At 37.7% G+C, this 72,089-nt stretch overlaps 1 protein-coding gene and 1 long non-coding RNA gene across 2 annotated transcripts; both read left to right on the top strand.

Annotated features, from left to right (window-relative positions):
- The first annotated feature begins 26,116 nt into the window (after positions 1-26,116).
- LOC141647602 (uncharacterized) lies at positions 26,117-28,924 on the top strand. Its single transcript, XR_012545766.1, has 4 exons — positions 26,117-26,304; positions 26,443-26,498; positions 26,655-26,759; positions 28,387-28,924. It is a non-coding gene; the product is annotated as an uncharacterized LOC141647602 (long non-coding RNA).
- Positions 28,925-30,987: 2,063 nt separating this feature from the next.
- On the top strand, positions 30,988-32,286 carry LOC141649011 (uncharacterized). Its single transcript, XM_074457714.1, has 2 exons — positions 30,988-31,558; positions 32,210-32,286. Exons 1-2 carry the CDS (start codon positions 30,988-30,990, stop codon positions 32,284-32,286), a joined length of 648 nt encoding a protein of 215 aa, XP_074313815.1.
- The last annotated feature ends 39,803 nt before the right edge of the window (positions 32,287-72,089 follow it).

The raw sequence follows: 72,089 nt of genomic DNA, 5'->3' as shown, positions 1-72,089 counted from the left end.
TTCCCAAGCATGACGGTTTGTGAACCCACCGGAAATCGATGATAGTCCATAAACCCATTGTTGTTAAAATCGCGATCCGGATCGTAGGATCGTACAATCCTACGATCCAAAAAGTGGAAAACGATTCAAATCGTCGTAGGATCGTTTTGGTGGTAGGATCGGTATAGGATCGGTCAGGATCGGGTAGGATCGGATAGGATCGTACAGGATCGTGTAGGATCGATGGTAGGATCGTTCAGGATCTTAAAATGCTTATTTGTGCAACAAATTTGTGAGTTGGTTGTTCTTCTATACTTACAGCTCTAAATTAAAGGTATAGGTAATATATTGATATGATTATTAAGACATTTATGTCATTAAATAAACTTTTTAACCTTATACATCACAAATTATACCAAATAGTTTACATAAACTTGTTTATCCAAGCTATTTGTAGGATCTTACGATCCTACGTTTCGATCCTGCGATCCGATCCTATCACCCCTCTTCGATCCAAAGTAGGATCTCGATCCTGACAACATTGCATAAACCCGTCACGATCACGAACTATGTGCTTGCTCGCCCCCGTATCTACAATCCAAGTAGGAACAGAATTAGCAACTAATGCATGGGAACATACAAGCAAATCATGATCATTAGAGGAGAAAAGTACCTTCTTTGGCTCGGGACACTTATGAGCAAAGTGACCTTTCTTCTCACAATTATAGCACTTCACACGCGCTAAATTGACCTCTTTAGGCTCTTTAGCCTTTTGTTGCTTTTGGATTCCACCTTGTGGTCCGGGAGTATTAGTTGGGCGTTTCCCTTTCTTACCCCTCTTACTCTTGTTATTCTTAAACTTATTATGAACAACAAGTGCAGCAGCAGGAGTAGGCGGTTTGAGCGCCTTTTGACGCTCCACCTGTTGGAATATGTGTCCTCCGACAATAAATGCGATCACAACTGTTGATCATGATGATCACATGTTTAAGTCTCATTTTAAAGAATACAATTGGGAAGTAATATTTTACTGTCAACTGGTCCACACATATCGGTAATGATTGGCTGACTAGAGTTTGACATTACTGTCGTGAGACGGTGGTGACCAGTTGATCCCCTTAGGTCATACCTAAAGGGTAACACTCTTAATTGATCATTTAATTGATCGTATGATGATACGGGTCAATTAAATTACTTAAAATTGACGGACGATTTTGGAAGTAATATTTACGTGTCTCATTGAAATTTGATTAAATAAGATACGGTCTAAGTAATCGAATTGTTTTATTACTTAGATGAAATTATTGTTTAAGGAAACAATTGCATTTGAATGAATAAATTATTATAAATACAAGATGTTGTGATTTATATTTGGTAAAATATTTTGGTACAAGTAATTATGAATTACTAAGTCGATTTTGTATATGACGTATTTTTATTAATGCGTTGATTTTTAATATGTTAAAAATACATAACAATTTTATGTGACATGTGACATGTAACAAATTGACAAAAATAAAATGGAGTCCATTTTATCTATATGTACCGAAATTAAGGGGAGGATTAGGCATATATTGTGTTGATTTTGTTAGTGGTAAACATAATCATTTCCTACTTAACATAGCCATGCAACATTACTTGCTTTTGTGAAGACCTACTAGTGCATGCATTGGTCCCTTTTCTTTCCCCCCTTACCCGGTTTTTCAAAGAGCAAAGCCAAGGGTTTTTGCTCTATAATTTATCTTGTACACTACATTAAAACACTAGTGTATTACATTATTTTTCATTCATCTAAAAATAAGAATTTTAGAAAGATAAAATCTTTCTTCTCCTCCCTCTCTCTAAACCGAAATAATAGAGAGACCAAATAATATTTTGGGTCAATTTTTATACAAAATTAGTATTATTCTAGTAATAATATTAATTTTATTAAGTTGTTATCTTGGGTATAATACTTTTGGGAGGGATTCTCTTATTGAATCCTTGTTCATCCAATTAAGGAGAGCTCAAGAACAAGAGAGTAGGAGAACTCTCTTGTGCCCATATAAACCGAAATCCTCAATGTAAGAATGAAGATTTCTTCCTTATTTTACTTATAGTTTGCATGCATAAGATCACCTTTTAATTTATGACTAAATTAAAATCATAGCATATATGAATATGTTGAGTAAAGAGATATAGTTTTCTAACAAGCGGTATCAAGAGCCTTGGTTGTTTGCATGCAAATCGGTTATAGTTTTTCCGAGTTATACGATTAACATATAAAACTTGTTAAATTTGTGTTATTATGATATATCACGAAAATTATTATGCATGTTAACGTTTATGGTCCTAAAATGTTTTTAGGATATTTTGGTTAATTTATGGATTTTTATTGTTCATCTTATATAATAATGGCATTAAAAATATGATTTTATGATTAAAATGTCATTTTCGGACTGAAATTAGCTAAACTCCGAATTTTCAGTGATTTTTGGATATGTTTTCACATATATTCTTTTTAGATGACCTGTAAATTTTCATAATTTTTGGAGTTTTTATGCTCGAAATATGGATTTTTCATGATAAAAATCGGATTTAGATGAAAAATAGGTTAATATGAGATAAATTTCGAATCTGGTCATAGAAATTTAGTATGTTGTCACATGCAATTTTACAAGATGTGTGTAAAATAATAGGCTATATTTAAGTCTTCATGCATGATTTATGAATTTTTTATGAAAAATAGCATAAATAGTGACTTAATTAGTGAATAATTGCTAAAACATACAGTACTCCATGACTAAGGAAAAACGTAACATGTTGCATTTTATTATCTTTTTCAGATCTAAAATTGAAAAGTTGATGAATATATTTTTTCTCATGTTTTTATGATTATTATTGATAAATCCGATAAACCGCAACATAGTTTTTCCGATAATTTCAAAATTTTTAACCTAAGTTTTTGAACATTATGAGGGTCATGGTATTTTTCCAGAATGTTCATAAGTTTAAATTTCAAATTTTTGAATTTATTTGAAATTTTGTGATTTATTTGAAGTTTATAGCATTTTATTGTAATTTTGAGTCCATTAATGAACAATTTTAAGAAATATGAGTTTATTATAGTCAAATAGTTAGTGAAGACTAATTTGAGTCCTAAGAGGTTAGGGTAATTAACTTATGCATAAATATGAATTTATGTAATTTTTGTGATTATAAAACGTTGAATCACGCAAATCCGTAAAAACCGTGTAATATACGATATTGGCTTCTTAAAGGCGATTTAGCATAAAATTGGGCATGTTCATACATATTATAATGCTGCATTTTATTTATGATTGTCATAATTTTATTTTATGTAATTTTTGAATTATGTAATTTTTACTTAGTATGGCCTTAGTTTTTAATTGGTATTACCCGAAATGTATGGGAATATCGATTCGGTTGTAATTTATTGTGATCTCGTATCACCGTTTTGTAATTTAATAGATTTATTTTATTTTTAATTACAAATGTATAATAGGAAATTATGTAATTTGTTATGTAATTTATTTATTCCGGAGTTCCTTGAAGACGGTGTCACTCAAAAAGGCGATACATAAAGACGGTGTTACCTCGAGATGCGTGCTATAACCGAAGTTCAAGGGACAAATGGAGTTGGTTTCCGAATATGTAATAGTTAATTAGATTTTCTATTTTAGGAAGGCCATACTAGGATTTATTTTATGCTTTGCATTTTATTTATATGTCGCATGCATCGCTAAATCGCCATAACCAAAACATGCATTATCATATTAATCGAGTTTATCGACCATGTCAATTAGAATTATCGTAGTTCACCGCTTTAGTTCACTTAAAACGTGATAGATAATAAATTGACATGACCTCTCGTTAAAATAATCAATTGAGACATTGTAACACCCCCATACTCCAAGTGCCTTACCAGGACCACTCAGGTATAAGGATGCTACCATCTCGGTTACCCGAGGCAATGATAATCATAAGACAATAAAGAAACGTACTTTAAAAGTAAATATAGTTTAAGTGATTACATGATCAAAACCAAAATCGATAAACTCGAAATACAACATTCCCAGCATTCTCTATCGCTAAGACTATCAAAGCTATAAAGTATCGTCTGACACAGCGGAAGACTTCTAACTGCCACGTGATGACTCATCCCATCTATCCCATACGCGTCATATCGTACCTGCTCAATAACTGCTCACCACCTCCGAATGGATCACCACAGTTTTTAAAACATTTAAACGGGGTCAATACTAATCACACAATTTATATAAACCAACAACACAGTAACAAGCAACTCAAACGGTCACAAACACAAGCACACCCACTCCAATCAACTCCGTCTCCGATACCCACCGGACCAGCCACACGCGGGGGGACCGCAGCCGTTCCCACCTAAGCCCCGCTCATCATACCGAGCGATAACCCTGTCCCATTAATGTGCACATCCCCTTCCGTGGCGGGTTCCACGAAGGGCGAAACTAGGGCGTGAAGCCACTCCCGCAAGTGACTCCACTCAGCCGAGAACGCATCTCGAGAACCATAGACAAACAATCAGCAATCACAATACAACATCAACAACCGTCTGAATCAATCAACAATATACAATCACAACCGTCTGAATCAATCAACAATCACTAACTACAGCACAATCACCACACATTATGTAATTAATACTGAGTAGGGAAACCCTACCTGGAATGCAACACAAACATCAGACGATCTAGCAGCTGTCTCAAAACCTTTCCTCTACGAACCCTTCTCCTATACACATAATCATATCATCACTACCACATCAACAAAAACATAGAAAACCCCCGATCCCAAAATTAGGGTTTAACCAACTCTAACGAAACAGTATAAAAATTATATGTAAGGCTTACCCTCGACACAAGGATCACAACGGTGTAAAGAACGATGAAATCCGACACCTCTAGCTCCGGGATTTGCTAATGATGCGATGACAGACAAACTACGTAACTCCTTTTCTCCTCACTTAGGTTTTAGAATAGATAAAAGAAACTAAGAAAAGTGACGGACAACCTTTTATACTTATCTCGCATCATTTAACAAAACCCGACAAAACATCCCCAGAACCGCTACTCGATCGAGTAGCCGAGGTACTCGATCGAGTGCCCCCTTACTCGATCGAGTATCAAGGTTACTCGATCGAGTACCCAACAGGTCAGAAACTATTTTTAAAATGCAACACACCCTTGCTCGACAGAGTAAGGCCTACTCGATAGAGTACCCAGAGACTCATAAAACCGTAGTATTACAGATATAGCCTTACCAAAAAGTAGAAACCATGAAAACCTATTTCGCGAGGGAGTGCACTCGGCCATCCCGGGGTACAAACCTTGTTACGTAGGGGAAATGGGTGATAAATGTCTATCCACCGAATTCGTGTTGATGAGGGTTTCATCGGCCATCCCGTGCCCAAGTTAATGTGAATTTGGATCATGGACACATTTATTCGAAATTTGGTTTGACCTCAACGGAAGTATTTGTGACCGTAGTCGCATGTGTTCCGGGCTATAGATAAACATTAGAGTAATTTTATCGACCAAGAGTTCTAAAAGTAGAATCGATTAAAATTTAATCCACCGAGTTATATTGATAAGGGTTTCATCGGCTATCCCGTGCCTAAGTTGATATGAATTTGGTTCTTGGAATCATTTATCTAAGTTGGGTAAAGGTCACTAGATAAATGCAATAAAACTTGTTTAAATTATTTTTACGAGTATTATTTTGAAAACGACATATGTTTTATTCCTTCTATTTTTGTTTTGTAGACCGCTTCTATTTCTCATAACCAATGGCTACTCCAAATCCAAACGCCACACCTCTCGCTAATACTTCATGGCTCCGATCCTTCATGGATCGTTGTAAACTTGAAAAGAATGGGTCAAATTTCTCCGATTGGGATGCCCAACTCAAACTAGCCGCCCAAGGTGACGACAAGCTTCGTTACCTTACCGAGGCCTCTCCACCCGAACCTAATACTAGGTCGACCGCCGCCACTAGGGAAGCATATGAGGCTTACCATAAGGAGTCCGCCGCAATGAAAAATGTGTTGATCTTTGCGATGGAGGCGGATCTCCAAAGGAGAGCCTTTAAGATGGGCACCGCTAATGAAATCTACTCTAAGTTTGTGACAATGTTTTCACAAACTCCGCGGATCGTCCAATATGAGGTGGCCGCGGCATTCTTTGATCTCGACTTCAAGGAGGGCCAAAAGGTTAGCCCTCACGTGCTCAAATTGATGGAGCTAGTCGAGACCTTGAAGATTCAAAAGGTTGAAATCCCCAAAGAACTCATTGTAGATAGGATTCTACACTCCTTATCCAAAGTCAAGGCATATGTACAATTCCGGGTGAATTTTAACATGCAAGACAAGGACGTGTCTCTTGAAGAGTTGCACAAATTACTTGTGCAAGCCGAAAGAGACATGGGGTTAAATGTGAACCCACCTAAGGATGTGCTTAACATTAGCACCAAAAGCAAGGGGAAGTTCAAGAAGAATGGGAAGAAGGGTAAGAAGCAAGCTCCCACTTTCACCAAAGCTAAGACTTATGAAGCTAGCACTTCTAAAATCAAGAAGGGTCTTCTTGATAAATGCCATTATTGTAATGGTGTTGGAAATTGGAAAAGAAATTGTTCCAAATACCTTGGTGATATTAAGGCTGGAAAGATCACTCCAGTAGGTAAATGACTATCCTTTCTTTTATGTTTCTAATTCAACTATGGTATTGTGATACAAAGTTGTGATAATGTATCCCCTTTTTATTGTAAATAGAGCCTCCACCAAGCAAGGACAAGGGAAAAGAAAAGCAAGCTTGAGAAACCATCGAGAAGCTAGGAATAGCTTCCATGAAGCTTCGCTTTTTATTGTCTTATTTTAATTATGTTTCGGATTTTAGAACCTTTTGATTTCCGTGTTCGACATGGAAATGTATTTTGGATAATGGTTGTATTTTGGATAATGGTGGTTGGTTTGCAACCCAAGTCACCCGTTTTATCGTTTTTATCCTTGTTCTAAAAATTCGTCTTTACATGCTTGCTCTTAGAAACATATGATCATTCACTTAAAGTGATCTATTAGACAAATATAATGATGCGATTCATTATATGTCCACAAGCTTAAGGCTTGTGTATGATCATTTATAAAGTGATATTGAGTTGATGAACTCTCTTAAAGGAATGTCACTCACCAAGTACACTTACAAAATCTAAAACAATTAGTCAACCTATGAGATAGTCCTCATATGCTATCTTTGAATCTCTAGTGTATTTATTCTAAAGATAGAGTGGGAGAAAAATGAGGACACAACACCAAGATAAATTTGTGTACTTGTGTAAATGAGATCTACGCAAGGGAGAATGATTTGAATAAAGGTATATCTATTTATATAGTATGCCCAATAGATGAGATCTATGGTCTCAAATAGATCTACATGACAAAAGAGACCAAGTGAAGTAATCAAAAGAACATATTCTTAAGATAACTACATGAGGACACCAAAAGAAAGTTTTGGAAGAAGAATGACTAATGTAAAGTCTTAATTGACTAGTTTATGTTTTTGACCAATAGTTTCAATATTGATATTTACTTAAGAGCCTAAATGAATCATAGTAACATCCTAGGAAATAAACGAGATTTATGACTAGAAATTGCAAGGATTGATATACCGATATCCTCAATAGCTAAGTTAAGTATTAACCATGCAAATGTCATTACTTAACCTCATTATGAAAATGAAATGGTTAAACCTCCTTTCGAAATGTGTATTTTGAGAAGGACGTGTGTTAGATATTATTTATATTTAAACTAATGACGTTGCCGCGCATCATTATAAAATGAATGAGTTAGAGATTAAAATCTCTTTCCATTTGGTTAAGATGAGACCTCTTCAAAATAGGTATTTTGAAAGGATATGATGGGAACATATATGGTTTTATCTTAATAACTTGGCAATGCAATTTATATTTCAATTCTTGAAATGTTTCGATTGAGTAGTCAATTTCGAAACATGTGGAATTGAGTGGGAGTTGGAAATTATCATGTGAAGACATGGAATTTAGTGGGAGCAATCATCTTGTAAAAGTTTGTAACTCATTACTCATTGAGAATGACGAGCTAATACCTTCCTTCACAAAGGAGAATTTGAGTTTTCAATTCTGGATGAAAATGGACTATGATGAATCCAATCACATCATGAGATGTTGGATAGGTATTGAGATATACACATCGAATTAACAAGAAACATAGGTCATTCGTGTCAATGAAAATGGAATTGCCATTAGTAGTCATGGTCGTTCATTGAACCTAAGAATAGTTGATCACATGATTATTAGTTACTAATGTTTCCGCCATTAGAATAATCATGCCAATGTCCAATAATGAATCATATCCATAAGAGCATGATAAATCATTGGGAAGCCATAAAAGAAACGTCATAAATTCTCGAGGAGAATCCGATGAGCGATTTCAGTGTTTGACAGAAGACTCTGTTGTGTGTCAAGAGGTTGCACATATTGCAGTTCGAACACATGTAAGGATTTATGAAAATCCTGAGCATTTCAAGCTAAAAGGAGAAATAGGAAGTTTGAAAAGATACTTAGTTGGATAAGAAGTTACTCAAAACTAATTTTTCCTAATATGCTAGGACTTGTGAGAAGTGCTAGGCTAATCATCTTGACATTTGTTGCAAGACTCTACAAAACATATACCTAGTGCATTGTGTGTGGGTGGAGTACTTGATCAGTACAAGTTATATCATTCACCACAAATTCGTTTGTTATGTGATAATCGACAAGGTAGTTCTTTCAAGATAAAGAACCGAAACCAAGGTTGGGAACCTATATGTATACTTGGTAAGGTTCATGCTATGAGAAGATAACATGAACGTAAAGGAAAATGCGATTATAAGAAGTTTGAACACATGGACACATGGTATGTTAAACTTCCATTGCAATCAACAAGTGTTTACACACTTACGATGTGCATCACAAGGTTGTAATATGGTATTGACTACCCGAATGTGATGTCGACATTTATCGTTTGAGTTATTATTAACTCACCTTATACTTTGTTATATCCAAACGCGTTGTAGAGACAATTTGAACCCCGTTAAAGTGAACACGGATTAGCATTGTATTCGCCCATAGTTACTTATATGAGGTGACGTCTCGAAGTAACTAGAGTGTGATGCGATTGATGGCAAGTTCAAGTGCCATGGAGTCATATGAGAATGACTAGTCGATCACATAGGCAGACTGTTAGGAACATTTTGTCGGGCCTTATGACCGCTTATAGAGTTCTGGCAAATTTATATAGCCTGGTCGTGGCGAGAGCTACTACAGTATTCTAATGAGTCGATTCTTTTGACTAAAGACTATTTACCTAAGATGGCACAGTTTCAGATTAACTTTGATTTATGTTACTACGACCTTCGTAAATGGGGGTCAAATGGGCATATTTTGGGTTATGATGGTTGTGGCTAGTCGAAGGGAATGAGTGCGATAGGAATTGTCCACCCCTAGTCAGGGTTATAACAATATCTTAGGGCCACTCGAGGAGTAATGAACTGGAAATGCGTGGCCACGCTCGGAAGATATCTATGATAGATAAATCTGGTCAATCAGTTATTCTCCAGATCGAGGAAACCACTCTCGATATGATCACTTGCAAGTACGACCTGAAAGACACCTTGCATTGAGTGGGAGATAGTAATAGGACAAGAGAATTGGTGACGCACACTTGTCGAGGACAAGTGGGAGATTGTTGGAATATGTGTCCTCCGACAATAAATGCGATCACAACTGTTGATCATGATGATCACATGTTTAAGTCTTATTTTAAAGAATACAATTGGGAAGTAATATTTTACTGTCAACTGGTCCACACATATCGGTAATGATTGGTTGACTAGAGTTTGACATTACTGTCGTGAGACGGTGGTGACCAGTTGATCCCCTTAGGTCATACCTAAAGGGTAACACTCTTAATTGATCATTTAATTGATCGTATGATGATACGGGTCAATTAAATTACTTAAAATTGACGGACGATTTTGGAAGTAATATTTACGTGTCTCATTGAAATTTGATTAAATAAGATACGGTCTAAGTAATCGAATTGTTTTATTACTTAGATGAAATTATTGTTTAAGGAAACAATTGCATTTGAATGAATAAATTATTATAAATACAAGATGTTGTGATTTATATTTGGTAAAATATTTTGGTACAAGTAATTATGAATTACTAAGTCGATTTTGTATATGACGTATTTTTATTAATGCGTTGATTTTTAATATGTTAAAAATACATAACAATTTTATGTGACATGTGACATGTGACAAATTGACAAATTGACAAAAATAAAATGGAGTCCATTTTATCTATATGTACCGAAATTAAGGGGAGGATTAGGCATATATTGTGTTGATTATGTTAGTGGTAAACATAATCATTTCCTACTTAACATAGCCATGCAACACTACTTGCTTTTGTGAAGACCTACTAGTGCATGCATTGGTCCCTTTTCTTTCCCCTCTTACCCGGTTTTTCAAAGAGCAAAGCCAAGGGTTTTTGCTCTATAATTTATCTTGTACACTACATTAAAACACTAGTGTATTACATTATTTTTCATTCATCTAAAAATAAGAATTTTAGAAAGATAAAATCTTCCTTCTCCTCCCTCTCTCTAAACCGAAATAATAGAGAGACCAAATAATATTTTGGGTCAATTTTTATACAAAATTAGTATTATTCTAGTAATAATAATATTAATTTTATTAAGTTGTTATCTTCGGTATAATACTTTTGGGAGGGATTCTCTTCTTGAATCCTTGTTCATCCAATTAAGGAGAGCTCAAGAACAAGAGAGTAGGAGAACTCTCTTGTGCCCATATAAACCGAAATTCTCAATGTAAGAATGAAGATTTCTTCCTTATTTTACTTATAGTTTGCATGCATAAGATCACCTTTTAATTTATGACTAAATTAAAATCATAGCATATATGAATATGTTGAGTAAAGAGATATAGTTTTCTAACACCACCTCCATCTCCACATGTTTAGCAAGTTCAGTGAAAGTCTTGATATTTTCACTGTGAGACATGAGGAGCTTAAAATTCTTCCACTCCTCAGTATCGGAGGGAAGAGAGCGAAGCACATTCATTACTTGTTCCTCATCGGGCACGTCTCGCCCAGCAGCTTTCAGATCACGTATCATGGCACTCATGACACGTAAATGTTCGGTCACATTGTGTTTAGGATCAATCGAATAATCCATCCACTTCAGGTTCAAGGCACGGAGCCTCGTTGCCGAAGTTTGACCAAACGAAATCTTAAGCTTGTCCCACATGTCCTTAGCAGTAGGACACATTTCAAACTCACCAATTAAATCATTGTGCATGCAGAACAACATAGTAAAGCGTGCAGAACGATCCTTTTTGAACCACTCATCATGTGCTTTCAAGTTTTCATTATACTTAGCCAAATCCTCAGTTTTCTCAGTTTCTTGAGGCTTAGCCACAATAGTTGTCAAGGTTTCAAGTACCTCGCGTTCATTAAGGAGATACTGAATCTTCCTACGCCAGATATCATAGTTCTTACCATCTAGCTTTTCTGTCGTGGACAAGTCACCAACCATATTTTTAGCCATCTACAAGTATATATTAACAAATGGACATTAGGCATGTTCGAAAAAATTAAATTACCCCAAGATTTTTATTATTCATGTCATATGTTCGAAAATTTCGCTATGCTAGTAATCATCACAAAAAGACATAAACAATAAAACTCTATAAACTTAATTTTTTCTTTATGATATTATTACGAAACTAATTCGTATAAATAAAGATAAGCTAAACAAATTAGCATTATATATGATGTCACTTAGACATTAATCTAGTTCATAAGAGCTATGTGTAAAACATAGTTACACGATCTATCTATTATAAAATTTAGCAAAAAACTTATCCTGCAAAAATTATAACAGAACTTATACAAAACACATTTGTACTTTTTAAGTCAACCATATATTGTATAACATATCTAATTGGAATATATGTCAAATCGATATACTCAATTCAATTGCATAAAAGAAAATTCCAACTGTTGTACCAATAGACAAAGAAGTCATATGGAGTATACAATAAGTAAGATAAAAGGACAAAAAAAAAACACATGCATGCTTATCTCAGAAACTTTGCAGAGAAAAGATATTTGGTATTCCACATGTTTACCCATAAAACCCCACCTACCCTTCTTCTTATTAAAACAAACAAAAAACACTCCTTCCCTGTAAAAACGAGAAGAACAAAAAAACAGGGAACACATCCCTCCATCTTCTTCCTTTAAGCCGCCATTATTTCAAAAAAAATGAAAAAACTGATCTTCATCTCTTAATCAGAAACAATGATTACTAACTTTCACACAGAAACAAAATAGAATCATACGACTACCACCAAAACGACATACACATCAGCATTGTACCACCTCATCAAGCAAGACCGACGCCATCACTTAGATCGGCGCCAGAGAAGACGATTGAGCCGCCTCACGCGCTCAATGTCCCATGGTCGGTGTCGGTGCGTGACACACACGCGCCTCTGCTCGGCATCAGACGGCGGTTCATGACACACACGAAAGCTTTATCGTTAATTTGTGGTATATGCGACAGTCACGAAGACTGAAGATGATCAACAAGGTAAGCGTTCAATTAATTGGGGAACTTGTAGCGATGGGTGTTGGCAGAAAATGTAAATTCAACATATGAATAAAAAAAAAGAGAGGGTAATTTAACATAGAAACATGATGTATGTAAACATTTTTAATAAATTCAACATATGAATTACGACATGTAAACATTGTTAATGAAAACAACATATGAGTCATTTGTTTACAGATTTTTAGGGGCATACGAATAACATATGAACTATTGTTATGTAAACTGTCTATAAATTCAACATATAATTTCATTAGCTTACATACAAGGGTATATGGTATATGAATAACATGATAAATAAATAAAAACGAATTTTGATTTTAATCATGTTATTTAGTGTCGGGACAGAAGCCGTGTCACGATCGGCTCTGATACCACTGTAAGAGTATGCGTACCTTAAAGCGGAATAGGTACGGAAGATCGACGTGCCGACTTTCTGCCCTCGAAACCCGATTCCGACACTACTAGAGTCTCGGTGATAGTTCACACCCCAAGTTCCAAAAGCTCTAACAATGGTGTCTTTTATGTGATTGTATGTTACTGTGTTTATATGATATTGAGTGTGTTGTATTCTCACAGAATACTCACAATTTATAAGGCTCCAAAAGAGCTGTTACGGGGAGGAGAATAAGGGAGAAATAATGGCCATTAAAACTGATTTAATGGGATATTATTTCACCTTAATCACAGCCATTATGTGAGTCATTATTCACATAATATTGGCTCCAAAAGATTCTTTGCAACAGCTATATCAAAAAGGCCGTTCAAATTACAATAATTTCAAACTAATATAAAAGTGTGAAGTCATTCTTACAAGATAGTAATAGCATAATATACATCTTTTCCTAAAAAAAAGTAAGTACTATACATCTAATTTGACAAAGTTATACTCCATAGTAGATTTAAATATTATTGTACATGCATGTACTTTCAACGACATAAAATTTATCTACAATAAAAATTCGGATTCACAACCTTCCAAAAATGGAAACTCGGATGGGAACACCCTATGAAGAAATTTTAAGAGAAGCAATAGTTCCCCCTTCTAATCCGTTGTTTGAATTGCGTAATGAGATTTCTAGCTTAAAGTCATCAACGAGTTTTGAATTGGTTGATGAAGAGGTTATTGTTCAAATTGATAAGAAGATTTCCATGGACAAGTTTCATTTTGGTGATGTTAGGGAGCATGCGGGAAAGATTTGTAGTCGCAAGATGGATCGCTTTCAGGGTCGAGGTCAACTGACGAGGAGTGCTCGTAAGTTGAAGTCCAAATCTTTGGTTGTTGTTGAGCATTTAACATTTGGATGCAGGTACATTGAGACGGCGTCAGCACACAAGAAGACTAAAAGAAATATAGTAAAGTAAAGTTTGAGGCAGAGAAGATGATCTGTGAAGAATGTATTATGTGATTTCATAATGTGCAAAGCCCTATTTGTACAATAAGCATATCCCTCAAATTAGGAATTAGCTATAACTATATCCTCTAAACTAGGAAAATATAATATGAATACAATTAATATAATATGAATACAATCTCATAATATTAGGATATGATTCCTAATATTATGCTAACACCTCCCCCCCCCTCTCCTCAAGTTGGAGCATGGGGATTACCAATGCCCAACTTGCCCAACAGACGATGAAACTGGGAGAAACCAAGCGCCTTTGTGAGAATGTCCGCAAGCTAAGTAGATGTGGTGACATAGGACGGTTTAATAGTACCTCGTATAATTTCATCACGAACAAAATGACAGTCAACCTCGATATGTTTTGTTCGCTCATGAAAGACGGGATTGCTAGAAATATGGATAGCCGCCTTATTGTCACAATGAAGTATAACAACCGTGGGATGTTTAAAACCCAAACTTCGGAGCAACCCCTTCAACCACAAAATTTGGCGCGATATTCAGACTCAGCCGACGAACGAGAAACAGTCGCTTGTTTCTTTGTTTTCCAAGAAATTGGAGAACCACCGAGGAAAACAAAATATGAAGACAAAGAACGACGAGTGATAGGACAACTATCGTAATCAGCGTCACAATAGGCCTCGAGTACCATAGATGCGTCAGCACGTAAAAGAATACCCTGTCCCGGATTTCCTTTCAGATAACGTACAACAGCATCCCAATGTGCTTGAGACGGAGCTTGCATAAATTGAGAAAGAATATGGACCGAATAGGTAATCTCGGGACGAGTAAGGGTGAGATAAACTAACTTACCTACCAAACGAAGATACTTTGTAGGATCGGAAAATAATGGCTCTTTATTTAAAGCCAGCTCGTGCTTCTCCTCCATTGGAACCTGTGCCGGTTTTGATCCGTGAAGTCCGGTTTCTGTTAATAAACCAAGCGTGTATTTGCGTTGACAGAGAAAAATTCCGCTAGAATTTCGTGCCACCTCAAGACCTAAGAAATATTTCAATTTCCCCAAGTCCTTCATACGAAAGCACCGACTGAGATAATTTTTAAATTCTTGAATAGCGACAGTATTATTCCCAGCGATCACTAAATCATCAACATACACTAGAATATGGATAACAATATCATCCTTGCAATAAACAAATAAAGAATGATCACAAGGGCTATGAGTAAACCCATAGTCACATAATGCAGTGGCTAATTTCGCGTACCAACAACGTGGAGATTGACGTAAATCATATAAATATTTATGAAGACGACACACCTTACCACGCTGCCCATGGCCGAATCCAAGCGGAAGTCGCATATACACTTCTTCTTCCAAATCCCCATGAAGGAAAGCATTTTGAACATCCATTTGGTGTAGTTCCCAATTATTAATTGGAGCCACAACAAAAAAATTTCGAACCGTTACCATTTTTACAGTAAGGGCAAAAGTCTCGGCAAAATAAATCCCTTCCTGTTGATGATTACCAAAAACAACCAGGCGTGCTTTATATCGCTCAATTGCCCCATCAGATTTGCGCTTAATTTTATATACCCACATACGTCCAATAGCGGTCTTATGTGGTGGTAAATCTACGACGGACCAAGTATTATTTGCCTCTAAAGCAGCGATTTCTTCCTCCGTAGTTTGCTTCCATTTTGGATTAACGACGGCTTCTTTAAAAGAATTGGGCTCAATATCATTAGTAATAACTGCAAGAAAATGTTGATGGGCATTCGAAAAATTATTACAATTAATACAATGAGAAATGGGATACGGAGTACCTTTGACGGACGATGGCGTGGGTGAAGGGCTTGACGGAACCAAAGTCGTGTTAATGTGTTCATTGACCTTCTCCCACCGAATAAAATCTTTATTTCGAGAATTCTCAAATGTTTGTCGTTTCCCCCGACCCATTTCCTCATCGTTAGGAGCTGGTACTTCTCCCTGATTAGTACCATCAGACATTTCAGTACTATTAGAAGAAATATCAGACCGTATATCCACTGCAGGCCCCGACTGTGCACCATCAGACGAGAATGACATGTTCTCATGGGCTGCACTACCTACATCATCAAGCCTATCAGCCATACCTCCATCGGCAGCAGCATCGTGTCCATCTGTCCCACCTGGTTCGACATTTGGAGACACACCAGATTCGGGAAACGCAGCAGAACCAGACTCGACAAAGGAATCATCAATGGAAGAATTTTCGGAGCTAGTTTCAGGCAAGGCAAAGGGGAACTGATTCTCGATAAATTGAACATCACGGGACTGAAAATAGTCACCTGTCTCGAGATCATATAGGTGCCAGCCTTTCTTCCCGAAAGGATAGCCAATAAAAGTACAACGACGACTTCGAGAATCAAATTTGTCACGTGGAGAAAGATTTTTTGCATAGCACAAACATCCGAATACCCGAAGAAGGCTCATATCAGGAGGTTTACCAAATAATAATTCAAAAGGAGTCTTATTGTGTAAAACTCGACTAGGGATTCGATTTATTAAATGTGCCGCTGTTAAAACACACTCCACCCAAAAATCAACGGGTAACGAACTTTGAAAACGTATGGCACGAGCAACATTTAAAATATGCCTATGTTTCCTTTCAACTCGAGCATTTTGTTGGGGTGTTTTAACCATAGAAGTTTGAAAAATAATACCATTCTCTCGAAAATAAGGCATAAGCCCTCGGAATTCCGTACCATTATCACTCCGAACAATTTTCACAACACTATTAGATTGACGAGCAACTAAGGCAAAGAAATCATGCATGAATTTTGGAACCTCGTCCTTAGTTTTCAATAAATAAACCCAAACACTTCTCGAAAAATCATCAACAATAGACAAGAAATATCGGGAATCATAAGCACGATTAGAATTATACGGGCCCCAAACGTGACAATGAACTAATTCAAACAAACATTCAGCTTTATTATCACTCAACGGAAAAGGAGTACGAGTCTGTTTAGCGCGGAAGCAAATATCACAATTCGAAAAATCACACGAAAAACTAGAAATAGAAGGAATGTGCTTCATAACCCGAGATGAGGGATGTCCCATTCTTTGATGCCACAACGCTGCATTCTCTTCCCCGGTGACAGCATTAACACGAATAGGTTCCGTCATCGTTAAGTAGAAAAGCCCATCCGAAGGATCACCCACTCCAATCGTCGTCAAGGCATGGTCCTGTATCAAACATTGGGCATTAGTAAATTTCACACATAAATTTTGTGTGGATAGAAGCTGCGAAACAGACAAAAGATTGCATTGGAAAGACGGGACCAAAAGAACATTAGACAGCGATAAATTGTCGTTGATTCTAATAGTTCCAGCTTTGGTGGCCGTCAAACTAGCACCTGTGGGTAACCCAATGTTGATAGGAGCATTAGGAACACACGACTCAAACAACTCCTCATTATAACAAATATGTGCGGATGCACCCGTATCGATTATCCATGTGAAAGAAAGCTTACCACTTAGCCTAGCCATATTAGCAACGACGGGAGTCTCACCGAAAACCGCATTTACTTTAGCATTGGAGGTTGAGGCAGACGAGGTGTCCCCTGTTTTGGGAACATGACGAGGATGCCCAACAGGGAAGCCAATCTCTTCCCAACAGCGACTCACCATGTGACCATCTTTGTTGCAGTGGATACATTTAAAACGAGGACGAGTAGACTCCGTCTTAGCAGGTTGATTCTTACCAGACACGGCGCACGCCATGTGTGTACCAGTATCTTCACGAGACTGCACAACAGTCCTGACTCCTTCTTCCTGAACAATGCGTGAATAGACAACATGTATATCGGGTAATGGTGATATACCGAGTATGCAGGAACGGACAGTTGCATACACCGGATCAAGACCCATCAGAAATCCACGCACTTGTTCAGTAGCCCTGCGTTTAAGAATTATGCCTTGCACATCGCAATTTGAACAAGAAGCACATGTTGGGAGAACATCATAATCGTTGATGTCTTCCCATAACATCTTAATTATACCAAAATAATTCATAACAGACTCACCCGACTTTTGCTTAAATTCGGCAATATCCGTTTGAAGTTGATAAATTTTGATATCATTTGCAATCGAGAAACGCAAACGTATATCCTCCCAGAGATCGAAAGCAGTTTCACGATAGGAAATGGACGAACGTAAGTCTGATTCAATGGTATTAAAAATCCACGCAATTATCGTGTAATTGATAGTAGTCCAATCATCCCACTCCTTTGGATCAGCCGGCTTTTGCTTAAGAGTGCCGTCGATGAACCCGAGTTTTCTCTTGGCTCCCAACGCAACCCGAAAACCCTTAGACCATTCAGCATAGTTTTTCGTCCCTAGAAGAACAACATGAGTAATCCGTGCCCCGGTACCATCCTGGTTTGACAAGGCATAAATCGGATTGATGGTATTATTCCCTCCACCATTGATGGACTTGTCATCAACCATTGTGAAGGATCAACAAATTTGATAGGAAAAAAATGAAAAATATCAGAGTAAGATGAGAACCTTGCTCACGATACCATATAGTAAAGTAACGTTTGAGGCAGAGAAGATGATTTATGAAGAATGTATTATGTGATTTCATAATGTGCAAAGCCCTATTTGTACAATAAGCATATCCCTCAAATTAGGAATTAGCTATAACTATATCCTCTAAACTAGGAAAATATAATATGAATACAATTAATATAATATGAATACAATCTCATAATATTAGGATATGATTCCTAATATTATGCTAACAAGAAAGGATGTCAATTTAATACAATTAAATGACTATTATCATCCACCGTTCAAGAAACGTCGGCTTTGTCCTTTAATTTGGTCAATTTTAAAGATTAGCCAAGTTAGTTGGATTTAAAGTAGTTTTGGGGACCCTAGTAAGTAGTACCCCCACTTTGTATGATATCTAGTTTTCAGTATGTAATCGTATAATCCCTCTTATTTTCTAAAATATTCCACATTTCTCAAAACGGTAAATTTACAAAGATTTTCCACATTTTCTAAAACGGCAAATTCACAAAGATCTTCCACTTCCATTATTTGTCTATCTTTGTGGTTATACGAGTAATATATTATGACCACACATTCTCTCTCTTACATTCATTTACATCCACATATCATCCTCCCACTAAATTCTACCCAAAAACAAACACTAAAAGAAGGACCCAAAGTATCATATAATGTAGCTTTAAGGACCCGAATTATCATTTCGTGGCTTTAAGGACTCCAAACATAGTTTTTGACGAAAATAACCCCATATGCTTTTCTTATTTCTTAGAATTAAACATATATGTTTACTAGGAATACTGTTTAAGACGAATACGGTATCCGTCTTAAGCGTAAGATGAGTAAGTAGTAATAAGACAAAAGCAAAATGTATGGAGAAAAGTACTCCGTAAAAGATTTGTCTTATATTATCAAGTGAGATGATACTTAACCCGTTTTACTTTTAAAACAGATACCTCCTTCTTAAGAAAAACTAACTATATTTGAATTTGGACCTAAAAGAAAGTAATTTGTCTAAGTATGTATAACCTAATTTTGACCAAACCGAATGAATAAAGTTAAATGATTATTTATGCGTCTACGTTTTAATCCTCGGTAGCTAGATAGCATTATTTCGTCTACTTATAATCTAATGCAGCCAAAAATAGATTAAAAATTTAAACATATCTAGGAGTTCGTAGTAAGATGGCGAGCAAGTAATTTTTTATATGATCGTCTCATAAATAAGTTATTGTGAGACACTTCAGTAATATATTAACTATAAGTCATAAAACAGATGTGAAAAGATACTGAACGAGTATTAAAAAAAACAATATAACGACATACGATAAAATAGGTATTAAGTGTTAACATTATAAAATGCTTACCAATTAAAAAATTTTATTGGCATCATCTAAATGGTACAAAAAATAATATCGCATTTTTTTTGGTCATATAATAAATTATTGTAAGACGATCTATATAATATTTTGTGTAAAGTACGTTCGTAATTCACGTACACCAACTTTTTTTAGCTAATTAATTATCGTGATTTTATTGACGTAAATTAACAAGTTATTTATTCAATTTGATTAAATATTTAATTTGATAAAGGTTTTGAATCAGCGTAAATTCTACCAACAATACAAAATACTCCTAAGAAGTATGTATATATATACACAAGGGTATTTTGGTAAAAAAGATGGTTTGAGGTCCTTAAAGTCACATAATATAAGTTGAGGTCCTTATAGCTATATTTTGTAATAGTTGAGGTCCTTATAGTGGTGTTTACTCCAAAAACAATTGTGGAAGAACACAGGGAATAAGTGGGAGTACTTTTTAATCTTCTTTTTTTTTTTTTTTTTTTTTTTCATATTTTACAAAATAGTACATGTTTGTCTAAAAAAAGCTGCACAAGTTGAGCAAAAGTCCAAACACAAATGCTTAAGAAAAATTCTTGTATCTTTCGGAAGGACCGTCTTTACTTATACCTAAAAGCAATCTATCAAATTTAATTATTATAATGACTTAGGTATAAAGAGTAAAACAAGAATTTTTCAATGCTTAAAAGCCAGGATACACGACATCACAACTATGTAAACCACAAAAACACGAAACACGTCTAAGCTAACCTAGGTAGCACGGACACTTCTCTTAATCAGTCGTCCCGTATCCAACACCGTGTCGGATACCGACACTTGTCGGACACACGTCTAAACGTGTCGGACACCTATGAAGCCGTATCTAACTTCCGACTTTTATTTGGGCACGTGTCCGGCGCGTGTCCATGGTATTTGGGCACGTGTCCGACGCGTGTCCTTGTTATTTGGATATCATTTGGGGTGAATGATGTTCTTTAGACGAAAAATGAGTTGTCGAAAGAGATTGATTAGAATATGGGTATGGTTGGGAAATGAAAATGAGTTATAATCAAGGCCAAATTTTACCTTCACTTATTTAAATTTAATATCAAATACTTTTACAAAAATAAAATCAGACGTTTATAACTAAAATACACATATTTAATTTTTATTAAATTTAAATAACATATCCCGTATCCTAAATTTAATGAAATGCCGTGTCACGTGTCCGTATCGTGTCGTATCTGTGTCCGTGTCCGTTTTGATGCTACCTAAAAGCTAACACACGATACCTTTTGTTAATCCATCGTCATTTCACCACGACGCATTAATTAATTAATTCGGATGTCATTAAACTATTAATTACACTCTATAACCTAGAACCTCCAATTTATCCACCGTCACCAAAGATGTTAGGAGTACACGGGGTGTACAAGGCCTTTGTACACAAGCCAATATCAGCGCGACACGTGGAAAGGTTAAAAAAGATTCCACTTTTTGTTTGGAGGGAAAGTAGGAGGGAAAATTTTAGTATATTGGAGGGAAATTTTGGTTAGGAGGGAAAGTTAGAGGGAAACTTTTTATGCCAAAAATATTACTTGTATATAATATATATATTGTCAATTTTTTATTTTCCTATCACTTTCGCTAATATTTAAGAAATAGACGTACTTTTTCACATACGAAATTTATTTTTTTCACATACGTTTTTTACAATTTTACCCTTGGATATTTTTTCAACCTTTACTCCAATTGATTTTTTTTCCCGTCCCTTATCTCCCTTCACCGCCAAAACCACCTTCATCTACATCTCCGGTCAGTCCAACCACCTCTCGGGTTTGTCCAGCCGCCGGATACCACCCTCGTTCGCCTCCTCCGATCAGGATAGTCATCAGTTAACCTCCCCCTTCTCAGGCAGTCCCCTCTCTCGCACTACCCTCTCCATCCCTCCCGACTCTCTTTTCCCTCCGACGACCCATCCCCGCCTGACCACCACGATCATCTCCCTTCGATGATTTGGCTAACTGGGTGTTTTCTTGTACAATGAAGATATGAGTTTCTTAATATGAGTTGAACCCATTTAATTTCAGAAGATAAGGTCAATGCTTTTATTCCAGAAAATCGATCTTAACAAGATAGTTGAACCCATTGAATTGAACGATGCTTGGCAATGATTCGATATTCTAGTTAGATTGATTAATTTGCTAGTGCATGAATTAATTACTCATTCTCAAAGCTTAATCTAGATTTTTGATAGTAATTTCAATTAATCTACGATAATTTGGTACCCATTTATATAAATTATCACCTATAATAGAAAAAAGTAAACTAAATGAATGGGGAGTTAAAGAAAATAAATTGTCATCTTGAATTGTTCTTGATCGAAAAAGTGTGAATGGTAATATTGTTAAAGAGAAATTGTTAAAGATGAAGATTTATGAACTATGAAGTTGAGGTGGCAGTCGGGTCAAGTTGGGTCGGTTTTGAGTTAAGTCAAGTAGGATTAGACCCAGAACCGAATCAGGCTCGACCTGATCAAACGTATTAACCCGATATATCCTGACTCGTTGGTTAACCAAGTGGAACCGGAACCGAAGATGTATTAATTTTATATAAGAACTAGGGTGATAATGAGACAATACAGCTCGAGCTCGGCTCGGGTCGACTTGTATCAACTTAAATTATAAAATGTATGAGTGAGGACTTTAATTTAAACCGAACCTTAACCGCATCGTTTCCAATTCAATGGTTCGGTTTACCAAACCGCTTTATCGAACCTAAAAAACACGGTTTTTCGGTTTTTCGGTTTTTCAGTTCCGTTATTGTAGTTCAGTTTATTTTGAATACCCCTATCTGATACGGCACATTGGGTAACTTTAATTAAATTAAGTGAAATTAAGTTTAGTTAAATTAAGTTTAACTAAATAATTAACCCACACCTCCACTTTCATCCATTGGTATCCTACCACATCATCAATCCACACCTCCTCCTTTCACCCATTAGTAGTCTATCATATCACCAATCCACACATAAGTTTAAGTTAAGTTAATTTAATTTAATTTATTAACTTAAATTATACCCTTGTGTTAGTTATGTTAAGCTATGTTTAATTAGTATCTACTGATAATTGTTTGTTATCATATTGATTAAATTAATATCAAATAGTTGTCTCTCGTATCATGTCAATAAAAAAATGTGCAAAATTAATTTAAATTATACACTTGTGTTAGTTAAGTTAAGTTTAGTTTAATTCAGTTTCAATAAACTAATTATAGTTAAGTTAAGTTATTTTTATTTTACTTTAATTAAGGTAATTTTTAGGTTTGGTTTATTTTAGGGTTGGTTATTTTTAGGCTTGTTTTAGTGTTTCTATGTTTGGTTTATTTTAGGGTTGGGTGTTTTTAGGTTTTGTTTATTTTAGGGTTGGTTGTTTTTAGGGTTTGTTCTAGTATTTCTATGTTTTGTTTATTTTAGGATTGGGAGTTTTTAAGGTTTTAGTATTTTTAGGTTTGGTTTATTTTAGGTTTGGTTTATTTTAGGATTGGTTTTAGTGCAACTACGACAGACTCGTCAGGAGTGAGGACTTTATTTAATATATTTACTATTAAAATAAGTTATTGTATAATACGAAGTATATAATATTAGTTTTAGACAAAATAACGATATTACGTTTCGGATGCGTATTATTAAAACTCATATCAACTTTAACTCGTAATTAAATAGTTGATATGAGTGTAACTTTATATTTGAATAATAAACTTTATTGAATCACTTATTATATCTAAATTATGTTTATTTAGACTTAACGAAGTTTAGGTCATTCAAGTATAATTACCTTAAATTTAGTTATTAACTTTGATTATATTTGAATAATAACTCTAATTAAGTAAAGTTTAGTCAAGTCCAAGTAAAGTTAATTATATTAAGTTTAATAAAGTTTTGATAAATTATGTTATGTTATGTTACATTTTCAACTGATCGTTCACATCATGTTGATATGATATGTTTTATGCTATGTTTTTTTTTCTTTTAACTTGAATTAAGCTAGTTTTAATCAAGTTATACTCAATTAAGTTCATTTTTAATTAATTAAATAATATTAATTAGTAACACTTGGTTAATGACGAGTAGTATTTTGGTCGCATTTTACCCCTTATTTATACGTTATTACGACTCGATTTCGCGTGCTTAATTGGTTAAATAGCTCATTTTAATTACTAATTTATGATAGTTAGTCGTCTTGGTTAGATTTAATAATTAGTCGGGTTTTACATGATATTATTATTATTATTATTATTAGAAATTATTATTATTATTATTATTATTAGAAATTATTAGAAATTATTATTATTATTATTAGAAATTATTATTATTATTATTATTATTATTATTATTATTATTATTATTATTATTATTATTATTATTATTATTATTATTATTATTATTATTATTATTATTATGCGTAGATGAGACGGAATATTGAGATGAGTTAAGGCGGGTCAAATGGAGAAATTATTGAATCAATTGAAAGTGAAATTGTACGATCCTATGATCTAAAAAGTGGAAATGATACAAGTCATCGTAGGATCGTTTTGGTGGAAAGATCGGGTAGGATCACATATTGATCATACATAATCGTATACTGATCGATGACAGATAGTAAAAGTCTTATTTATGTGTGTTCTAATTTTGTGACGTTGTTGTTTCTTTGTACTTACAACTCTAACTTAAGAGGATATGTAATAATTTATATAAGATGTAAGTTATATTAACTTAAACCATACACTTATATTAATGTATGAGTACTCATGTTTAATTAGTATCATACACATCATTGCTCCTTATCACATTGATTAAATTAGTATCATAAATTGCTCTCGTATTATGTACATAAAAATTGTATCATTGCACGATTATCTGCCACGTCATTAATCCGCGCCACCGCCTCTCCTCCAATAGGAATCCGCCATTTCAAAGAATCCATATATCCACCTTTTGCCCGTTAGTAGCCCGCCACGTGTTTGGAGGGAAAGTTGGAGGGAAAATTTTGTTATATTGGAGGGAAAATTTTGGATTAGGAGGGAAAGTTGGAGGAATTTTTATTAAAATCTATAATCTTTTTCATGTCATAATAATATTATTAATCCATATTTTATTCAATAATTTATATACTCTCATATCATATACTATAACATTTTTATTTACAAAAAAAAACATTTTTATTTACTTTTTCACATTTTACCTCCAATTTAATTTTTAGGGTTTTAGTGTTTCTATGTTTGATTTATTTTAAGGTTGGGTGTTTTTAGGGTTTTAGTATTTTTAGGTTTGGTTTATTTTAGGGTTGGTTGTTTTTAGGGTTTGTTTTAGTATTTTTAGGTTTGGCTTATTTTAGGGTTGGTTGTTTTTAGGGTTTGTTTTAGTGTTTTTATGTTTGGTTTATTTTAGGGTTGGTTGTTTTTAGGGTTTGTTTTAGTGTTTCTATGTTTGGTTTATTTTAGGGTTGGGTGTTTGTAAGGTTTTAGTATTTTTAGGTTTGGTTTATTTTAGGGTTTGGGTTTTTTTAAGGATTTTTAGGGTATATACTTAACTTTCACTATCTTTACTTCTATTTTAGTTATTTTAATTTAATTTGAGTAGTTTGAGAATTGTTAACAAGATAATTGTAGTTAAATAAGATAACTATGGTTAAGGAAAATTCTATTTTAGTTATCTAATGGAAACCAAAGGAAAATAATTGTAGTTAAATAAGATAATTCTATTTTAGTTATCTAATGGAAACCAAAGGAAAATAATTTTCTTATGAACTAAGGATCTCAAAACAGCATCTGATAATTTGGCTCGTCCTATTATCGCTAACTTCACGTAACTTTTGAGGATCCTTCGTTAATTTTTGGTAGCAGTTATAAAAAAAACCCTAATAACAACAATAATAATAGTAAAAAATAAATAAAAAATTACTTAACCCCACTTATATTTAGTTAAAAATACAAAATTAATTTAATTAAGTTTAAATTAAATTTAACTCGAATCTGATATGACCCGAAACCCCCTATCTCGACCCGTAACCCACATGAGTGACCCGCTCACCTGTCTAACCCTAAAGCCTAAAAACGTGTCTAAATAAACAAGCAATTTTCCGTAGCCGCCACTATCATCAACTATTCTCATGTGATTCTCACCAATTTCAATTTGCCCCTAAATCCTTAATCAACATCTCCTCTAATCCATTCAATTTGCCATTTATCCAGATTTTTGAAATATTGTAGCACCCCTCACCTCATCTATGAAATCACAATTGAGAACAAATCTATGTGGTAAGATGGAGTTTCAACTTCTTTGTACTGTTTCTTTTTGTCGATTTTCATGAGTAATTCGGTTTCGATATGGAAAATCGCTGATTTATGTTTTCTTTGTTATTGTTGTTGTTGTTGTTGTTGTTGTTCACACTTCAGCTCCCCTACAGAATAGCCGTGTGATGGAGCTTAAGTTCATTGAATCGTTCACATGGGTATGTTCCATTTTCGATTTTAGTTAAGCAGTTGCGACTCCATATATACTTTCGAGTCGAGTCTTTTTACAATTGTTTTTTATTATTGGTTATCTCATCTATTCTTTAACTTCTCATCGTTTCTGTGCATCTGATTTAATATTCAATTGATTTCAGACTTAACACAACTATTTCATGGAGTCAGTCAAACACAACCGCGCCCTCAAATTCTGAATAATGGGACGATTCATGGAGTGATCCTTATATATCTGAAGAACTTAGGTACGCAATTCATTTCATTGATTTCTATTTGCTCTTCTATTTAAGTGATCTGTTCTATTTTTTTTTTTTCATTCTTATGAATATGTACTCAGTTACATACGAAGTATGTTCTTTTTCTTTGTTTTGGCTGTGGAAGTGGTCCTTATGAAAGCGTTTGTTATTTATTGTTGAGGTTTTGTGTATTGAGTGATATTCCGTAATTTGTGTTTAAGTTTGCTGTTTTTGGGGGAGTATAAAATGCTGAAAAAATGGGAGTTCTGCATATGCAATTTGAATTGAATTGTTAAGGGAGTTCTGCATATGCAATTTGAATTGAATAATTTTAACTTTTGAATTGTATCATTTTCCGGCAAGTTCTAAATATAACGTGGTGGTCTTATAAACTCCTTGAGCATTCTGGTAATAACTATTTATTAATTAATTTTATTATACGTTTCTTTTTTTCATTTGGTCGTTCCATTGATGGCAGGGATTCATTAATCCATGGTTTGCTCAACAATTCTTTTTAATAAATTGTTGCTTTAAGTTACTTATCAATTCAATTGATTGTGTGCGTTGTGATTGTATGCGTTTAGCCAGCAACTAGAGCCTTCTCTTAATATGTTATGGTGTATGAATCATGCGCATATCATAACTAAGTAGCATATTATATCACAAGGTAAAATCAAAATGTTGCCCGAGCTTTGGCAGAGATATGATATGTTTTGCGATGTTTTATGTCATTTAGTACGTCCAAACTCCTAATTATGATTATGCGCCTTTTAAAGAAGCCTTTATTGTTGCTTACACTATCTCCTTATAGAGTCTGACTAGAATGTAATGACTTGGAGTTCTAAACTTCTAATCTTTGCTAGATATCATCACTTGGAACAGTTGTGTTCACTGATACGGATGACTAATCATTAGAAATTTAGAATGCATTTATAAACTAAAATTTTCAATGTAGATTTGCAAATAGAGCTATTGGAGTCACCTAATTTGCAGTGAGTGAATACTCTTACCGTCTCAATCATTTGTTTACTTTTTATTTTCATTTTGAGGGCTTGATTTTAACCAGAAGTGAACAAATTATTAGGACGGAGGGAATATATTACTATTTGTTTGGTTTTATCAATTTATTATATTATGAATGGTAAGTTTTGAGGCATAACATCTTATATTGTTCAACGTCTTATCTCATGGGACTTGCAAATAATTTTCTCAGCTCAGTAGAATATAATTTTTTTAATCAATTACTTATAATGTTTTCTCAATATTTTCTGTATGAAGCTCTGATGTTCTTACAACTACCCACTCGCGGCCTTTTTCAATCCTTCTTTTTCTCATGTGCTATCTTTCTTTGTGGGTTATATCACTGTGATTTCAACTCATTCACTCACATGTACATAGCTTGCGAAAATTGGTCATATTGACTATTCACTTAGAGAGTTGTTGGAGTTGTTTGAATTCTCTGGAAGATCTAATTGTACGTAAATGAGATTGTCAATTGGTTGGTTTTATTGCACCATCAACTTGATATATTTTTAGTTGTTGGACATATTACTTGGAATATTGAATGTGTCGTGCTTACTCTTAGTCCTTTTTGGGTTGTTTTTTCATCTTGATGAGCCATATTTATGATTCTTAGGTAATGTTTGGAGATGATTTTGATTCAATTGTGATCTTCCCTAAACGGTGAATATGAAGAACAAAGGATGCTCAGAAGAGTGTAAAAGGAAAAACAACTGCAATCGTCTTATATTCAGCATGGTGTAGCCGTTTGAAATAAGCCACCACAAAACGATGTGAAACCTTTGTAACTGGTCCTGAACAGTTGATGAAGATTTCAGTCAGGGAAATTCTCTAAAGAAATGTAAAAGAATCGATATTACCCTTCTCAACTTCTTCCGAGCAAGAGACTTTAAAGTCATAAAAGTCAATTACTTATCACCGATTCACCATAATACCATTGTACGTTTTGATGCCAAGACAATTTGGAGTTGATAGAGCCATTTTGGAGTCAGATTCATTCGAGCTCTGTTGTGATTTTTAGTTTCACTCAAGTTATTTATGTAATATTGGTAGTGTAATTGTTGTGTAGGACACTTCTTTTAGAATAAGTAAACAGCCATGATTTCTATATTTTTCAATATAAGTTTTCACATACATAATATTACTTCTGAGAATACCTCCCGTCATTTTTAACACTAAACTTTTCTCAACTATATATATATATAAGTCAACAGATGAATTCTCACTTTTGAAATCATCGCCATGATATCATACACGATGATCAGCCGAGGTATAATGGCTTTATTGCTATTAGTACATGAATTAGATATGTAAGACATAGATGCAAATATGATATTCTGCTATATTGCTATTATTACATGAAATAGATATGTGAGACATAGATGCAAATATGATACTCTGGTATTAGCAGTAGCAAAGTCATTTCGAGTAGAGGTGTTACGCAGTAGCAAAGTCATTTTGAGTTGAGGTGTTACATGATCACTTTAAAGGATGAAAAGTTATTTAATGTAGTCAATTGAAATATGGATTATTGTTCTAGACGATTGTATGTTTTAGTAATATCGCAAACATTTTCAATGCATTTTCCATTATAATTGCGGTCTTGATCTTTGTATGAATAATATATTTATCTAAGGTAGACTATTTGTCTAAAATGTTATACACTCAAATACTAAATGATACAATTATATAATTTTAAAACTTATTTATACATGCCCGTGCAATTTTGCACAGGTCCTAAGCTAGTATCAATATAATGCGTAGGTGAGACGGAATATTGAGACGAGTTAAGACGGGTCAAATTGAGAAATTATTGAATCAATTGAAAGTAAAATCATGTTGATTTTGTTCCTGCAATCTACTATTATCACCATGGCTACTCATCATCAAATCCACCGACACACAAATGCAACCACCAACATTTCTGCTGACAATCACCGCTCCGTAGTGACCGATAACCACCATAACTCCTCCTCCATCTCACACAAGCAACCATATCGAAGCTCGACATCAGCCCACAATGAGCCGTGAGCACTACCTCGGACACCACGATTCAACTTCTGGGCTAGCGACATCAATCATCAATTAAACTGCTCACCTCACTTCACCAATCAAATATAAACACCAGCCGGATCGATCTCCTCTGGTCGAGTCCAGGCCTACTGTGTACCTCCCGCATCTCGGCTCGTTACAATTGCCTAGCTTCATTCTATCAACCAACCATCGCACATTATCGCCTGAAACCAACCACCAAGCACGACCACCACAAAACATTGCAAAACCAGCGATTGACGTCCTTCAACCACCGCAGCCCGACAAACCAGTAAATTTTATTGATGTCAATGAACTTCATTTAAACTCTTAAATGTGTGGTCTGTGATGTGGAGATCATGATTATTAGGATGGGATTGGTTGAGATAAATTAAGTATAGGGCACTTGGGTAATAGGCGATGAATCACTAATTTTGAGAAATGGAAATGGCTAAGAACTAAAAAGTATCGAGTAGATAGCTATCATGGATTATTTTGTTATAATTATATACCAAGACAAACACCATCACCAACTACTACTATCCTCTATAAAACCCACCAGACCACTGAAACCAACACCTTCACCACCACCATCGAACCCCGCATACCAACCGATACCGCAAACACCACTAGCGACGAAACCAATGACGTTGGTGATTTGAATGAACTATGTATGGTGTTTTCTTTGGTGGATCTGAAATCGTCTATAATGAGTGAGGAGTAGGGACGGGTTGGTGGGGAGGCGGAAAAGAGGTCGGGATAGGGGAAAAAGCGGCATGGTGGTGACGTGTTGCTCCGGTGGTGGGTGTTGTGGTGGTCGGAAGATGGCCGAACGGTGGTGGAGGGAGATTTGGGTGGGATAAAAAAATGAGAGAAAAGATTGAAAGGGTAGACTAATAAAAATAAATATTCATAAAATAAAATATAATTATTTTTTTTGTAAAAATAGATAGACTAATAAAAATAAGTGACCCACCAACTTCTTCAAATTTGAATTTCAAATTCAAAATATTTCAATTTAGGTACTAAAATTAACCATTGAAAAAGATTCCATATGGTCCCTACACCTTTCCACGTGGCACATTACTACAGGCCTGTGTACAAAGGGGCTTGTACACCCCGTGTACATGTAGCCTTTTCGCACCGTCACTTTCCAAATAAAACAAATAAAATTATTGTACGATCAATGCACGATAACAGCGGCGACAAGCGCAACAAGCGCGGCCGCCGCTGCTGTTATATCATAATCTCCGTTATAATCCTCATTATCATACTCCTCGCAGTCCTCGGCGCCACCGTATTCCGCGCAAAACGCCCAACTACCACCGTAAACTCCGTCACCCTTCGCAACCTCGACGTATCCTTCGACGCACTACAACTCAACGTCCACATCAATGTCTCCCTTTTCGCCAACATCTCCGTCAAAAACCCTAACATTGTCGGAATTAAGTATACCGACAGTTCCGCCTTCCTCGATTACCGCGGTCAGGTCGTTGGTCAGGCTCCCATTCCTGCTGGTCATATCTCCGCTGGTCAGACCGCGATCCTCAACCTGACTTTGACAGTTATGGCGGACCGGTTTTTGTCGAATTCCAAGGAAGTTATTTCTGATGTGTTGTCCGGTTCGATTCCGCTTTCGACTCGTACGAGGATTCAAGGGAAGGTTACTGTGTTTTTGTTTAAGATTCATGTTGTTTCGGATGCGAATTGTAATTTGAATGTTTCTGTTGCCACTAAGTCTCTTTCGAGTAATGATTGTAAATATCAAACTCACTTATCCTAATTTCACTTCTAAATTCATGCTATTCTTTACTTGTTTTTTTTTTTTTTTTTTTGTTCAAGGGTAGTTTTTCCTTTGATTGAATATTCTTGCGGTGTATTTGTAAATGCTGATGTTTGTTGATAGAATTGGTAAATTATGCATGCTGTTAGCGGTAAGTCGGTCATTTAAAGAAGAAAAAGTGAATGTGGGTGGTATTTTACCAATTCTATCTACAAACATCGGCATTTTATTGTTTAGAATGACGGATTTACCGCTAGCAGCATGAATCTCTGAATGCTTTTATTAATATGAATGACACGATCAGTATAGTGAGCCAGTGAGGTATTGACGAGTTTTTAGTATCAAGAGCGAGTTTTAGGATTAAGGTTAAGAACTCATCCTTGGCACATAGAGCTGTAGGACAAGTTAACGTGAGACTGCGTCACAGAATAATTCAAGTTGATTTCGTGATTGCGAGATGTGTCTTTTTGTTTACTCAGGGTAGCTGAACCGAATGTTAATTCATGCTTTTTGCGTTATCTGAGTTCCTGCCATTATAATATGCGTCTAAAATTGTATCCTTGTAACTGGTAGGCGGTACCTCAATTCTTTACTTGTATAATGTGACTGGGAGTCTATGTTGCAGGCGGGGAAAAACAATTAGCAAACGTTTCTGGTCTCAATTTTACTTGTCGCTGTGATTACTACCGAAAAGCTAGTTAGATATTCCAGATGTTTGATATGGCTCTTGATAGTTGATACCATTTCCCTCTAGCCAAATAAGATTGGAACTTGGTCATCTTATCCACCTCGGTATATTTTGCGTGTCGGAGATGGCAATAGAGAAACTTAACCTTCTCTGTCAACCTTATTCATGGTTTGCTCTGGCTTCCCCTTTCCTCTATGACAGTATTACTCTCATCCAGACGTGGGAAATTTGAACTAGCATCGAGGGGAAACAACAGGAGTTTTTGGTGTATATTCTTTGCTGGTTAAATCTAGATGTCATCTCCCCTAATTCATCTGCTTATGTGATTTTTCATATCCTCTAATCTTCTTACTGGACTCAAATTAGTTGTTCATCCTGCTGTCAGATACTCATCTTAGTTGGCGTCCACAATTTGTTTATAGTTAGTCTCCCTCATGACAAGCGATCCATTTATTTCAAGTTATTTTCTGTTGAGTGATTAATATTCCTACCAGCTATTGAAGCACTTGTTGATGACATTTCGCTTTTTTGTTTTGTTTTTGTTGATTCCTTTGTGATCCTCGAGCTTTTGGAAATTACTCCGTACAATTTATTATGCTTCAAATGTTTCTTGTCTATTCGGTAATCCGTATGTAATTGCATGTTTTCCTAACAATTGTACTCCCTCAGCCCCTTCATCCAAATTTCCATATTTATTTATTTTTGATTAAAATATTTTTTAAAAAGGAAAATAAATAAACAAATGATTAGCATGGTGGGAGTATTCTATTTGTCTAGGGGTGCAATGTGAAATGAACGGAGCATGTAAACGAGTTTTCCCTCCAAATTACTCATATATTGGATGAAAAGTCTTTCTCCCCCTCCCATTTCTTTCCCTCTAATACCCCAATCGAAACCCCTGTTAAAGTCAATAGCTTACATTTTTATTTTAGGGGTGCGTTTGTCATCAATAATTTAGATTTCGGTTTCAGTTGAAAGTTGAAATATGAACAGAGCTGAACGGATTGTTTTTCGAAAAAGATGAACACATCCTACAGACCTACACTAAACCTAAGAAATGATAAAAATATCTAACATATCTTTCCTACTAATATCAAACTAGTTTAGATCCCGCGCAATGAATGCGCGGTATTTATAGAGTTACTAATATAGAGCTTGTGCAATATATGCACGGTATTTATAGAGTTTTATTTTCTGGTGTATTATTTATAGAATTTAAATTGACAATTCACTTATTTTTCATGTTTCTCCTTAATGTATTTCGATCGGAAAAATAAATTTAAATTTAAATCGTAAGAAGTAATAAAATGGGTATTTTTTTTTTGTTTTTTTACCGAGAAATTAATGATGTTAATTTACAAATATTTACTAATAACATATTTTTAAGCTGTAAATTTTTATCATAAAAAGTCAATAAATTTTTAACAAATACTTCATCCATTCAACTCCACTCTACCTATTTCCAAAAAAAGGAATGCCAAATGATCATTTTGTCCCCATACCCCATTACTTATTTACAATACCACTCTACCTATTTCCAAAAAAGGAATGCCAAATAATCATTTTGTCCTCATACCCCATTACTTATTTACAATATTTGTCACTCATAAGTCATACCTCACTACTTCTATAAACTCTGTCATTTTCCACTCATACCCCACTTATTTACATCATACTTCATACCCCATTACTTATCTGCAATATTTTCCACCCAACTCTACCCTTCTTAATATTTGTGCAAAACACAAATAGGTAGAGTGGAGTAGTATTTAATAATATCATATTTTTAGCCGCAACTTACTAAAAATTCAATAAATTTTATCATTAAGTTCTTTAAAAAAAAGAATTTCCTTATCCTAAAAAGATCGGAGATAAATTTGTGCAAAATGTGAAATATTAAATATTATAAGAGAAAATTGTTGATTACGGCCTTATAAAAACCATTTTTTGAAAATTACAGCCTTATATAATTTTTTTTGAAAATTACAGCCATAATATCACTTTTCTTTGAAAATTGCACCACGATGACGTTTCCGGTGAATTTTGTCAAAAAATGACCGATATACCCTTGCTTATTTGTTTGCTTACTTACCCAGATTTTTTTCACTTTACCTTTCATTTACCTCTTTCATTTCACTCCAAACCCTCTCATCTTCCTCACCCATATTCTCTACAAATTTCCCCAAATCTTTCTCTAATTTCTAGTGTAATTAATCCCCATTATCACATAACGACTCCAGATCATGAGTGGCAAAGTTGTGCCATCGTCTGACAGTTCTATTTCGAAGAGTAACTATTCGTACACCCAATTTGTTCTTTTCAATTGATTGAATTGAATTTTAGGGTTTATGTCTAAAATTAGTTTAGGGAAAATTGATGATGAACCCTAATTATTTTCAATTTGGGGAAAATTGATTTTTTTTTTTGGTGTTGACCAGGAGTATCCCCTACCGACAGCTGGGGCAATCTCCTTCGGGGTACTGAAGGCAATTTAATGGGTTGACCCCTCCCAAGTTTGGTTTTTTCATTCGCAAGAGTCAGGAATCGAACCCCTGACCACTTGTTTAAGAGATGAGAGCCCTTACCACTCACACCAAATTGATGATGAAGAATACTAATTAATTTAAGATAAAAATGAAATAATAAAATTAGAATTCAATTAAATTAAATTGATCAGGGTAGAATTTGAATAAAGGGGGTGAATTAGATTATTGATATTGTTGAAGAAATGGAGAATTAAAGAGAAGATGAGCTGTGAAATCTAATTTTGGGGATGAACAAGATGATTATAAGGTTGAAGATAAGGTTATTTTGGTCTTAAAATATGAACTTAAGTCACAAAAATTCAAATTGGCATCAATTTCCCGCCGGAGTTAATCTTTTGATTGTAATTTATGATCAGAAGTAATATTATGGCTGTAATTTTCAAAAAAAATTATATAAGGCTGTAATTTTCAAAAAGTGGTTTTTATGAGGCTGTAATCAACAATTTTTTCATATTATAAATATTTAAATACAAAGGATTATGTCCATTTATAACTTATCATGTTCACATCTATAGTACTCCCGCTGTCCCGGTCATTTGTCATTTAGTAATTGGCCTCCTTCCCCCTTTCATTGGTCTTTGTGTCAAAACCAAAGGGCAACAAATGACCGAGACGGAGGGAGTATATGTTTAAGAAAAATTCTAAGCATTATTCTAAGAAATATGTTTTAGGCAGGAAAAGTTGGAGTTGCCTATTCATTAAGCAAATAAAAGATTATTTTGTAATTAGCTTATTCCATTGTTATAGGTTAAGTATACATATTGTAATCTTGTTGGAGCTGTGGTTGACTAAATCTCTGGCAGTCTGGCTTCTAAGTTCTATCTCATGTAGGTATGACAAGATTATGTGCTAAGATAGATGCTTAGGCATTTCCTCTTTATCATATAAATATTTTTGCAATGCACTCTCTAGTTAATAGTAACCATGCAATTCACCCCTAAACCCATTCGTGTATCACAAATTATTGTATAAAATAGTCTTACACATAAGACATTTTTTTTGTGTAAATTGAGTGATTTTTATATGAAAATACTGTCTCACAGTGTGAGACCACTCATCTTAGGCATTGTGGCTAGATGGAATTTTGTACGTCACAATATCGTATACCTACAAACCGGTAGTTGTTAGTTGAAGAATTTCAAACGTTATTTATGGGTCTAGACTCCAGAGTCGGAAAAATTGACACAAATAATAAGGGCAATTCCAAAATAGTCAAATACTACGTACCTTTCTCTTAAAATGATGCGTTTACCAAACGAAGAGAAACATGTTACTACCGGTACGTGGATCAGTCACTGTGGTGGGGTCTTATCATTAACAAGATGAGGAAAGATCTCCGTCTCTTATTTGGTTGTTGGTTAGTTTGTTAGTAGAGCGCTGCATTTAAGATTTATTAAGATGACCTTCACGTCTTAACTTCTGCTGTCCATCCTCAATTACCCAATTACCAATACGCTCTCGTCTATGCTGCGATAAGGGGTCGATATGCACAATGTATAGACTTTACTCTTGTTTCTAAAACATGTTAAATCGTTTCTAGATGATGAGTCATAAAAAAATACATAGTAAAATGTACAGGTTGTTTATAAAGATTTACCGCTAGTCTTGATATAGACGGATATATCCGTTTATAACTAAAGACAGATCAAATAACTTGAAAGTGGTGACATTTTTTGTCTCCACCACCCCACTTGTTGTTTGTCCTATTAGGAATGTGGTATTGTATTTGGCTCGTCTTTAGATATAGATGGATATGTGCCGTCTATAATAATATTTTGTGAAAGATTAATTCATTTTATCAAGTTATTTTACTTTATTCCGGCTTTATGTCAAAATCAACGAAAACTAGATATTCACTCGTTGGAAATGCAAAGTAAGATTCTGATATAGTTGGAGGTATTTATTTAATCACACGGTTTGCTGGATGTCATGTCTTTTGTCATTTATGTATTTATTGTGCGTCTCTTATCTCATGTCTAGTATCGTAAGGACTCTATGGAGTATATTAACCACCAAATAACTCTCTAATTTTATTCCCTTTTATTTATAAATCTTGTACAAATAAATTGGTAAAAGGCATGACTATGAGCGATCAAGAAAAAGCAAACGGTCGAGATATCGACCCATTAGCTCCAGTCCCGACTCCAAACCGTTCAAAACGGAATCGTGGGTGCCGAGTTTGTGCCTGCTCCTGCCTGGTTGTGGTATTCGTAGTCCTTATAGTTGTTCTGATCTTATCCTTGACTGTATTCAAGGTTAAACCGCCAAAAATCAACCTGGTCTCGACCAGTGTCCAAGGCATAGCTCCAAGGTTCACCTTCCCGACCATGAAGGTGGAGCTGAACATCACACTTAACCTGACCATTCTAGTCAATAATCCGAACCGCGTTACCTTCAAATCCGGGCAAGGGGAAGCACTGCTGTTATACAATGGGGACCAGGTTGGGAATGTTGTTGTTGATCCCGGGTTGATTCCTTCCAAGGGTTCCGCCACTTTGGTTTGCTTACTGACCTTAGAGGCGGATAGATTTGCTGATTCCGGAGTTATGTCCCTTGTTAGAGACATCACGGATGGAGAACTCGGGTTGGAAGTGAAAACCAGGGTGCCAGGGAGAGCAAAAATTCTGTTTTTTAAGAAACATGTTGTGACTTCATCGGATTGTCAAATCGTGATCGGATTTCCGGATATGAAGATCAAAAGTCAGGAATGCAAGCAGCATACCAAACTCTGAGTACTTGTTTCCGGTATGATATACTCCGTACTTAGTAGAATATAGTGTGTACTCGTAGGATTCATAGTTCCTCTTTTATCAGATTCACTTAAGTTTTTGGGTAGACAATCCGGTTTAATCCGAGTGCAAGTTAATCAGTGGTATCCAGCACTCCCTTTTTTCGCCTTGTACATAATTTCATTATTATATATACTTCCGGAACATCCCAATTTCGGTGTATGAGATGTAATTTTTCGATTGAAAGTTTGTTGTTGTTCAGTATACAGCTCTTAATTGTTGTCTAATCTTCCCATGTGATGGTTATGGAATTCCTAATTGTGATAAAATCATAAAATAGTACCTCTTCTTATTGGGTGTTATTCGAGCAATTAATAAGTCATTTTGCAATAATCTTTGTACTCCCTTTTGGCGTTGGTTTCAATTACGAAGTAGTTCCTCCATTCAACTCCACTTTACCATTTTCCATTTTTTACACTATTTACAAATGAATACTCAATTTTGATTTTCTCTCAATACATACGTGAAAATATATTCATGTGAGATTTTATTTGAGTCGTCTTTACGAGTACATTAAAAATATCTCACTTTTATAATTTTTGCAATTACGTAGCTAACCATATTTACCGCGTAAAACACGCATTGACAAACGTGAAAAAGCAAATTGGTAAAGTGGAGTTAAATGAAAGAAGTATTTGTTTAGTGTAATGCTTTAGTTAGAATATTTCGAGTCGGTCTAATTCAATTATCGTGGCCTATACTAGTCTTAAATCTGTCGGTGGAAATCCTAGTTTGCAAGACTAATTAACCAATTCCGATCAGTAATTAATTAACTAGATGTAAGACGATAATTGAACAACAATCAAAAGCAATTCAACAATCAATTCATTAATAACCCCTTTTCTAAAAACCTAGATCCCCTCTCACCCTAGATTAAGGAATTAGCTACTCATGAATTGAATTAAACAAATACAAATAATAACTGAATGCATAATTAAAATAAAGAGAAGGGAAAAGAAAACTTAGTCTCAGAATAATATTGGAAGAACGGAATATAGACGAAAATTGTACGCACTAACAAGAGAAGAACGGAATATAGACGGAAATTGTACGCACTAACAAGAGAACTTGACAAAGAAAACAAACACAAATTCTCATTATAGACGGACAATATCCGTCTATACGTACAGACGGATACCATTTTCTCTCACAAAATACTCATTTGCCATAAAGTGGGAAGCACATGGGGGGTGCCCCACCTTGTCCCCCTACCCATTTTATTAGAGGTCTTTACCCGTCTGTTCGCCCCACCCGTCTATACCAAGACCTATTGGAAAACAAAACCTAAAACTCATGCCCATCCTACGTACGTATTGTACTCCTTATAGTATAAAGGAAGAAATCCTCTAGTCTACGTACGTAAATCTCATCAATCAATCAATCAATACTATATATTAAATCCAGAAACCAAGGGACTTCAATGTAATTAAAGAAAGTTATACAAACTAATTATACTATATAGTTTTAAATCAATAGCACCGTGTGATGGGCCCGATTAAGGGATCTCAATGCAAATATTACATAGTTTGGGTTAAAATTAAATTATATAGAAGCTTGGTAATTTTCCTAAACTTGGTCAATTTTCTTAAAACAAAATAATTAATTAAGATTGTCAATTTTCTTAAAATAAAATAATTAATTAAGATGGTCAATTTCAAGGAAACTAAAAGAAAGAAGATGTCTGATAATTTTCCAAAATATTTATAGAAGACTAGAAGATGGTCAATTTTCTTAAAATAAAATAATTAACTAGTATTGGTGCCCGGCTTCGCCCGGGCTATCTCTACTGACCAATAATTATTTTTTCATTAAACAAAATTGATTAAAGTTGCATAACCCATAAAATTATCATTAATATATTTTCTATGACATATCCTAAGATTACTATGAAATAAATTTTGAGACAAATTCACTACTCTCGCTATTAATATTTTACTCTTATTAATGAAACAATAGTAATAACATTTCACTATTTGCCCGTAATCATTGTTACTTTCATTACTCTCGCCGTACTTATTGTTATTGTCACTACTGCCGCATTAATATTGATAATTTCACTATTCTCGCCGTAATTATTGTTACTTTCTATTACCGCATTAATATTGATTATTTCACTACTCTCATTGTTGTTTCTACCACTTTCACTAATCTTGCTGATAATATTGTTAATTTTACTATTCAAATGAGTGATTACAATCATATAACTATATCCAATGTTACTACAATTCTTCTTTTTTACTGACGAAATTACTTTTACTACTCAGGCATGCAATTTTAAGAGGATTATATATTTATATATAAATATATTACATATATGCATTAAATCAAATCGAAAGAATTATGCAATATTATGTATTATGGAATCTGACTTGAATTATTTATAACTTACTTATTAAATTTTTGTATGTAACAATTAACATCTCTATACATCTAATAAACTATAAAGTTTAATAAAATTGCATACATTTTAAATTTAATATATAATTTTATGATTATAATAATTAATACCATAAGTGTGTATGTTTATACTAATTAATTATTTTATTTTAAGGAAATTGACAATCTTCTAGATTTCTATAAATAGTTAGGAGAATTACCAAGTATCTTATTTTCTTTTAGTCTCCTTGAAATTGATCATCTTAATTAATTATTTTATTTTAAGGAAATTTATCATCTTAATTAATTATTTTATTTTAAGGAAATTGACCATGTTTTAGTATCTTACAAATATTTAGGAAAATTACCAAGCTTCTGTATAATTTAATTTTAACCCAAATTATATAATATTTGCATTGAGATCCCTTAATCGGGTCCATCACACGGTGCTAGTGATTTAAAACTATATAGTATAATTAATTTGTATAACTTTCTTTAATTACATGGAAGTCCCTTGGTTTCTGGATTTAATATATAGTATTGATTAGTATAAACATGCACACTTATGGTATTAATTATTTTCATCTTAAAATTATATATTAAATTTACAATCTATTCAATTTTATTAAACTTTATAGTTTATTAGATGTATAGAGATGTTAATTATTTAACATACAAAAATATAATAAGTACTAGGTTTGGTGCCCGGCTTCGCCCGGGCTACCTCTATGTACCGTTAAATTTTATTTTCAATGAAATAAACTATGTTGGAGTTGTTTAACTCACACGTTTACTATTTGTAATATATTTTTCTACAACATATCTTGTAATTATGATGAAATGTAAAATTTATTTTCAAATTATGAGACACATTCACTACCCTGCTATTAATATTATTACTTTCACGACATTCTTCTTAATATCATTACGCTCACTACTCCCATGGTTACTATTGTTTCTTTTACTAATTCCTCTATTTTTTCTGTTAAATTCATTATTCCCGTTAATTTTATCCGGCCTATATTTAAATAAATAAAATATTTCCTTAAGTCGATTGGTTATTTAATTGTTCATACTTTTCTCATTGTTACCATTGTTACTTTCACTACATTCGTAGTTACTTTCACTACTCCCACTATCATTATTATAACTGTCACTACTCCTACGTTAATACCGTTAATTTATTAATCTCGTTGCTGCTACTATTACTTTTACTACATTTAATTTAATGTATAATTCTATGATGATACTAATTAATTCCATAAGTGGGGCATGTTAATTTTAAGGAAAATCACTATATATTCTTGTGTTTTCTAAATTTAATTACTTTAATTTAATGTAGTTTCCATAAATATTCTTCATCAAGGCATCTTTATATTATACTTTTAACCAAAACTATATAATATTTATATTGAAGTCCCTTTATCAGGTCCATCACATGGTGCTATCGATTTAAAACTATATAGTATAATTAATTTGTATAGATTTCTTTAATTACATTGAAGTCCCTTGGTTTCTGGATTTAATATATAGTATTGATAGGTTATAAATAATTCAAGTTAGAATCCATGATATATAATATTGCATAATTCTTTCGATTTGATTTAATGCATATATGTAATATATTTATATAAATACATAATCCTTTTAAAATTGCATGCCTAAGTAGTAAAGGTAATTTCGTCAGTAAAGAAAAGAATTGTAGAACATTGGATATAGTTATATGATAGTAATCACTCATTTGAATAGTAAAAGTAACAATATTATCAACGAGATTAGTGAGAGTGGTAGAAACAACAACGGGAGTAGTGAAATAATCAATATTAATGCGGCAATAGTGAAAGTAACAATAATTACGGAGGGAGTAGTGAAATTATCAATATTAATACTACAATAGTGACAGTAACAATAATTACGGCTGGAGTAGTGAAAGTAACAATGATTACAGGCAAGTAGTGAAATGTTATTACTATTGTTTCATTAATAAGAGTAAAATATTAATAGCGGGAGTAGTGAATTTGTCTCAAAATTTATTTCATCGTAATTTTAGGATATGTTTAAAAATATATTAATGATAAATTTATGGGTTATGCAACTTTAAATAATTTTATTTAATGAAAAAAAAATTTAATGGTAAGTAGAGGTAGCCCGGACGAAGCCGGACACCAATACTAGTATGCTAGTATTCTCGTGGCCCAACTAAATTCCATGTGGCCAGTACCCTTAGATCCTTGATTACAACAAAACTCTGAGGCCAATTTCACACATGGGCCTAACATAATTGATGGGCCACTTGGACATAAATAATAAAAAAAGCTCTTCGACAAATTTTATTCCAAGTATTTATCTTTTCACAAATTGTTCTATAGGACCATTTTTATCAAAAGATTAGCCTAATGGCACAAAGCCCAACTAAGTAAGTTAATAAATGTGTAAAAAAGTTTTTTATTTTGATAACATAATACTTTATCATGATAACTTGCATATTTAAATATGTCGGTATTAATTATAAGATATCGGGTAATCAAAATAAAACTGAAATATGAGTGTAATTATATGTTAACTTTGGACTTTTCTCCTTTTAGGCAAGTCCTATGCTATAGGACGGTCCTATAGAAGAGTTGATGTTATCTTTTTGTTGGTCTTCAAATCGTTCCATTCCTTGATCCGCTAAGTTGTTGGCAACTTTTTAGTGTAACACCGTCTTCCTGTAAATAATTATACAAACACGTAGTAAACTGTAAAAGGAGACAAACATAGTATAAAACACACTAAAAATGCCGGAAACTAGTATGATATTACGGGGAATAACTATATAAAATATAGGTAAAATAATGAGTTATCAAATCACAGACCGTTAATTAACGGCATTACCTCACAGACCGATTACGGCAATCACGGACCAACTTAATGGCAAACACTGACCAATTTAATGGCAATCACGGACCAATTTAATGGCATACACAGACCAACTTAATGGCATACTCGGACCAACTTACTGGCATACTCGGACCAACTTAATGGCAATTTTTCTTATTTTATTCACGGAGCCCCAAGGCCAATTTTACGTATCTCATTCTTACGTCAATAACAATAGGAATACTACTCACAACAGCATACAATAATAACCATGCGAATTCCCAACTTCCAATAACACAGTTATCAATTAAACACAAGATTGAGTAAGGGATCCCTACCTGAGACGGTCACAAATCCAATTAGCTAGGCACAATCAAAGGCGATCCTCTATAAAAAACCGAATCTTTAGCGCAGGGAAAACAAATCGATGAAGAAAAGAATAGGGCGATGATGATGACAGAATTACGACGATGATGACTCGCTCTCGTTCCCTTGTCTTTGCCGCTCGCTGCCTCTCTCTCTCTACCTCTCTTTTCTTTTTTTCGTTTTTGGTATGTGGGTGTATGTGAAACGGAAGAGGGGGGGTATATAATATAAAAAATATTTATATATAGGTTAGGTATGTTATGATGATGATGATGATGATGATGATACAATATAACTATTATTATTACCCTTTACCTTTATCTGTATTATTACCATTATTCCGTCTCACCGCTATACAAACTGAATAATATCCTATTATTATTTAAACCCATACGATTCCCGAGTAATAATTTTATTAAAAATCATTTACTAAAATAATTGTTTATTCCAAAAATACGGGGTATTACAGTTTGTTTGCTTGAGTTGTGTGCCCCACTAGGTTGCATTGTAGTCGAGGAAGACCGTGTTTGCCATATTGAACCTTCGTTGGGCGTTGTAGGCAAAATGTGAATTTTTGCCTTCGTGAGACGGTCTTATGCTGACGAAATAAGCGTATGTTTGAGCTCAAACTGAGCTGTTTTGTCTTAAAATGGACTTTAATGGTAGTTTAGGTCACTTTGGGACGTGATTAAATCACGTTGTTTTGATGTGGTCGTAATTTGAATTTTTGACCTGTTTGTGCCCGAATTGGCGTAAAATTGCCTTTTTTGAGCTGTAAAAAATACTCAGTTGTGTCGGGAATTTTTGCTTATCTTTGCGGACCTTGTGTGGGTCTTGAGGTGTTGGGTGGTTTTTTGTAATTTTTGTCGTTGTTCTGACTCGTCTTTTGCTTGAAAAAAAGGGCGAGTCGTTTTTGTGAATTTTTGTGAAGTGGTTTGCTCGATGAGTTTGGGCGGGTTGGCCCCTTTTTTGTATTTGCAGGTGTTTTTTTTTTATGTTGTCCATTGTGTGCCGTCGTAATGCCGAAATTTCGCTTGACGTTTTTATTTTGTCCTGATTTCAGGTGAGTGTTCTGGGGCTTCAGGGCTCACTGGGTTCGTGGTCGAGGCTTTAGAGCTCTTGTTTGGGACTGGGCCGGTTAGTACTCCGGCGAGTGCGCCCGAGGTGGTGTGGAGGACGCTTCCAAGGAGGAGGCCACCAAGGAGGCTGTCATAGCCAAGGGAGCTACGGAGGCTCGTGAGGAGCCCGTTGTTAGGGCCGTTGGTGCTGAAGGAGCCACGGGGCTCGGGAGGAGCCCGTTGTTGAGGCTGTTGGTATTGAGAGAGCTCAGACGGGGTTTGAGGCTGGTTCTTCTGGGAGGAGGGTTAGCACTAGAAGGAAGGGTCCTCGGGTCTCTAGACAGAGGCTCCAGAACGTCGTACGGATCATCGAGAGGGATCCTCCTCGTCCCGTGCAATCTCGCGGGACGAAGAGTAGAGACGGAGGCGGATGACGTCTTCGTCGAGAGCAGGGAGGCTAGACGGGTTACAACTCTACGAGGGTTGAACCTGCGGGCAGCGCCTGCTTGGGCTGAGGGCTTTGACGGTAGCCAGTTGTTGTTGCAGCTAGACACTCACATCTCCTACCGTGCGCACGAGGGCTTGGTGAGTCTGCTGCTTTGTCGAGTTTTTTTTGCTGTTTTTGTTGTTTCAGACCTGAATAGGTGTTCTGACGTTGTTTGTTTCCCAATTACAGGAGATTGCTACCATGAGGACTTTCTTAGGCATCTCGACTTGCATGGGCTTTTACGACGTTCTTCGGGCCGGCTCGAGGGCGTTGATAGAGAGGTCGGCTATGGGGCCGCTGGTTGCTGCCTAGCGCGAGATTCACGGGGCTTCGATTAGATCGAACATGTGTTTGATTCGCTCCATGTTGGACCGTTACTGGGACACGACGTCGACGTTCCACATGGAGTTTGGGGAGGTCGGTATCACTTTGGAGGACTTTGCCATGATATCGGGCCTTCCTTGTGGCCAGACGCCTGTCCAGTTCCCGGAGACGCCGGAGAGAGTGTCTTTCGTCGTGATCACGGGTTTGATCGGCGATGTTTTGCCTCCGCCGATTGACATCACTCCTTTCCTGATAGCGAACTCCTATGTGAGGGACCACTTCAGAGGGAGAGTGACTGACTTTGTTCCGGCGCCGTTAGCGAGTTCGGAGGATGAGGCTAGAGCTGACGCGCAGGAGGCGCTGTTCTGGTACTTCTTGGGTACCACGTACTTTGGTGACAAGGGTGAGCGCTTGTCGACCAAGGTACTTCATTTGCTTGCTGACCTAGACGCCTTAGGTCAGTACGACTGGGTGACGCCGACTCTGGCGCTTTTACCCATTACTTGCACACCGTCGTTCGTCCAGAGACGATGGGGGATGAGAGTTCTCTCGCTTTGGTTGGCCTCGACCTCATCTTGGAGGTACGAGCGTTTTGTGGTTTTTAGTTTTGATTTTGATTTTTTTGATTGATTTTGTTTTTTAGCTTTGGCAATTTTTGAAAAATTGGCTGATTTGTGGTTGTTGTGTTTTGTGTTACAGGCTTGGTTGTTTGCTTACTTTGTCCCCTTGCGCCAGAAGACAACGGGCAATGTGCCTTCGGTTTACCCAGCTGTGAGGGGTTGGACGGTGGCTTGGAATAAGTCCACCAAGTCGACTTACGAGGACTGCAGGGGTCGGGTGAACGCCCTCATGGTTGGTGATATAAGTCATTGTTTCTTATCTCTTTTGTTTTGTAGAAAAGGATAGAGGTAGGATGACTAGGTAGCTTAGAAAGCCCCCAGTTAGTTGATTTGCTTTGCCATGAGTGCAGTTTGTCGGGTGGCCTTGGGAGCACTACACGGGCGTGTCGGCCTCTGTTAAGGAGCGTCTGCGACCCCGCAGTTGCCAGCGTCTGTACCTTGAGACGGCGAAAGAGCCGGTTTGGTACCTTGGCGAGCGTTTAGCTCGTCAGTGTTTCAGTGAGACCTTCGTGGTGCCGGTCGATCCGCCTAGGGTGTTGTTCCAGGAGTCGACACCCGATGAGGTTGAGGAGCACCTTCACGGCCGTGGTGGTGAGGAGCTGTTGCTACGGGAGGTTGACTACGACACTTTCCACTTGTCGAGGCTTGCTTGGTATCCGACCGAGGTACGTTTTCCTCTGTTCCTTGTTTTGTTACCTCTTTTGCTTTTTGGCAGAAGGTTTTGTTACCTTCGACGCGGTTTCCTGTTGTAGGGTGTTGACGAGCTCATGAGGACTCAGCCCCCGGCTTTCACAGCACAGACCACTTTTCAGGGGCCGGGTGGTGAGAAGTTACAGCTGCGTCTGCCGGAGCCCGCGGTTCCTGAGGTGACCGACGTTGGCATGGAGTGGAGACTGACAGTTTTGAGGGTGAGCTTGTAGTTTGAACTCTTCTTCTTGTTCGTATTTTGCCTTGCATTTTTGTTTTGTTGAAAGGCTTTTTTTTTGTAGGTGTCGACCGTTAGTCATCAGGCTCTGTGGCATATGGCTAACCGGTGGAGAGCACTTGCAGGTGACCTGGCTGCGAGGGAGTTTCGGCTTGCGCATGTGCTTTTTGTTGGTTGTTTTGTATGTTTTTGTGTTGCATTTCACGTTTAGATCTTAACGACCTGTATTGTGATTTGCAGAGTACCGCGGATCCGGCGGAGCTTGCTCGGATCCGTGCTGAGTTGGACACGGCGAGGTCGACGATCCAGGCACATGAGCTGGGGATCATCAGTCGGGACCAGGAGCTGAGGCGTCGTGAGGACGGGTTGCGGAGGCGAGATGCGGAGATTGCCTCTCTTAGGGCTCAGTTGACTGAGGCGGAGGAGCTTCGCATCACGATGGAGCATGAGACCTTGGAGAGTTCTCCTGAGAGGGGGCCAGAGCAGGAGGTGGTGTCTAGTTTGCCCGCGACTCCTCGTGAGACCGAGACTAGCCCACCGGATGGCGTTGAGTAGTTGTAGTTGTTTGTCCGTGTTTTAGACTTTAGCTTGTATATATACATTTTGCATGAGGCGGTTTGTATGTGTTTTTGCTTTGTAGTTCGTTTGTCTTTGGCTTTTTTGTGTTGTGTTTCGGAGAAGCACGGTCGGCGGCTGATTCCCCATTTGCGTTTGTTCCTGCATCGTTAGTGTAGAAAATAGGCAACATGTAGCAGTGTAGCACGTATGCATACACGTAAACACGCAAAAGCATTTGAAAACAAAAGTAACAACGATGATTCGAAGTTAAAGTTGAAATTGAAAGGAAAATTTGAAAATTCCGCGACAAGTCGTCACGTTTGGATTTTTTCAAATGAATTGTTTTGAAATTTCGAGGAACTAATTCGTGTTTGAATTAAATTGCAACGGATTTTGCTGAAAATTGATTTGCGACTCGAAAAACTAAAAGTCAAACCATCATGGATGAATTTCAAAAGAGATTTTGCGAGTGTGTTTGATTTTGTTTTTTTATGAGATCAAGACTCGGATTTGCAAGAGATTGAATTTTTGAGAAAAATTGACGTCGTGTTATCAGTTTTGATTTTTGTGGAAAAAAAGCGAAAAAAGCGAAAAATTTTCGGAATTTTCGACTATCATGGAAACGATCCGTCGTGGAATTTTCGACTGTCATGAAAATGATCCGTCGCGAATCGGGGCGACTAGTCCTTCCCCCCTAAAAAAAGGAAAAAAGGAAAAGAAAATCCGTATGTTTAAAGCTGCGTCATGAAAACCGTGTCGGATTTCGAAAAACGCGAAAACGCGAAAACAAGGAAATGTGGGTGTGAGAAAACACAAAAATTTCCGGATAGGCCCGAAGAGGCGCGAGCCTTGAGGCGAGAAATTCTAGGTGTCAGGAAGAAACACAACTTGATAGGGACAAATCAAGGTGTGGATCCTGAGGATCAGCCTAAAGAGGCGCGAGGCCACCGGCGAGGCAAGTGAGCTTCCCCCATTTTCGGAAAAAAGCGCTGATTGATTTGTATAATAGGGACGTTTGTGCTTCATTGTTTAATCATCCGAAAGACGAAAAACATCTCTACGAAAACCTTTCTTCTTCTTCCACAAAATAATTCACGGATATTTTCGAAAATAGGTTGCGACATTGGTGTCGGGATTTGTCGCCTCCCGAGAAGTATCAACTCGTTGTAAAGGGAGTTGGTCAATTGTTATTGCTTCATCAAGTCAAGGTGCAATCCTCGTTTCTTATAGCATGCTCTCGGTTTTGGGATTCGAAACATCATGTTTTCTTTTTCCCGAAAGGTGAATTTTGCCCTCTTGCCGAAGAAGTAGGCGCCATAGGAGGGTGGCCGGGTTGCGCTCCGGTGCTTCCTCCGACTCGGTTGTGTTACAAAGAGAAGTTTCGTTCAATGTTGGGCTTCTCAATGAGCCAAGTGAACTTTCTCCTTGCTCCCCATGGTGTGGGTATGTTGGCTCTCATCAACATCTTCTCAAACCGGTTGGATGTTAATGTCTCCGAGGTGGCTAGGAGAAGGGCTCTTGCCTTTTGCCTAGTTCATGCGTACCTCCTTGTCGATGCCTTGAAGAAGGAGGGGTCAAAGTGGTATGGAAGTATGACCCTCGTACATGTGGTTGAGCAAATGGAGCACGGTTGGGATCCATCATGGTTGGTGCTTGGCGAGATCATCCAAGCCTTGGACAAGAAGGGCTCTTGTGGAGAAGCTCCTTCGTTTGGATCTCCAAGGATCCTCCAAGTGTGGCTCTTGGAGAGGCTAAGGTATGTAGAGCCTCCGGTCGATATTTCTTCTTACTCCTTCCGTCACCTTACTATGAGGAAGAAGTTGTATTCGGATAGCTTTGCATCCATCGAGGCCTATTGGACCTCGATATTGGTGGAGGAGGATGGTCCTCATATCCGTTGGGTGGTGCCGTGGTGGCACTTGAGGTCTTTCACGGGGTTGCCCGCTTCGGCCGCTTGTTCTTGTTCTTTGATGGTGGTGGGCTTGAAGGTTTCTTCTTTCATTTATCCCGAAAGGTTTATGAGGCAAATGGGCCTTCAACAAAAGGTGTTCGCTCAAGATACTCTCATCCAAGAGAGTGTTTTTCAAAACTCTGAGCTTGTGGAGGTCTTCGAAAGGTGGTGGGCCACTCGGCCGACTTGGGAGATACCAAACCCCGTTGCCAAGACATGGGTGACTCCTGCTTATGTCAAGTGGTCAAGAGCTCAATCCTTGGAAGAAAGGTCCAAGTTTTGCAAGGACGAGGTCGTCGACTTGAAGTATAGAGAAGTTGGCAAGGCCAACCGTGCCTTCTTTGACGTCTTTGCCGATGAAGTTAGCCCGGATGTCGTGAGGCCACCGAAGAGGAAGAGCTCGGGTCCCAAAGAGGTGGCGGGCCGTGTATGGGCTTGGCTAGGACCGAGTATAGGATCGTGCAAGAGACCCGGGGCCGTCGCCGTTATAGATCCGTTGAGGATCCGTTCTGAAGAGGAGGTCCATGCTAGGCGGGCCAACAAGAGGAACAAGGGGAAGATGTACCCCGAGGGAAAAGGCAAGGGTAGAAGGGAAGAATGAAGACCTCCATTACCTGTTTTACTATTATGTTGTAATAGTGTTGTGTGTTTTTATTATGTTGTACTAGCTATGTATTGTGTATTTTGTGCTAGTTTTACTATGTGAGATGTCTCAGTCGACATCCCAGCTTTGACAAGTTGTAGACTTGCTTAGCTTTATTTGTTTGTCAAGTTTGTAATCCTTCTCATTATTAATTAAATAAGAGGATTGCTTGTGTCAACAGAAATTGTGAATGCTTGTTTCTTCCATCCATCTCGTAAAGGCAATTCGGTTTGAATTATCCTCAACATTGCACCTGTGAAAGGGGATTTTTGTGGGAAGGGAGAAAGGCTCTTTTTTGTTTTTTGTAGAAAAGGGAATGTTTTCCCCCTTTTTTTGGAATTTGTATGGGTGATTTTTGTTTTGTGTGGGGATGGTTGTATCCTTCTTGCGTAAGAAAGGACTGCCTACGTATCCGCCTGAAAAGGCGAAATCAAACCATGCTCGTAGTTCGAATGTTTTGTTAACTTTATTTGGGTGTTGTGGTTGTATCCTTCTTGTGTAAGAAAGGACTGCCTACGTATCCACTTGAAGAGGTGAAATCAAACCATGCTCGTAGTTCAGGAGTTTTGTTAATTTTGTTTGAGTGCAAATGGATGTTGCCTTTGACAGATCAAAGGTCGTTTGAAACATGGCATGGTGCCATAACTTAGACTCGATAAAACATGCAATTTCAAATCAGAACGCGTTGAGGAATTGACTTGAAAGGGAGTTTGTGGTCACTAGTTGTGAAACTAGGGAATGGCTTGTTGGTTGTTAGGGTTCAAGGGTAGTATTTCTTGAGTTGGTCTAGGTTGGTCGGGTTTGTGAAATCCTCCCCGTCTAGGTCACTCAGTCTCACTGCGCCCCCCGAAAGTATTTTCTTGACCAGGTACGGCCCGACCCAATTGGGTTCGAATTTCCTCCTCAGATCGACGGGTAACGGTGCTCGAACCGACTTGAGGACCAAGCCGCCTTCCTTGATGTTTCTGGGTTTGACCTTTTTGTTGAATGCCCATTGTATACGTCGCTGGTATAGCTGGACGTTGTGAAAAACGTTGAGTAGCCGTTCGTCTAGAAGCGTGAGTTGTTCGAACCTTCGACGGGTCCATTCCGCCTCAGGAACTTGACTTTCCAGTAGGATGCGTAGAGATGGGACCTCCAAATCCACTGGTTGAACCGCCTCCATACCGTATGCTAGGTAGAAGGGTGTGACTCATGTTGGTGTTCGAATGGAGGTTCGGTATCCCCAGAGTGTGAATGGAAGTTCGCTCAGCCAATCGCGGTAATTATCTCGCATCTTCTTGTTGATGGTAACAAGAGTTTTGTTCGCTGCCTCTACCGCTCCGTTGATTTGGGGACGATAGGGGGATGATCGATGCCGTTTGATTTTGTATTTGTCTAGCAAGGCTTGTGTTTCCGCCCGGAAGTGGGCGCCTTGGTCGCTAATGATTTCATGGGGTACCCCATATCTGCAGATGATGTTGTCCTAGATGAACCTGGCCACTTGTTTGGCGGTCAAGACTGCATAGGACCCACCCATTTGATGAAGTAGTCGATGGCGACGAGGACGAAGCAATGCCCTTTGGTGGCTATCGGGTTGACTTTTCCGATGATGTCGATGCCCCAGGTCGAGAAAGGCCAGGGTGATGTCATGGTGTATAAAAGGATGGTGGTATGTGTTTTATGTTGGCGAAGATTTGGCAATTATGGCAATGTTTGACGTAGTTTCTGCAATCGGCTTCCATGGTGGTCCAGTAGTAGCCTAACCGCATGATTTTTCGGGCTAGCATCATTGCGCTCATGTGAGGGCCGCATTCTCGTCGTGGACCTCTCCCATGACTTTTTTGGCTTTGTGGTGATCAATGCAGAGGAGAAGGATCCCTTGGGATGTTCTTTTGTATAGTTGTTCTTGGTTTATCACGAATTGTGATGCAAGTAAACGAATGGCTCTTTGTCCTCTTGTATCGGAGTTGGGAGGAAATTCGTTTTTGGTTTTGTAGTTGAGGATGGCTTGGTACCAAGGTTCGACATGGTTCTCCTCGTCGTTGTTGATGGCGCAGATGTGAGCTGGCTCGCTCCTTCTCTCGACACATAAGGGCATCAATGTCATGTCGTCAGGTATGTTGACGAGCGCGACAATTTTTGGCAGGGCATCAACAAATTGGCTTTCCTCTCGTGGAAGTAGTTGACTTGGTCGAAGAATTCGGCCTCTTGATTGATTTTTGCTTGGTAGGGTGCCAGACTGTCGCTTCGAATTTTACATGATCCGGACACCTGATTGATGATGAGTTAGGAATCCCCGTGGACCCTCAATCTCTTGATGCCAAGTGTTATGGCTGCTTGTAGGCCGATGCGGCATGCTTCATATTCGGCGGCATTGTTGGTAACGGCAAAGTCTAGCTTCACTGAGATCGGAACGTGTTCCCCTTCTGGTGATATTACAAGGATTCCAACCCTGAAGCCTCTCAGGTTTGATGCACCGTCGAAGTATAGGTCCCATGCGTCGGTGTCGGCACAAAGGATGTCTTCGTCAGGAAGTGACCATGTGTCGGTCGTTGTATCCTCGTTGATGGGGTTTTCTGCTAGAAAATTGGCGACTACCCTTCCCTTGATAACCTTGAGGGGTACGAATTTGAGGTCAAATTCGGATAGCATGAGTGTCCATCTAGACAGCCTTCAGTTTAGTACGGGTTTTTCGAAGATGTATTTGACCAGGTCCATCTTGGAGTAGATGTGAACCGTGTAGCTGAGCATGTAATGTCGCAACTTCTTTGTTAACCAGACCAGGACAAGGCATGTCTTTTCCAGTTGGGTGTATCTTGTTTCGTACTCGATGAACTTTTTGCTGATGTAGTAGATGGCTCGTTCTTCGCCGTCGACTGTTTGTGCTAGCATCGCTCTCATGGCTGTGTCGGTAACAGTCAGGTATAGGGATAAGGGAATTCCCCGCTGAGGTGGCATGAGGACAGGAGGCTTGGATAATATTTCCTTTATCCTGTCGAAGGCCTTTTGACAATCGTCGTCCCAATCGGTGTGATCGGAGGTGCGAAACTTCTTGAAGATTGGTTCACAAATCATATTGAGCTTGGCTATGAAGCGGCTGATGTATTGGACTTGACCGAGAAATCCTCGAATCTCCTTCTCGTTCTTAGGCCGAGGCATTTGCTGAAGAGCCTTGATTTTGGTAGGATCAATTTCGATGCCCCTTTTGCTTACGACGTGTCCCAGGAGTTTTTCGAAGGTGACCCCGAATGCACACTTCTGAGGATTTAGTCTCATGTTGTATTTTCGAAGGCGAGCGAAGAATTTCCGAAGGGCGCTGATGTGGCGGTCCCTCTCTTTTGATTTGACGATCAATTCATCGACATATACCTCCACTTACTTGTGCATCATGTCATATAGGAGAGTGGTGGTGGTTCTTTGGTAAGTTGCTCCGGCGTTGATTAGACCGAAGGGCACGATAGTGTAGCAATATGTACCTCACTGTGTAGTGAATGCAGTCTTGTGCATGTCTTCCTCGGCCATTTTGATCTGGTTATACCCAGCATACCCGTCCATGAATGATAATAGGGCGTGCTCGGTGGTGTTATCCACCAGGATGTCAACATGTGGCAGAGGGAAGTCGTCTGTTGGACTTGCTTTGTTTAGGTCTCTGAAGTCGACGCAAACCCTAATTCTTCCGTCTTTCTTGGGTGCAGGGACTATGTTGGCCACCCAGTCAGAGTATTCGGACACTTTGATGAATCCGGCTTTCAACTATTTGTCTACCTCTTCCTTGATTTTCAGGACCCATTCAGGGCGCATACGGCGCAACTTTTGTTTCACGGGTTTAGCTCCGGATTTAATGGGTATCCTGTGCTCTTCAATCTATCTGTTGATCCCAGGCATGTCTTTGTAGGACCATGCGAATACGTCCTTGTATTCGTGTAGGAGTTGATGAACTGCTGTCTTTCCGAGGGGTCTAGGGTGGTCCCTATCCTAAGTTCTTGAGGTGTATTATCGGTCCCTACGTTAATAGGTTCGGTCTCCTCAATGATGGGTGTCCTATCCTCTCGTTTGTCAAGTTATTTGGCTAGGTGAGGTGGGTAGTCACTCAAGTCAAATTCCTCATATTCGTTCAGAATTGCATTGCAGTTAAATTGAGACGAGTCATAAGTAAACTTAGCGTTCATTAAGTCGACTTGAGCGAAAAGCTCGGATAGGACAGACATATCATGGGTAGTCATAGGCGACACGGTAGAGGAGGAGGCCCCTGGAACAAGCTCATGGTTGCTTCCTTCTGCGGGAGTGGGGATGACTCTAGTTGACTCAGCCTCTGAGGCAGCCACAGGTTTGTGATGAAACATTGGAAAGGGGACTTTGACCGGGACATCAAGAGTGTTAGGAGCTAAGACAGACTCTGACTCAGACTCAGACTCAGACTCTTTCTCATCTTCACTTCCCTCTTTGAACATAGGGCCTTCTCCAGTTGTGATCTTGAGAAGGCGGCTTTGCCGATTGGTCCACTTGACAGTTTTCCTCCAGCCTTGTGTAGCTTTCTCTGGGTCAGCATCAAAGATTAAGGTAGTGGGATCGAACTGGTTGTCTTTTAGAGCAATGTTGATGATGTCCTCATAGCCGAGGTGCTTGATGTTGTCTTCTTCAAAGAGGAGACTCACGGCTTGCCCGTCCAGGCAAGGGGTTCATTCAGATTTGGTTGACGCAGCTTTGGTGTTGTCAAGGATGAAGTATCAGCCTTGAAAGACTTCTACGCCCGGGTGTTTGACCTTTGCTACGGAGTCATAGATTGGCTCAGGAAAGCCGTTGTAGAGCTCGGATTCTCCCTCAGGGACGAAGTATCCATTGAAAGTCAGATGATAGGGACGGAGGATGACTCCGTGTTTTTTGCGCTTCCGTATTAGGAGATTCATTTCCTGGATGTCTCCATTGGTTGGCTCGTAGCCTAGCCTGAAGGGGATGTTGGGTACCTTGACCTGTTTCAAGGGAGGCAAGGTGCTCTTTAGTGGATTGAGAGGTAGGCCTGGGAAATAACCCTGACGCATCAAAATGCGGTTGACTGTGAGGTTCGAGAACGGGTCATAATCAAAGGGTGTTGATTCATCGCCTAGGGCATTCACATCTTAGAATCCCCACATTTCGTTGTCGTCTTCTTCAATGACCTGAGAGGCTATTCCCTTCTTCATGACAACCTTGATCAGGGATGCAGGAATTGTGATTGTTTTCCCGTTGAAAGGGAGCCTGATTTTCTGATGAAGGGTTGAGATGACGGCCTTGGCTGCATGAATCCAGGGACGTCGTAGAAGCATGTTGAAAGAGGCGTCGATATCGACCACCTAAAATTGGCTTGTCTTTCCAGGGGTCCAGTTGCAATGGTCAAGGTGATAAGCCCCGCGACTTTACGACGAGTGCCGTCATAAGCGCGTACTCCTTGATTAGTTAGAACCAAGTCAGCTTCCTTGATACCCAGTCTATGAGCCGCCTTGAGGGGAATGACATTGACCGCAGACCCGTCATTCACTAAAACCATAGGCACATTCTTCTTGAGGCATTATATAGTGATGTATAGGGTTAGGTTATGATTGGCTCCGAATAGAGGGATATCTTCGTCAGAGAAGATGATCGGGTTGCTCAGGTCGGGGACATCCCTTGTCATGTGTGCTACCACTTCTTCAGGAGAGGAGGTAGAGGGAACTGTCAACTTTCCCAATTAAGGCTTGTAGAAAAGCCTGCCGATGTTCGAAGGATGTGGCAATCAGTTGCCAAATTGAAATTTCGGCCTTCGCCTTTTGCAGTTGTTTAAGGATCGAGCTTTCGGGAGCCTTGGGTTGTGTATCCACGATCGGGACGATATGGTCATTCGTTGTTGGAATGACTGTTGAATTGTTCGGATTCTGGTAGGGGAGTCCGGACCGGGTAAGGTGACCGATCTCTTTTGCCCGTTTGCCCTTCCCCGAAGTGATGTAGATATCTTCCGCATCGTCTCTCCAGATACCATTGATTTCGGGATCGCGAGGGTACCTTGGAGGGGTATTCCTCGGCGGGTAGTTTTTGTAGGGGAAGTTCTTGTGGGGGTAATTTTTATGGGGTTGATTATTGTGGGGTGCATGCCAGAATGGTCGCGGGAGCAATCCTTTCTGGAACTGGGAGTTTTGGGTGTTTGGAGGACCCTCCCTTGGGCGTGGTGTTGGTGGGTTGAAAATCAACCGGTGGTAGGCGTCCTCAAGTCGGGTAATCCTTTCAGAGAGACTGGCTATGGCTTCTTCAACCTGTTGGAACATGGCGAGCATGGTTGCGGCGCTGAACATGAATATCCCGTCCGGTGTGACCTTTTCCAAGGCATTCACTTCGTCATCAATCGGCAAGATAAGGTGGGAGCAATCCAAGTTTGACTCGTCATCAGAGATGGCATGGATTCCCAAGGGGTTTGTCTTGTTATTTGGTTTTGTTGGTGGAGGTAAAGGTAATTCCCCTTTCTCAGTCATATCTTGAATGGCGTGCTTTAGCTTAAAGCAGGCCTCTGTGTCATGACCTTTACCTTGGTGGTATTGGCAGTAGGCATTGGGATTCCAGAAACGGGTTTTCTTGGCCTCGGACGGGTCCGAAGTGGGCCCTATCAGTTGTAGTTTCCCCTAGTTCATGAGTCTTTTTAGGGCATTGGTATGGGTTGTTCCCAAGTTTGTGAATACCCTTTAAGGACACTCAGTTTTCTTTGTGGTTGGTTCGAGGAGGTTGATCTCATCGATTTTGTTCGCCTGACCATAGGGGCGAGATCCAGCTAATGTAGATCCCTGGTAGCCTCTACCGGTGGTTTTGGCTAGGACACCCTTGCGGAGGTCATCTTCAATGCGGGTTCCAAGGATTTATAGGTCTTGGAATGTTTTGATGTTTTGATACCTCAAAAGGTTGGCATAAACTGGACAGAGGTTGTTGACAAACTTCTCCACCAGAGTTGATTCACTCGGCTTACTGACCAATTGGGTGCTTACCCTACTCCATCGGGTTAGAAATTGTGTAAACCCTTCCTTATCATTCTGAGTCAGAACTTCAAGAGTGCGGGTGTTGGCTTGCATTTCGACATTGTCGGCGTACTGTTTAGCAAATTTGACGGCGACTTCGTTCCAAGTGGTAATGCTTTTGGGGTCGAGGGAATAGTACCATTGGCGGGGAATTGGTTCCATGGATGATGGAAAGATCCGGGTGAAGATTTCTTGTTTGACCCCCTTGATAGACATGTAATCTTTGAAGGCCCGAATGTGGTTGAGTGGGTCCTCCACTCCCTTGAACTTGGGTACATCAGTCAAGGTAAAGTTGTCAGGTAGTTGATCCCCAACGGGTTCGAATCTTCAATTGTTCTCAAGGTGGATGTTGTTACCGCGGGCTAGGAGCTGTTCCTCCAAGAGCTTGAGCCTTTTCTCGGTTTCAGTCAAAGGCGGAGTGTTGTGTTCTCCGGATTCCTTATTTTCCAGAGTGTCGATACGGGTCTCGACACGGTCCGAGCTGACCTTGAGAGCGGTGAGTAGGCTGGCTAGCTGAGCAGGCGTGAGATATCTGTTGTCATCGTTGTTGTTGGACGAAGCTGAAGACGGGGCCATGGCTATGGAGCTGAAAATGGCTCACGTTACATCCCAATCCGACACGGTTTGACGACTAAACGCAGACAACACAAAAGACGGAAAGAAAATTTTGACTCAACAAGACGAGGGTAACCGTGTGTGGTGCCTCAGTGCTGACTTGATTTATGATGTGGTGGTGTTGACCGGGCTTTGACCCGCGTTCAACGTAATTGCGTGACGCCGCTGAACGAGTCTCAAGGTGAGATGGCCCATAAGTAAAGACCCATAAGTACGCTTGCTTCAACTCGCTAGACACGAGGCAGAATTGGAATGGTGGACTGAAATTTTCAAAAATAGAAATTTTCAAAAAGATTCATTTGTCATTTTATGGACGGCTTCAGAAGAGTAGGGATCTTCGAATTCGAAAGGTCGACCATTTGAAAAGTTGCCTTATGTTTGTTTTCAAAAGACGGTTTGAGTTCGAGTTGCGGCGGCTCTGAAAACAATGTGCTGTTTCCGAAGACGGCTTTTGAAATTCAAAATCGTGTGTTTTGAAAATCGAGTTTTGAAAGGTTTGAATATGGTTGTGGTCCCGGGGACGGTGTATGGTCCTCGGGATTTGAAAAGCCTCGAAAAAGGGCGTGTGCCATTTTCGGGTTTTGAAAGAGCCATTGTGTCGACGCGAGACGGGTTAAAATTCGTGTCTTGACGCGGCGATTATAACGAGTAAAAAAGTGCTTTTGAAGCGGTTGTGAAAACCGGGTTTGAAAATCGTCGTTACGACGGCCTAAAAAGGCGTGTTTTTTTTGAAATGGTTGTAGAAAACCGGTTTGAAAATCGTCATTACGATGGCCTAAAAAGGCATGCTTTTTGAAATGCAACGGTCAGCGAAAGACCGAGGTTTGAAATGGTCATTATAACGGGGTAAAAGGGTGTTTTTGAAAGTTTTGAAGTGACTCGGGAGGACTTATGATCACATAACACATAAGCACTCGCAGTTTCATTATATTATGCATAATGCTGACAGAGGTTTTGGCTTAAAAGGGTGGGTTACACACCAAGCGACCAAATCCCGATTTTCGAGAGGGATACCAATCCAAACAAAATGTGTAAGGAGGGTGCCTTAGCCTCGTGCACGAAAGAAATGAAAGCTCTTTGACAAAACAGAAATGTGTAATGTCAACGGTATGCTTGACTCAATCGGAATTCAAAACGCGGGGATGAGAAAACTCACGCCGACGGGACGAGCCAATTGGTCGATAAAGGTTAGGTTCTGGGCCCAGATAAGGAACCTTACTTGTGATCGTAATATCAAATAATGCATTTCAACCAAGACCTCGTTCGAGTCTCACCATCTAGAGATCACAAAGACACAAGTATCCTAGTATTCCCCTGCGGAGTCCCCAAACCGTGGACTTGGGCCCACCTGCGCGCCGGGCTGATCTGCGGACGCGCAACGGTCTTTTGAAAGCAACGATCGGCGGCGTAAAAAAAATACTTTCGACTGGATCGTTTTAGATCGGTCGGTTTCGTCTCAGCAAGGGTCTCGAAACGATACAAGAGATGTTCGAAGTCACCACCAAGCATTTGTGGGATGTTTGGAACCCGTTCGAATCCACTTTATACCTAGGTCAACCAAGGCAAAAAGAGGTGTTTGACATAGGTACTAAAGATAAGGAGTCGTCCCTCTTTAGCATTCTATCTCTAGAAATGACTCTCGTTCGCCCTAGATAAGGTCGTCCACTATCCAAAGTTTCTGAGTAAGAGGTGAAGGTACATATTGGGAAGCCCTTTAATCGGACACTCAATCCCGCCCGCGATAGCGGCCTCTACTGATCGATCTTGGTTGGTTAAATGCAAGAGTTGATAAAACGGGTAAATGCATGAATGCGCATCCACAAATTTGAACCTAACATGTGAGCTTTCTATGTCGGTTGTTTATCCGAATATCAAGTAATTGATGTCAAATTGGATTTAGTGTTGATTTGCATGCAAGACGGAAATTAAACATCCATTTACCGAGTTAGGTTTATGGTGCATAACGTGATCCATTTGTCTTAGAAAGGCGTTTTACAAATACAAAGTAAAAGGGGTAGTCTTGCCATCTGATCCGTCATGTATTCGGGTTAACCGAAGTCGGGATTGTCCTAGACAATTGCTGGAAAGGAAGCAGGACCTGCATCAGGCAGCCTATTAAGGCGCGAGCCGTCAGGCGATGCAAGTAAGCCTGTCCTGGTTTGAAAACTGGAAAATAGTTGGCATGTTTAGGCGCGGGCCAGCACATGATCCAAGAGGATGTCTTCTGGCTGTTGAAAACGTTTGTAAAATGGTTTGTAAGGGGGTATTTAAACCCGTCTTTGTTTGAAAAGGTCGTTTAGATCGCTTTTGTGTTAGTATGAAGAGCGAGACTTCAATAATCATCATTGTATTGACGATATTCGATGTCGGCTTTGGTTTTGCAAGCTTGACATGAATAGTTTTGAAAAATGATTATGAACTAATTGTATTAAGTTTATTTGTTTGTAATTAGTCAATGTTCATCATCGTACTCGGGTTTAAAATCGACATGGTATGTGGAACCAAGGATGATCTTGCATGTATGACTAATATGTTGGTTTTGAAATATAAAGAAATGAATAAAAGATTTTAAAATACCTTTTAAAATGTAATTAACCAAATATTATCACTGAAACACAGATTAAACCGTCATGGTATAAGGAACCAAGGGTGAAAATATTTTATGGTTAAAAAGTTTATCATAAAAATGATTTGAAATGGTAAAAACCGGTTGTAAAATGAAAAGAAAAATGGAAAGAATGAACTCAAACACGTTTGAGTTCTGACCTGGGCACCCCCATTGAGGCGCGAGGTTCCTAGTGGTGACTAGGGCCTTCTGTTTCCGGTCAAAACTCGGTTTTGGCTCATTCGATTCGTATTTTGGACCATGTTATGCAAGCTTTACCATGTTAAGGTCATAAAACAGATAAAAAGACATGAAAGAAAGGATTATTACACCCTCATACTTACATGCTAGGTTTGAGACGAGAAATCGACGGAAGTGTAACAACTTGTTAGGTCGGAAAAGTTGGTTGAAAACCGTTTTAGCAATGTAAAGAGTGTTTTGTTTAGTTTAGTGAGTGTGTAGTTGGTCAAGATGGTCGGTCAAGTGATTTAATGCACAATGACGGTACCAAACAATGTGTATGGCTTGTATTTTCGATCGGTAGGTCGAAAACACGTGTCGGTTTGTGACTTAAGAAGTCGAGTCTAGAATTTTAAGGGAGAAATGAGGGGGCGGACACTCGTGTACCTTCAAATGGTGGCATTTGAGGGGTATTTATAGAAGATTGAGTGGTTGTGGGCGTTTTGAGAGACGTGACCGCATGGGCTACTCGAAGAGGCGTGATGCGTGTATTTTATATAAGGTTTTTACCTCATTTTTACACGCATTTCTGTACTATTTTACGTGGCATCTAGCTACAAATACCCCCGAATGGTCTACTTTGGTTTGTCTTATGTAAATTGCAAGTATAGACCGAAAAGATGATAAATCGAGCCTAAACTCGTCCCATTTGCATGCATTTATGGAGAACACGGGATCGGAGCTTGGAATCTATCACTTTGAAGACGCATGAGCTGATTTCGGAAGGTGTCATAATGCCTAACGTGCCAAAATAGCTCGATCGAGCGGTTTTATTCCACTCGATCGAGTGGTTTTACCCTGTAGTTATGTTTTATTCCGCCTATTTTCATATGGGCTTTTGTAATTAGGTTTGGATTAGGTTTAGGAAGAGGATTTCGTGTGATATATCACACAATAGACTGCGTAACTCTTCCTCACTTGATCTTACTCACTGCTTCCCTTTTCCTTTACTTTTTCTACTCTAGAACTTGAATTCGGAACTTGTAATCGGTACTATTATTTCTCTTTTAATTCTTAATTCTCACTCTTAATTTATATTATTGCTATTACTTCTTTCTCTCTTCTTTTATCTCTGCGATTGCTTATTTGAATTCTTCTTGCTAATTATTATCATGTTCAATTCCTATTATCTATATATTATTTTTGTTGTTTCGATAATGATGCGTAGCTAATTCCCCTTTTGGTAAGATTAGGGAATCCATGATTATGAAGGAATAGTGATTGAATTATTAGGGCAATGCTTGTGTAGTCTTTGTTGTTTACTGCTACAGTTAATTGTTTCTGTCTGATTGAGTCGACGCAATTAGCCATTTTACCGTAGTAAACCTTGACCTGGACCGGAAGGTCGGAACGGGTGAGACTCGTAGCAAACATTAGGGCACCGTAGTGAGGGCGGAAGCTAAGCTATTTGTGCTTTAGGGTGAATTGAGACCGGAAGGAGATATTCACTGCTCCTTAGACCATACTTGCATTGACCTGAGACCTAGATTGCTTGACTAAATGATCATGGTGAACCGACTGTCTTAGCTGCTTTCTCCATATTTGCTTAATCTTTATTCTCTTGTTTTTCCTCTCTTCCTTAGTCTCTTTAGTTTAAAACAATCAAATTGAACCCCCCAAATTGGTTACCGTGACGAACTTAGACAAAGCTGACATTTTCCCATCTCCTCGTGGAGATCGACCCGACTTCTCTAGCTATATTAGTTAGAGCCAGTTGGTTATTTTTGATAGGTATACGATTGCCATGTCAAATTTTGGCGCCGTTGCCGGGGAGGTGGCGCAAATTTTTTGCTTTATTTTAGTTTGTTTCTCGTCTCAAGGAATTTATTCCTTGAGACTGATCTCATTTTTTTGCAAAGTTTTTGATTAGTCTGCAGGATATCTGTTCTAGAAAGAGAACATTATCATACCTGCTCCAGTCTGTAAATTCTATCTGCCACAATGCCGAATATAGCCAGCCATTCAGAGCCAACGGTGGATTCCCTCCCAAAAGGTTTCCTACTACCCACTACTGAATCGGGAACCTTTGGAATCCACCCATCTTACATACAGCTGGTTGAGAGAAATCTCTTCAGGGGGGTACCTGAAGAAGATCCGTGCATGCACCTAGAGCTATTTACGGAGTACCGTTCCACCATTCCTCTTGCTGTTGGGGTGACACAAGACAGAGTGAAGGGAGTTCTCTTCCCCTTTTCTTTAGCTGATGATGCCCGGGAATGGTTGAGGGATTTAGACAGGGAAGCAGCCCGTGTAACTGACCGGAGTTCCCTTGCCTTGGCCTTTTACAGGCGATATTTCCCACCACAGCGCACTAATGCGTTGAGAGCTCAGATTACTGCATTTGAGCAATTGTCCACTGAAGACTTGAATGGGGCTTGGACTAGGTTCAAGAAGCTCGTCCGTTCTGTGCCTCATCACGGTTTCAAGCGCTGGCTCCTATGTACCCAATTCTACAATGGGTTATATCCGGACCAGAGAGCTATCCTTGATAATGTAGCTAAGGGGAGATTCACGAAAAACGTAGAGGATGATCAAGGGTGGCGTCTTATTGAGGAGATGGCCATCCATGTTACCGAATATGGAAATCCCCGAAGAAGTGGGCAAGTTAACGAGTTGGTAGCAGCTGAGGTGGTGAGTCCTAGCAAAAGTCTAGGTAGTGCGGAGATTACGGAGAATATGGGTGAGCATGCACAAGTTTGTGCTATTACTGAGTATGTGGAGATATGCGGCATGGAGGGGCATGACCCCATTAATTGTATGGCGAGAATAGAGCGCATCCTTGCTTATCAGAAATATAAGCAAGGAGTTCCTTTTTCTCAATTATATGAAGAGATGACGAATGTTTCTACTCTCTTTAGGCAAATACCGCAACCAGACCCCCCTTCTACAAATGGGGAGATCGCCGAATTGAAATCCTTGGTTCTAAACTTAACGCAATAGTTTGGGGAGAAATGCAACAAGGATGATACCGCTATCGTGGAGTTAAGAGAACAAGTCGCGCAGTTAACACTCGCGAAAAACCAAGCTAACCATCCACCGAAGTGCGACCCAATCAATCTCCGAAGTGGCCTTGCTTATGAGGGGCCAAAAATACTAGAAGATGGGGTTGTGGCAGCTGATAATACCTCGGAAGATGATATGGACGAGTTTCTGGACGATATCCTTGCTGCATGTTGCCCAGACACTCGATCGAGTGAAATTTCTACTCGATCGAGTGAAATAATCCATTCAGGTGCTCGATCGAATGATAACCTTACTCGATCGAGAGGTGCAGAATTAGAAGAACTCGATCGACCAATAAAAACCACTCGATCGAACGTTTTAGCAGAAGAAGTCACTCGATCGAGTGACAATTGTACTCGATCGAGTGAACCAGAAATACAAGAGCTCGATCGAGTAAACCAAAAGCTTCGATCGAGTAAATATCAAGAGAAAACCACTCGATCGAGTGAAAAAAGTGGTCGATCGAGTGCCAGAGACAGCGGAGATCCTATTTTGACAACTAATTCCACTACCGTGTCATCTTCCCCTGCTGTGAAGACGTCACGCACTGATAAAGGTAAAGAGAAAGCCGCGGGTCCACTCATTGCTACCATAGTACCTTTTCCAGGTCGTCTGAAGGACGCAAAGGTTGAGCGATAGTACGGTAAGTTTGTGGACGTTGTCAAGAACCTCTAGGTAACTGTCCCTTTTACCGAACTTATTACCCAGGTACCTACTTACGCTAAATTCATGAAAGATATTGTTACGCGTAAGAGAGAGCTAAGTGAATTTATGACCGTTTCATTTTTGGAAGAGTCTAGTAATTTACTTTTAAATAAGGCTCCACCTAAAATGAAGGACCCGGGTAGCTTCTTTATTACCTGTGTTATAGGCAATGAAGTTATTGATAAGATTCTTTGCGATTTAGGAGCCAGCGTCAGTGTCATGCCCCTATCTATTTGCAAGAAATTAAATATGGGTCATCTTAAATTGACTAACATTACCCTACAAATGGCTGATAGATCTGTTAGGCGACCCTTGGGTGTCTTAGAGGACGTGCCTGTGAAAATGGGCAAGTTCTTTATACCAGTGGATTTTATAGTTTTAGACATAGCTGAGGACACCCGAACCCCAATTATATTAGGAAGACCGTTCCTTTGTACAGCTGGGGCCATTATTGATGTCAAACAAGGGCGTTTGACTCTTGCAGTAGGGGATGACGCGATTACTTTCAGTCTGCCTAGCACTTTGGCTCGGCCAATGATAGAGGATACATGTTATTCTGTTGATATTATTGACGAGTCTATTTATGAGTTCTGGGCGGGTTCTTTTATAAAGGACCCACTATAGGCTCTTATGCTTTTGGATGAGTGTGCAGATAACCCAGATGACGATGACGCTGTGTTGGATTTGCTTGAAGATGATTTAGAGGAGCGTGAACTCACCGACGCTGAGGGAGAGCAAGTGGAACAGATGATCAGTACCCTTTGCTCCATTGAGGTAAAGGTGCCTGAACGTAAGCCTCTTCCCTCTCATCTAAAATATGTTTTCTTAGATGATACTGAGCAATATCCAGTCATTGTTAGTGCTAAGCTTGATAATGATCAGCTAACTTCTTTGTTAGTTGTGCTTAAGAAAAACAGGAAAGCTTTAGGTTATTCTTTATATGATATCAAGGGGATTAGTCCCGATATTTGTATGCACAGGATAGAGCTGGAGGAAGATCACAAACCTTGCAGACAGGGTCAGCGCCGACTGAACCAAAAGATGCAAGATGTTGTGATGGCTGAGGTAATGAAGCTGCTCGACGCAGGTATTATCTATTCTGTTGGTCATTCCAAGTGGGTGAGTCCAGTGCAGGTAGTCCCTAAGAAAGGAGGGACTACTGTAGTTAGGAATGACAAAAATGAGTTAATACCTACTAGAGTAGTGACTGGTTGGCGGATGTGTATAGACTACAGCTAGCTGAATGCCGCCACCAAGAAAGATCACTTTCCCCTTCCTTTTATTGACCAGATGGTAGAAAGGTTAGCTTCGCATAAGTTTTTCTGCTATTTAGACGGGTATTCAGGGTTCTTTCAGATCCCTATTCACCCAGATGATCAAGCTAAGACTACTTTTACTTGTCCTCAGGGCGTGTTTGCTTATCGCAGGATGCCTTTTGGTTTATGTAATGCCCCTGCCACCTTTCAAAGGTGCATGATAGGGATATTTTCAGAGTATATTGAGTCTATTATGGAAGTTTTCATGGACGATTTTAGTGTTTATGGAAGTGATTTTTCTAATTGTCTGTCTAACCTTGATAAAGTGTTGTAGCGCTGCATTGAGGTTAACCTTGTGCTTAACTGGGAGAAGTGCCATTTCATGGTCAACGAGGGAGTTGTCCTAGGGCACTTAGTTTCTGATAGGGGAATAGAAGTTGATAAAGCAAAAGTGGAAGTGATTCAACAATTACCTCCTCCTGTTAATGTTAAAGGAGTGAGGAGTTTCCTTGGTCACGCCGGCTTTAATCGCCGGTTTATCAAGGATTTTTCAAAAATTGCTAAACCACTTACACAGCTGCTACTTAAGGATGCCCCTTTTGTATTTACTGACGACTGCCTTTCTGCTTTTAACAGGTTAAAGCAAGCTTTGGTATCTGCGCCGATCATACAACCTCTCGATTGGGATTTGCCGTTCGAGATAATGTGTGATGCCAGTGTTAGAATATGTGTCCTCCGACAATAATGCGATCACAACTGTCGATCATAATGATCACATGTTTAAATCTCATTTTTAAGAATACATGTTGGATGTAATATTTTACAGTCAACTGGTCCACACATATCGGTAATGATTGGCTGACTAGAGTTTGACATTACTGTCGTGCGACGGTGGTGATCAGTTGATCCCCTTAGGTCATACCTATAGGGAAATACTCTTAATTGATTATTTAATTAATCGTATGCCGATACGAGTTAATTAAATTGCTTAAAATTGACGGATAATTTGTGAGTAAGATTAACGTGTCTTATTATAATTCGATTAAATTAGATACGGTCTAAGTAATCGAATTGTTTTATTACTTAGATAAAATTATTGTTTACGAAACAATTGAAATTGAAATTGAATGAATAATTTATTATAAATACAAGACGTTGTAATTTATAATTTGATAAACCGTTTTGGTACAAGTAATTACGAATTACTAGTCGATTTTGTATATGACATATTTTATGAGTATGTTGATTTTTAATATGTTAAAAATACATTACAATTTCACATGTCAAGTAACATGTCATAATTGACAAATGATAAAATAAAATGGACCTCCCATTTTATATGTGTGCCGAAAATTGGAGGGAATATTAGTGTTTATATTGTGTTGTTTATTTTAAATGAGAAAACACAATGATTACCCTAGCTAATAGCCATGCAACCCTATAGCTTTTGAGAAGAGCATCTCTTGCATGCATTGGCCTCAAATACTCCTCCCTCCAACCGGTTTTGCATGGGTGAAGCCAAGGGTTTTCATCTATAATTATTTCACTACCTTACCTAATATTTTTCTAGTGTTAGAAAATATATTCTCTCTACAATTTGTGGAAAAACTTAGAGAAAGATACCTCACAATATTACTCCCCTTGTCCGAAATTTTCAAGGGCAAATAAATCAATTTTTATGTCATTTTTAAGTAAGATTAATATTATTACTAGTTCATAATAATATCGGTTATTAAGGGTATTCCTTGGGTATATGCTTTTGGGAGAGGTTCTAATTTGAACCTTTGTTCATCCATTATTGGAAAGCTCAAGAACTAACAAGAAGGAGATCTTGTTGGTGCCCAAAATCCGAAACACAAGTGTAAGAAGTGACGATTTCTTCTCTACTTTGTTTTATGTTTGCATGCATAAGATCTTGTATTTATTTTATGACCAAATAAATTAATTCATATATGAATATGTTTACTTATGAGATTATTGAATCCTAACAAGTGGTATCATGAGCCTTAGGTTGTTTGCATGCAAATCGGTTTATGGTTTTTCCGAGTTATAAGATTAACATACAAAACTAATTAATTTGGATTTATGAAGATAAACCTATAAATAACTTTGCATGTTAAAAGTTTCTGGTCCTAAGTGATTTTTGGGATATTTTGGTTTATTTATGGATTTTATTGTTCATTTTATATATTATTGGCATTAAAATGTGATTTTTATGAGAAAAATGTCATTTTTGGACGAAAAATAGCTAAACTTCGAATTTTTCAGTGGTTTTTGGATATGTTTTCACATATATTACATACTGATAGCCTGGAAAGTTTCATGTTAAAATAAGTTGTTTTGCTCGAAATATGAATTTTATAAGTTAAAATCGTATTTAAATGGGTAAATAGGTTAATATGAGTTATATTTCGATTCTGGTCATGGAAATGTAGTATGTTATCACATGCAATTTTACAAGATGTGTGTAAAATATTTGGCTATAGTGAAGTTTTTTTGCATGATTTATGAATTTTTGATGAAATATCACATAAATAGTGACTATAATTAGTTATAATGCTAAAACATACTTCATGACTAAAGAAAAACGTCACATGTTGCATTTTATCATATATTTCAGATCTAAAAGTGAAAAGTTGATGAAAATAATTTTTCTCATATTTTAATGGTCATATTTGTTAAAACCGATAAACCGCAACATTGTTTTTCTCGATAAATTTTCGAAATTTTTAACCTAAGTTTTGAACATTATAAGTGTCATGGTATTTTTCCTGAATGTTCATGAGTTTAAATTTCAAATTTTGAAATTATTTGAAATTTTAATAATTTAATTTGAAGTTTATAGCATAATTTTGTTTTTTTGGGTCCATTTATGAACAATATTAAGAAATCAAGTTTAATTATTGTCAAAATGTTAGTGGAGACTAAGTTTTGAGTCCTAAGATGGTTAGGGTATTTAACTTGTACATAAATATGAATTTATGTAATTATTGTGATTTTAACAAGTTATAATCACGCAAATCCATAAAAATCGATAAATATACGATATTGAGTCTTAAAGGCGATTTAGCATAAAATTAAGCATGTTCATACATTTTATAATGCTGCATTTTATTTATGAATGTCATATTTTAATTTTATGTAATTTTTTGAATTATGTAATTTTACTTAGTATGGCCTTAGTTTTTAATTGGTATTACCCGAAATGTATGAGAATATCGATTCGGTTGTAATTATTGTGATCTCGTATCACCGTTTTGTAATTTAATAGATTTATTTTTATTTTTATTACAAATGTATAATAGGAAATTATGTAATTCGTTTTGTAATTTAATTATTCCGGAGTTCCTTGAAGACGGTGCCATTCGAGAAGGCGGTCCATCAATAAAGTGTTACCTCGAGATACGTGCCAAGATCGAAGTTCAAGGGACCAAAGGAGTTGGTTTCCGAATTTGTAATAGTTTATTAGATTTACTATTTTAGGAAGGCCATACTATGATTTTATTTTTATGCTTTGCATTTTATTTATATGTTGCATGCATCGCTAAATGGCCATAACTAAACATGCATTTTAAATCGAGTTTATCGACCGTGTCAATTATAATTATCGTAGTTCACCTAAAACGTGATAGATAATAAATTGACATGACCTCTCGCTAAATAAACAATTGAGACTTAGCCTTACCAAAAATTAGAAACCATGAAAACCTATTTCATGAGGGAGTGCGCTCGGCCAAACCGGGGTACAAACCTTGTTACGTAGGGGAAGTGGGTGATAAATGTCTATCCACCGAATTCATGTTGATGAGGGTTGTATCGCCAAAGCGTGCCCAAGTTGATGTGGATTTGGATCATGGACACATTTATTCGAAATTTGGGTTGAACTCAACAAAAGTATTCTCGACCATAGCCGGATGTGTTTTGGGCTAAAGAAAAATATTAATGTAATTTTATCGACCAAGAGTTCTAAAAGTAGAATCGATTAAAGGGTTAATCCACCGAGTTATATTGATGAGGGTTGTATCGCCAAAGCGTGCCCAAGTTGATATGAATTTGGGTCTTGGAATCATTTATCAAGTTGGGTAGAGGTCACTAGATAAATGCTATAAAACTTGTTTAAATTAAAATTTACAAGTTTTATTATTATTTTGAAAAACGACAAGTGTTTTATTCCTTCTATTTTTGTTTTGTAGACCACTTTTATTTCTCATAACAAATGGCCGCACCAAACACCAACGCCACCACTCTCACTAATGTTTCATGGCTCCGATCCTTCATGGATCGTTGTAAACTTGAAAAGAATGGGTCAAATTTCTCCGATTGGGATGCCCAACTCAAATTAGCCGCTCAAGGTGACGACAAGCTTCGTTACCTCATTGAGGCCTCTCCACGCGAACCTAATGCTAGGTCGAGTGCCGCCACTAGGGAAGCATATGAGGCTTACCACAAAGAGTCCGCCGCTATGAAAAATGTGTTGATTTTTGCTATGGAGGCGGATCTCCAAAGGAGAGCCTTTAAAATGGGCACCGCTTATGAAATCTATTCCAAACTTGTGACAATGTTCTCACAAGCACTGAGGATCGTCCAATATGAGGCGGCCTCGGCATTCTTTGATCTCGATTTCAAGGAGGGCCAAAAGGTTAGCCCTCACGTGCTCAAATTGTTGGAGCTAGTCGAGACATTGAAAATTCAAAAGGTTGAAATCCCCAAGGAGCTCATTGTTGATAGGATTCTTCACTCCTTATCCAAAGTCAAAGCATATGTACAATTCCGGGTGAATTTCAATATGCAAGACAAGGACGTGTCTCTTGAAGAGTTGCACAAGTTACTTGTGCAAGCCGAAAGAGACATGGGGCTAAATGTTAACCCACCTAAGGATGTGCTTAATATAAGCACTAAGAGCAAGGGGAAGTTCAAGAAGAATGGGAAAAAGAGTAAGAGGCAATCTCCCATGAACACCAAGGCTAGGACTTTTGAAGCTGGCACTTCCAAAACCAAGAAGGGTCCTCTTGATAAATGCCATTATTGTAATGGTGTTGGACATTGGAAGAGGAATTGTTCCAAGTATCTTGGTGACATCAAAGCTGGAAAGATCACTCCAGTAGGTAAATGATTATCCTTTCTTTTATGTTTCTAATTCAACTATGTATTTTGATACAAAGTTGTGATAATGTATCCCCTTTTTATTGTAAATAGGGCCTCCTCCAAGCAAAGACAAGGGAAAAGAGAAGCAAGCTTGAGAAATCATGAAAGAGCTAGGAGTAGCTACCGATGAAGCTTGGCTTTTATTATTGTCTTTATTTTAATGTTATGAATTTTAGAACTATTTTGATTTCCGTGTTCGACATGGAAATGGTTGATCCTTTTAAACAATGGTTGTATTTTGGATTTTGGTGACTTGGCTTGCAACCCAAGTCACCCCTTTTATCGTATTTGTTTGTTCTAAAAATTCATCTTTACATGCTTGCACATAGAAACATATGATCATCTACTTAAAGTGATCCAATAGACAACATAATGATAGGATTCATTATATGTCCACAAGCTTGAGGCTTGTTTATGATCAATTATAAAGTGATGTTGAGTTGATGAACTCTCCTAAAGGAATGTCAATTACCAAGTACACTCATCAAATCTAAAATCTATTAGTCAATCTATGAGATAATCCTCCTTCTACTTCAAAATCATTATCTGTGTCTCATAAGCTATCTTTGAATATCTAGTGTATTTATTCTAAAGATAGAGTGGGAGAAAAATGAAGACACAAAGAATACAAAGAATAATTTGTATGCTTGAGTAAATGAGATCTACGAAAAAAAGAATGATTTGTATACCAAAATAGATAGTATACATGAATAGATGAGATCTATGGTCTAAAGATAGATGAGACCTACATGACAAAAGAGGCCAAGTGAAGTAATCAAAAGAATATGTTCTTAAGATAACTACACGAGGAGACCAAAAGAAAGTTCTTGAATGAAAATGACTAAAGAAAAGTCTCAACAAGAGATTTTGCTAGTTTATGACCTAGATATAAATAGAGTTTCAATATTGATATTTACTTAAGAGCCTAAATGAAACAAAGTTGCATCCTTGAATATAAATGAGATTTATGATTAAAAGTTGCAAAGAAAGATATACCGATATCTACAAGAGCTAAGTTAATTATTAACCACGCTAGTGTCGTTACTTAACCTCATTATGAAAATGAAATGGTTATACCTCCTTCCGAAAAGGGTATTTTGAGAAGGACGTGTATTAAATGGGATTTCACATTTAAGTAATGACATTGCTACGCATCATTATAAAAATGAATGAGTTAGAGATTAAAATCTCTTTCCATAAGTTTAAGATTGAAACCTTTTCAAAATAGGTATTTTGAAAAGATATGTTGGGAACATGTATGGTTTTATCTTAATAACTTGGCAAAGCAAAATGTATTTCAATTCTTGAAATGTTTCGATTGAGTAGTCAAATACGAAACATGTGGAATTGAGTGGGAGTTTGAAATTATCATGTGAAGACATGAAATTTAGTGGGAGCAATCATCTTGTAAAATTTATAACTCATTACTCATTGAGAATGACTAGCTAGTACTATCTTTCACAAAGAAGTATTTAAGTTTTCAAATTCTGGATGAAAATGGACTAAGATGAATCCAATCACATCATGGGATGTTGGATTGGCATTGAGATATGCACATCAGATCAACGAGAAACGTAGGTTATTCATATCGATGAAAATGGAATTACCATAAGCAGTCATGGTCATTCATTGAACCTAAGAATGGTTGATCACATGATTAAAGATTACTAATGTTTCCACCATTAGAATAATCATGCACATGTCCTATTATGAATCATATGCTTAAGAGCATGATGAGTCATTGGTAAGCC

Source organism: Silene latifolia, chromosome 3 (assembly GCF_048544455.1).
Source record: "Silene latifolia isolate original U9 population chromosome 3, ASM4854445v1, whole genome shotgun sequence".
Taxonomy (NCBI): domain Eukaryota; kingdom Viridiplantae; phylum Streptophyta; class Magnoliopsida; order Caryophyllales; family Caryophyllaceae; genus Silene; species Silene latifolia.
Note: the sequence above shows the minus strand (reverse complement) of the source record. Positions and strands in the feature narration are given on the sequence as shown.

Coding starts and splice junctions, on each gene's coding strand:
- LOC141649011 (XM_074457714.1), top strand. CDS start 30,988: ATGCACGATAACAGCGGCGACAAGCGCAACAAGCGCGGCCGCCGCTGC. Junction 31,559..32,209: donor GTCTCTTTCGAGTAATGATT/GTAAATATCAAA, acceptor TCTATGTTGCAG/GCGGGGAAAAACAATTAGCA.